Source organism: Drosophila ananassae (assembly GCF_017639315.1).
Source record: "Drosophila ananassae strain 14024-0371.13 chromosome 4 unlocalized genomic scaffold, ASM1763931v2 tig00000054, whole genome shotgun sequence".
Taxonomy (NCBI): domain Eukaryota; kingdom Metazoa; phylum Arthropoda; class Insecta; order Diptera; family Drosophilidae; genus Drosophila; species Drosophila ananassae.
The window spans coordinates 2420714-2492802 of record NW_025319037.1 but is presented as its reverse complement, the minus strand read 5'-3'; the positions used below and the strand labels follow the sequence as shown (position 1 = coordinate 2492802).

The 72089-nt window shown below is 34.0% G+C and overlaps 1 protein-coding gene and 1 long non-coding RNA gene across 3 annotated transcripts; both read right to left on the bottom strand.

Moving 5' to 3' along the window:
* Nucleotides 1-17515: 17515 nt before the first annotated feature.
* On the bottom strand, nt 17516-55406 carry LOC26514814. Of its 2 annotated transcripts, XR_006507827.1 has the most exons (51): nt 55310-55406; nt 46564-46616; nt 45732-45832; nt 45512-45564; nt 44734-44786; nt 44128-44228; nt 43908-43960; nt 43061-43113; nt 42257-42357; nt 42037-42089; nt 41190-41242; nt 40584-40684; nt 40364-40416; nt 39517-39569; nt 38712-38813; nt 38492-38544; nt 37645-37697; nt 36841-36941; nt 36621-36673; nt 35774-35826; nt 34970-35070; nt 34750-34802; nt 33903-33955; nt 33099-33199; nt 32879-32931; nt 32032-32084; nt 31227-31328; nt 31005-31057; nt 30157-30209; nt 29550-29651; nt 28365-28417; nt 27699-27800; nt 27478-27530; nt 26815-26915; nt 26595-26647; nt 25748-25800; nt 24943-25044; nt 24721-24773; nt 23873-23925; nt 23266-23367; nt 22081-22133; nt 21415-21516; nt 21194-21246; nt 20531-20631; nt 20310-20362; nt 19645-19746; nt 19425-19477; nt 18761-18861; nt 18541-18593; nt 17876-17977; nt 17516-17707 (listed from the first exon to the last, which is right to left on the bottom strand). It is a non-coding gene; the product is annotated as an uncharacterized LOC26514814 (long non-coding RNA). The 2 variants fall into 2 exon arrangements; XR_006507826.1 differs by lacking the exons at nt 46564-46616; nt 55310-55406 and having other exon boundaries at nt 45732-46096.
* Nucleotides 55407-55917: 511 nt separating this feature from the next.
* LOC6501811 (40S ribosomal protein S3a) lies at nt 55918-56958 on the bottom strand. The gene is made up of 2 exons (XM_001967368.4): nt 56570-56958; nt 55918-56469 (listed from the first exon to the last, which is right to left on the bottom strand). The coding sequence occupies exons 1-2, from the start codon at nt 56908-56910 to the stop codon at nt 56004-56006; spliced, it is 807 nt and encodes a 268-aa protein (XP_001967404.1). The 5' UTR covers nt 56911-56958; the 3' UTR covers nt 55918-56003.
* Nucleotides 56959-72089: the final 15131 nt, after the last annotated feature.

Here is a 72089-nt window from a genome sequence, read left to right as displayed (position 1 = left end):
ATTTAAATTGTTAAATTTTATTTTTATCTTTAAAATTGTTAAGGTTAAACAAAATGTAAAAAAAAGAAATAAAAAAACACATTACAAATAAAAAACAAGAAAGGAAAGCTAACTTCGGGCGGAGCCGAAGTTTATATACCCTTGCAGTTGAGTCGCAGTCCGCTAGGTGGCGCCTCGCATCTTATATTATTAGATATATAGCGGATCGTATATAGTTGGCCGATCCTTATGAAACTTGGAAAATCGAATTATTTTGCCAAAAGAGGAATCCATTGAAACTCCCATCCTTCTAACTTGAAAAACAACGAAGTTATAGCATTTCCGATCAATCAGTTATATGACAGCTATAGGATATAGACGGCCGATCCTGATGACATTTAGCAGATCATATAAGTTGGCCCAAATTAGATTGCACAGAAAGTCCCATCCTTCTAACTTGAAAAACAACGAAGTTATAGCATTTCCGATCAATCAGTTATATGGCAGCTATAGGATATAGTTGGCCGATCCTTATGAAATTCGACAAATCAGATTGTTTTTCCCAAAATTGAATCTCTACCATATCCCATCTTTCTAACTTAAAAAACACCAAAGTTATGCCAATTTCGATCGTTCTATGACAGCTATAGGATATAGTCGGCCGATCCTTACGAAATTTTGTACATAAGATATTTTGGTCAAATATAACATGTGTAGAAACTTCCAACCCTCTAACTTAAAAAACACCAAAGTTATGGCATTTCCGATCAATCAGTTATATGGCAGCTATAGGATATAGTCGACCGATCCCGGCCGTTCCGACTTATATACTGCCTGCAAAGGAAAGAAGGGTGTGTGCAAAGTTTCAACTCGATAGCTTTAAAACTGAGAGACTAGTTTGCGTAGAAACAGACAGACGGACAGACGGACAGACGGACCGACGGACAGACGGACAGACGGACATGCTCATATCGACTCAGGAGGTGATCCTGATCAAGAATATATATACTTTATAGGGTCGGAGATGTCTCCTTCACTGCGTTGCACACTTTTGACCAAAATTATAATACCCTCTGCAAGGGTATAAAAAGTGCGTTGGATTTTTTCCTCTTGGTGCTTTATCATGACCTCCCGTAAACTACCGTAAAATTGTACTGTAAACTTCCAAAATGAAGTTTTGCAACATTGCCAACAGACCAAGCCAACTTCATTCGACTTTGAATATGCTGAATGTAATATGGTCAATACTGAAAAGATTGGAGGAGTGTATGGAGAAGTCTTTAGATATACCCCAAGTCATGGAAATCGCCATAATTTCAAAACAGAAGATGTGGTTTTAAAAATAATACCGATCGAGGGTTCCACTGAAATCAACGGAGAAATGCAAAAAACATTTAAACATATTTTGCCTGAAATAATTATTTAAAAAAAAATGAGCAGTCTTCGAAACGGAAAAAACAACATTACGAGTGGATTTTCAAATTTAAATTCAAATTTAAAGAAAGCACTTTCTTCTTCCCTGCCTACGGGACCTGAAATTGGCGCGAATATTGTTATACATACCACGAAGGCTTTAGCTCCCGCCCTCCCCTCTCTAACAGCTGATGTCATTATCAGTAATCTTAAACATACAAATGTGCCCATAGCTCATAATAAATTTAAATATTGAACTGCCGGAGCAATTTACCAAGATACATGAGGCTGCATAGTCCACGGTCCTGGCCAAACTGACTAAAATTGAAAAACAGATTATTAAATTGTCTGCCTTATTTAATAAAATAACTAGCATGTTTGAAATAAGGGAAGTGCTCTCTCCAGGAGCCCTTCGCCATTTCACTGGAAAGTCTCCCGGAACAAAAGTTGCCCTTCGGGTAATACTCCGGGAGACTCTCCGTTCCCTCGACCACAACCGACTGCGCCCTGAAGCAGAAAGGAAGTGTGGCATAAATTTTAAATTTAAATTGTTAAATTTTATTTTTATCTTTAAAATTGTTAAGGTTAAAAAAAATGTAAAAAAAAGAAATAAAAAAACACATTACAAATAAAAAAAAAGTGCGTTGGATTTTTTCCTCTTGGTGCTTTATCATGACCTCCCGTAAACTACCGTAAAATTGTACTGTAAACTTCCAAAATGAAGTTTTGCAACATTGCCAACAGACCAAGCCAACTTCATTCGACTTTGAATATGCTGAATGTAATATGGTCAATACTGAAAAGATTGGAGGAGTGTATGGAGAAGTCTTTAGATATACCCCAAGTCATGGAAATCGCCATAATTTCAAAACAGAAGATGTGGTTTTAAAAATAATACCGATCGAGGGTTCCACTGAAATCAACGGAGAAATGCAAAAAACATTTAAACATATTTTGCCTGAAATAATTATTTAAAAAAAAATGAGCAGTCTTCGAAACGGAAAAAACAACATTACGAGTGGATTTTCAAATTTAAATTCAAATTTAAAGAAAGCACTTTCTTCTTCCCTGCCTACGGGACCTGAAATTGGCGCGAATATTGTTATACATACCACGAAGGCTTTAGCTCCCGCCCTCCCCTCTCTAACAGCTGATGTCATTATCAGTAATCTTAAACATACAAATGTGCCCATAGCTCATAATAAATTTAAATATTGAACTGCCGGAGCAATTTACCAAGATACATGAGGCTGCATAGTCCACGGTCCTGGCCAAACTGACTAAAATTGAAAAACAGATTATTAAATTGTCTGCCTTATTTAATAAAATAACTAGCATGTTTGAAATAAGGGAAGTGCTCTCTCCAGGAGCCCTTCGCCATTTCACTGGAAAGTCTCCCGGAACAAAAGTTGCCCATCGGGTAATACTCCGGGAGACTCTCCGTTCCCTCGACCACAACCGACTGCGCCCTGAAGCAGAAAGGAAGTGTGGCATAAATTTTAAATTTAAATTGTTAAATTTTATTTTTATCTTTAAAATTGTTAAGGTTAAAAAAAATGTAAAAAAAAGAAATAAAAAAACACATTACAAATAAAAAAAAAGTGCGTTGGATTTTTTCCTCTTGGTGCTTTATCATGACCTCCCGTAAACTACCGTAAAATTGTACTGTAAACTTCCAAAATGAAGTTTTGCAACATTGCCAACAGACCAAGCCAACTTCATTCGACTTTGAATATGCTGAATGTAATATGGTCAATACTGAAAAGATTGGAGGAGTGTATGGAGAAGTCTTTAGATATACCCCAAGTCATGGAAATCGCCATAATTTCAAAACAGAAGATGTGGTTTTAAAAATAATACCGATCGAGGGTTCCACTGAAATCAACGGAGAAATGCAAAAAACATTTAAACATATTTTGCCTGAAATAATTATTTAAAAAAAAATGAGCAGTCTTCGAAACGGAAAAAACAACATTACGAGTGGATTTTCAAATTTAAATTCAAATTTAAAGAAAGCACTTTCTTCTTCCCTGCCTACGGGACCTGAAATTGGCGCGAATATTGTTATACATACCACGAAGGCTTTAGCTCCCGCCCTCCCCTCTCTAACAGCTGATGTCATTATCAGTAATCTTAAACATACAAATGTGCCCATAGCTCATAATAAATTTAAATATTGAACTGCCGGAGCAATTTACCAAGATACATGAGGCTGCATAGTCCACGGTCCTGGCCAAACTGACTAAAATTGAAAAACAGATTATTAAATTGTCTGCCTTATTTAATAAAATAACTAGCATGTTTGAAATAAGGGAAGTGCTCTCTCCAGGAGCCCTTCGCCATTTCACTGGAAAGTCTCCCGGAACAAAAGTTGCCCTTCGGGTAATACTCCGGGAGACTCTCCGTTCCCTCGACCACAACCGACTGCGCCCTGAAGCAGAAAGGAAGTGTGGCATAAATTTTAAATTTAAATTGTTAAATTTTATTTTTATCTTTAAAATTGTTAAGGTTAAAAAAAATGTAAAAAAAAAGAAATAAAAAAACACATTACAAATAAAAAAAAAGTGCGTTGGATTTTTTCCTCTTGGTGCTTTATCATGACCTCCCGTAAACTACCGTAAAATTGTACTGTAAACTTCCAAAATGAAGTTTTGCAACATTGCCAACAGACCAAGCCAACTTCATTCGACTTTGAATATGCTGAATGTAATATGGTCAATACTGAAAAGATTGGAGGAGTGTATGGAGAAGTCTTTAGATATACCCCAAGTCATGGAAATCGCCATAATTTCAAAACAGAAGATGTGGTTTTAAAAATAATACCGATCGAGGGTTCCACTGAAATCAACGGAGAAATGCAAAAAACATTTAAACATATTTTGCCTGAAATAATTATTTAAAAAAAAATGAGCAGTCTTCGAAACGGAAAAAACAACATTACGAGTGGATTTTCAAATTTAAATTCAAATTTAAAGAAAGCACTTTCTTCTTCCCTGCCTACGGGACCTGAAATTGGCGCGAATATTGTTATACATACCACGAAGGCTTTAGCTCCCGCCCTCCCCTCTCTAACAGCTGATGTCATTATCAGTAATCTTAAACATACAAATGTGCCCATAGCTCATAATAAATTTAAATATTGAACTGCCGGAGCAATTTACCAAGATACATGAGGCTGCATAGTCCACGGTCCTGGCCAAACTGACTAAAATTGAAAAACAGATTATTAAATTGTCTGCCTTATTTAATAAAATAACTAGCATGTTTGAAATAAGGGAAGTGCTCTCTCCAGGAGCCCTTCGCCATTTCACTGGAAAGTCTCCCGGAACAAAAGTTGCCCTTCGGGTAATACTCCGGGAGACTCTCCGTTCCCTCGACCACAACCGACTGCGCCCTGAAGCAGAAAGGAAGTGTGGCATAAATTTTAAATTTAAATTGTTAAATTTTATTTTTATCTTTAAAATTGTTAAGGTTAAAAAAAATGTAAAAAAAAGAAATAAAAAAACACATTACAAATAAAAAAAAAGTGCGTTGGATTTTTTCCTCTTGGTGCTTTATCATGACCTCCCGTAAACTACTCCACGGTGCCTGTAATGGAAAAGGCAGCCGTAGTTATAATCACCCTTTATTGCGGCAACCTCCTGGAGACCCGACCCATCCGAAATGCTTGTCCTAAAAAACTAGCAGCTTGGAAGACTCAGATTGCTACTAGGATTCTGACGATATTAATTTCTATTTGAAATGGCAAAATTATGTATTTGTTCCTTAATGCCCTGACGTGGCTTTTGTTTATTTTTCCTTTATCATTAATCAATAAAATACTTGACATAATATTAAAAAAAAAAAATTTAAATAACAGCCTTGACGCCAATGACATCATTTATGCTTAAAACCCCAAAAAGTTCAATTGGGCGGATCGGCTGCCCCTTATTTTTTGTTATATATTAATTGTTAAAGTAACACTTTTTAATTTATTTTTGTTTCGTTTTTATTTGTTTATAATTTGTATTAAATATTTCTTTTCTTATTAAATTAGTTAAAGTAGGCAAATTAACAAAATTCAAATTAAAAAGGGTTTTAAGAGCGTTGTGCACCATGCATCAGGGCTAGAGTTATGTGGAGAGTTTGGAAAGTCCCACAGATAATTACCCAAAGGGCACCTTTTGTTCTGGGAAATTTGCCAGTAAAATGGCGGCTCCTGAATTTTTTTTTTGTTATATATTAATTGTTAAAGTAACCTAACTTGATATAACTTTACTTAAGGGGGCAGGATGGTTTGAGACTTCAAAAAAATTTTTTTTTCAGAAATTTTTTATATAATAGAACATTATCTTAGGAATATCCTGTGAAAGTTTCATGTCGATCGGACTAAAACTTGCTGATACCGATTTTTTAGTTTCTTTCTATCCATATACTTTCAAAACTTTAGACGCGTTTTTCTCAAAACAACTTTTTCAAGACGGTGCGTAACGTAACTCAGAAAGTAATGTTCGGATCTAATTAAAATTTTTCACACATCTTTAATACAATAAATACTTGCGGATGAACGAACGCTTTTTTTTTTTAATTTTTTTGTACCATTTTTACGGGCAATAATGGGCGGATTTTTATGTAAAAGTGGTACCTCCGACTTTACAACGGCGCCAAAAATTCAAAATCGCAAATTTTTAAAAATGGTTTCGTTCATCCGCACAAGAAACTAATATTTTAAGTAAATCAATTCAATTTTTTATTTCCGATAACACTGTAAGGCCAGATTTTACGCACCGCAAGAGACCAATTTTTGAAAGTGATTCCGGACGACTGCCCGTCACGGGATAAATTATAATTATTTCTTAAAAATACAAATTCCTAGATACTCTCCAAATATAGCCATTAATCGTGTAAAAAAATTGAATTGATATATTTACTCAGACATTAAAAAAAAAAAAAAACTGCAAAAATCTGCTATTTTTCAGCCTCTGAAACCATCCTGCCCCCTTAAAATTAAATTAAAGATAAAAAAAAAAGTCGGATCGCGGCAGTTTAGAACGCGTCCGATCGGCTTGAGGAGCAGCAGCCGAATGGATAGAATGCTTGAGATGGCTATCGGTCATCGAGTTCGATTTTAACGTGAGTCACCCTGTCCGATTTTTACATGAACCACCCTTTTCGATTTCCACAAGTTGCCCTTCGGGTAATACTCCGGGAGACTCTCCGTTCCCTCGACCACAACCGACTGCGCCCTGAAGCAGAAAGGAAGTGTGGCATAAATTTTAAATTTAAATTGTTAAATTTTATTTTTATCTTTAAAATTGTTAAGGTTAAAAAAAATGTAAAAAAAAAGAAATAAAAAAACACATTACAAATAAAAAAAAAGTGCGTTGGATTTTTTCCTCTTGGTGCTTTATCATGACCTCCCGTAAACTACCGTAAAATTGTACTGTAAACTTCCAAAATGAAGTTTTGCAACATTGCCAACAGACCAAGCCAACTTCATTCGACTTTGAATATGCTGAATGTAATATGGTCAATACTGAAAAGATTGGAGGAGTGTATGGAGAAGTCTTTAGATATACCCCAAGTCATGGAAATCGCCATAATTTCAAAACAGAAGATGTGGTTTTAAAAATAATACCGATCGAGGGTTCCACTGAAATCAACGGAGAAATGCAAAAAACATTTAAACATATTTTGCCTGAAATAATTATTTAAAAAAAAATGAGCAGTCTTCGAAACGGAAAAAACAACATTACGAGTGGATTTTCAAATTTAAATTCAAATTTAAAGAAAGCACTTTCTTCTTCCCTGCCTACGGGACCTGAAATTGGCGCGAATATTGTTATACATACCACGAAGGCTTTAGCTCCCGCCCTCCCCTCTCTAACAGCTGATGTCATTATCAGTAATCTTAAACATACAAATGTGCCCATAGCTCATAATAAATTTAAATATTGAACTGCCGGAGCAATTTACCAAGATACATGAGGCTGCATAGTCCACGGTCCTGGCCAAACTGACTAAAATTGAAAAACAGATTATTAAATTGTCTGCCTTATTTAATAAAATAACTAGCATGTTTGAAATAAGGGAAGTGCTCTCTCCAGGAGCCCTTCGCCATTTCACTGGAAAGTCTCCCGGAACAAAAGTTGCCCTTCGGGTAATACTCCGGGAGACTCTCCGTTCCCTCGACCACAACCGACTGCGCCCTGAAGCAGAAAGGAAGTGTGGCATAAATTTTAAATTTAAATTGTTAAATTTTATTTTTATCTTTAAAATTGTTAAGGTTAAAAAAAATGTAAAAAAAAGAAATAAAAAAACACATTACAAATAAAAAAAAAGTGCGTTGGATTTTTTCCTCTTGGTGCTTTATCATGACCTCCCGTAAACTACTCCACGGTGCCTGTAATGGAAAAGGCAGCCGTAGTTATAATCACCCTTTATTGCGGCAACCTCCTGGAGACCCGACCCATCCGAAATGCTTGTCCTAAAAAACTAGCAGCTTGGAAGACTCAGATTGCTACTAGGATTCTGACGATATTAATTTCTATTTGAAATGGCAAAATTATGTATTTGTTCCTTAATGCCCTGACGTGGCTTTTGTTTATTTTTCCTTTATCATTAATCAATAAAATACTTGACATAATATTAAAAAAAAAAAATTTAAATAACAGCCTTGACGCCAATGACATCATTTATGCTTAAAACCACAAAAAGTTCAATTGGGCGGATCGGCTGCCCCTTATTTTTTGTTATATATTAATTGTTAAAGTAACACTTTTTAATTTATTTTTGTTTCGTTTTTATTTGTTTATAATTTGTATTAAATATTTCTTTTCTTATTAAATTAGTTAAAGTAGGCAAATTAACAAAATTCAAATTAAAAAGGGTTTTAAGAGCGTTGTGCACCATGCATCAGGGCTAGAGTTATGTGGAGAGTTTGGAAAGTCCCACAGATAATTACCCAAAGGGCACCTTTTGTTCTGGGAAATTTGCCAGTAAAATGGCGGCTCCTGAATTTTTTTTTTGTTATATATTAATTGTTAAAGTAACCTAACTTGATATAACTTTACTTAAGGGGGCAGGATGGTTTGAGACTTCAAAAAAATTTTTTTTTCAGAAATTTTTTATATAATAGAACATTATCTTAGGAATATCCTGTGAAAGTTTCATGTCGATCGGACTAAAACTTGCTGATACCGATTTTTTAGTTTCTTTCTATCCATATACTTTCAAAACTTTAGACGCGTTTTTCTCAAAACAACTTTTTCAAGACGGTGCGTAACGTAACTCAGAAAGTAATGTTCGGATCTAATTAAAATTTTTCACACATCTTTAATACAATAAATACTTGCGGATGAACGAACGCTTTTTTTTTTTAATTTTTTTGTACCATTTTTACGGGCAATAATGGGCGGATTTTTATGTAAAAGTGGTACCTCCGACTTTACAACGGCGCCAAAAATTCAAAATCGCAAATTTTTAAAAATGGTTTCGTTCATCCGCACAAGAAACTAATATTTTAAGTAAATCAATTCAATTTTTTATTTCCGATAACACTGTAAGGCCAGATTTTACGCACCGCAAGAGACCAATTTTTGAAAGTGATTCCGGACGACTGCCCGTCACGGGATAAATTATAATTATTTCTTAAAAATACAAATTCCTAGATACTCTCCAAATATAGCCATTAATCGTGTAAAAAAATTGAATTGATATATTTACTCAGACATTAAAAAAAAAAAAAAACTGCAAAAATCTGCTATTTTTCAGCCTCTGAAACCATCCTGCCCCCTTAAAATTAAATTAAAGATAAAAAAAAAAAAGTCGGATCGCGGCAGTTTAGAACGCGTCCGATCGGCTTGAGGAGCAGCAGCCGAATGGATAGAATGCTTGAGATGGCTATCGGTCATCGAGTTCGATTTTAACGTGAGTCACCCTGTCCGATTTTTACATGAACCACCCTTTTCGATTTCCACATGATTCACCCTGTCCAATAACAACATGAGTCACCCTGTCCGATAACAGCATAAATCCATAAAAATTACTGCAATTACAAAATAAAATATAATATGCGCCTTTTAATATTTGAGCGCAACAAGATTCGTATCCATAAAATGATCCAAGTTACAGTATAAAAATATGGCATTACAATTTTGAAACGGCGCTTTAAACTTTTGATATTTATGCAGTTGCAGCGCAGAAGGCTTAATAAATAAATTATACTAAATTTAATTGAAATATTTTTAAAATCTTATAGGTGGACAATTGGGCTAGTCGTTGGAAGATATTTATCAACCCGGTCAACAGCGCCGGGTTAACACACAACATTAAGGGGGCAGGATGGTTTCAAAGGCTGAAAAAAAGCACATTTTGGCGATTTTTTTTCTCATTTCTGAGTGAATGAAATGATCCAATTTTTTTACACGATAAATGGCTATATTTGTAGAGTATTTAAGAATATTTTTTATTAAGAAATAATTATTATTTATTCCGTGACGGCAGTCGGCCGGAGTCGCTTAAAAAAATTGGTCTCTTGCGGTGCGTAAAGTCTGGCCTTACAGTGTTATCTAAAATCAAAAAATTGAATTGATTTACTTAAAATATTTGTTTCTTGTGCGGATGAACGAAACCATTTTGAAAAATATGCAATTTTGGATTTTTGGCGCGGTTTCAAAGTCAAAAGTGTCATTTTTACATAAAAATCCGCCCATTTTTGCCCCTAAAAAAAGTAAAATTAAAAAAAAAAAAGCGTTCGTAAGTATTTATTAAAGATGTATTAAAGATAAAGTATTAAAGATGTGTACAAAATTTTATTAAGATCCGAGCATTACTTTTTGAGTTACGTTACGCACCGACTTGAAAAAGTTGTTTTGAGCAAAACGCGTCTAAAGTTTTAAATGCAATGGAAAGTATATGGAGAGAAAAAAACTAGAAAATCGGTATCTCAGCAGGTTTAAGTCCGATCGACATGAAACTTTCACAGGATATTCCTAAGATAATGTTCTATTATATAAAACATTTCTGAAAAAAATTTTTTTTTGAAGTCTCAAACCATCCTGCCCCCTTAAAAAGGATTACTGGTTGTTAGAGGTAATAAAAAAAGCCTTGCGATCCAGTTGTGGGAAACATCCTAAACAAGGTTGCAGGCTCCCACAAAAGAAGACTCTCCTGACATCCGAATCCCATGGCTAAAAAACTAGGCACAACATTTAAAGGCTTAGAGTAAAACATTAAGACATGTTTGCAGCAGCAGCGCAGGATAATTTAATAATATTTACATTTAAATTTAAACAGTAATTATTAGTATAGTAAAAGAAAGCTTAGAAAAATTGTTACTGCAGTATAATGACTTAAAAGAATAAAAAAAAAATAAAAAATTTTTGCCATTTTAAATTTTTAATTGTTTTTACACTTTTCAAACCCATAACTACTAAATTTTTAAATCCGATCGGAAAAAAATTATACTATTTGGAATCATAGCTTTAAGTAGCTTCATAGCTTGTTTAAAACTTTCTATATATAATCCTAAACTTTTTTTTTTCAAAAATTATCCAATGGGTCCTACAAATTTTTAATTATTTCCCGGAACGATGTTCACATTTCCGCCAATCAGATTAATATAAGCGGTTCCTATTTTGTGCCCCCCATTCGACCAAAAACAATTGGAAGAGATTTATCGGTTGGACTCCCTCAAATGTATGTGTAGTCTATATCTATATCTGAGCCAAGCCCGGGAAAAATTGGTTTTATTTGAGAAAGTTGTTGTATTGCCAGTAGCAGTAGTCGGAATATCATTTAAAGCTACAAGTTGTGCATCTATACTTTCCTTTTTATTGGCCAATTTCCATCCGATTATTGCGCGAAAAACTTTAAACAATTCTTAGATTGATTTTTCAATTTTCTGCAATAAAATCTATCAACAAAATATATTTGAGATTTTTTTGTTAATTGCCAGTGGATTTCCAACAAAAATAGTGAAAAATGCATGGAAGGATATTTTGGGCTCCTGCGATGGCTATATCTTGGCCAATTTTTGAACGATTCTTGAGCGGAATAACTTAAGGGGTTAAATGAGTTTACTCGTCCAAAAACAGGCTATTTTTATTATTTTTTTTTTATATAAAGAATGAACAATTTTTTTTACAACTTTTAAGTTTCTTAAAAATACATATTTAAAGAAGAATTTCTGCAATTTAAAAAAAAAAAATATTAAACAGTCAGCCATTGGGACGTCATTTCTGGTGACCCCTTGGAAAAAATGTGTTTTCGCGTTGACAGCACAATTCCTGAGAGAATCATCTGAAATAAAAAGACCAAATATTTTCTTTTAGCACAGACCTAAAACTAGAAACTGAACGAAAGAAATAAAAAGAAGTGAAAATTGGATTTGAAGGAGATCTTTTTGCAAAAAAATTAAAATTGTGGTGAAATTTGTTTAACATTTTTTTTTAAACAGTTTTTATCAAGGAAAAAAATCCTTCGTTCAAATTCTAGAAAATCGTATCTCGAAGACCTGTGCAAAATTTGGTCAAAATCGGTTGAGTAGTTTTTGAGAAACCTTGTAACCGTAACGAACCAATTTTAATTTCTTTTATTTTTCTGGCATAATGTTGATTATAAAAATACTTAACATAATAATATTTCACGAAATCTGTAGAATTTATTGTCGATTAAACCTAAAAAACATAAAAAAGGGTTGGTCAAAAAAATAAGTACAGCAATTCTTCAAAGCCTCTAACTTAAAAATAAAAAACATTTTCTCAATTTTTTTCGTTTTATAGTATTCTTATGCTAATACCCAGTATATCCCCCCTTTTTTTTAAAACTTTTGTTAACCGTTTCGGCATGCTGGGCATTTAATTTACGGCACGTCTCCAAAGGACTTTCGTACCTTGTCTTTGCTGCCATTCTTCTGTATTTTAAAATGTGTTTGTGCCAATCCGACGATTAAGCTCTCCCCATAGGTTTTCTATTGGTTTTAAGTCTGCAGTTTGACTTTCGGTGAACTAAGCCTTGACCAGCTTTGATGTGTGTTTTGGGTCGTTGTCCTGTAGAAAGACCCATCTCAAGGGCATGTCTTCCTCAGCATTATGTCAGACAATATATTTTTATACCCCAATTGGATCATAGTATCGGTAATCCGGTAAATCGGGACGACTCCATGCCAAGAAAAACAGTCCCAAATCATAATGTTTCCGCTTCCATGTTTAACGGTCTACTTCGAGTATCGGGCGTCGAATTCTTTGCCTTTGGGTCGTGGTACATTCTTTCTGGAGTCGTTACCAAATAGATTTTTTTTTGTTTTGTCGCTCCATAGGACATTATTCCACTTTTTGGAACCCTCTGTTCCAGATCATGCCAAATGGGCTAACTGTTTCCTAATCTTTAAATTATTCCCTCGTAGGAGAGGAACTTTTCTGGCTATGCGTCCTTGTAAGCAAGCATTAGTAAGTCTTCGACGAACTGATCTAGACGATATTTCATGGTCAATATGAGCAACAATGGATGAGCAGCAAAAATTTAGGATTCGGGTGTCGGTCGTTTGACAGGATTTCTTCTTCCGACCTCGAGTTTCGAATTGAACCTTGAATTTTAGAGCATTCTGGACCAAACATAATGACTGCCCAAGTCTTTTAGCGATTTCCCGAATATTTTATCCTTCCTTTTGCAGAATTAAAGCAATTTTTATTTTTTCTGTAGTACAACTCTTTTTTTTGCCCAACTATAGAATTTTTTTTTCCTGGGATATACTTAAATATGCTAGGAAATAATAAAAACCAACATATCTTAACTCGAATCTAGCTTTAATCCTTTAAAATTTATAAAATACACAGGTGTACTTATTATTTTGACCAGACCAAAATCGCCCAGACCAAAATCCCCCAGCAGAAAATTAAGCTTATTATTGAATACACGAGGTTCCCATATTTCATTCTTGTTTTAGAAATTGTGTAACATTGTAACTTATCAATATAAAAAAATTGGCGGGTGTGCAATGCATAAAAATCGAGTTATATCGAAACAAATAAACACTATATCTGTGTACTTATTATTTTGACCAGCTGTGTATGTATAAAATATCTTATGTACAAAATTTCATAAGGATCGGCCGACTATATCCTATAGCTGTCATAGAACGATCGGAATCGGCATAACTTCGATGTTTTTTAAGTTAGAAAGATGGGACTTGGTACAGATTCCTCTTTGGGCAAAATAATTCAATATTCCAAATTTCATAAGGATCGGCCGACTATATACGATCCGCTATATATCTAATAACATAAGATGCGTGGCGCCACCTAGCGGACTGCGACTCGACTGCAAGGGTATATCAACTTCGGCTCCGCCCGAAGTGAGCTTTCCTTTCTTGTTATAAATTCATTATTTTCCTTAAGGCATGCGACTTATCCTCATGTAAAATTTTACTTTTCGAACCCCGAACTGAAAAAATTGTATATTTTGTGATAATATACAACATATGAGTACTCATCACAGAATAATGGACTTAAAAAAATGTTGTAGCCTTAGGACTCAGAGAGATTTTCGTGCTTGCACTCATTGCCAAAAAAAACAAGAAAGGAAACCTAACTTCGGGCGAAGCCGAAGTTGATATACCCTTGCAGTTAGGTAGCAGCTTATATTATTAAATATACATCGGATCATATGAAGATGACCGATTATTATGAGAACTTTACCATCAAATCAATTTTCTAATAAAAACGTTTAAAACTGCCTCATGCATCTTTAAAATAACAGGGTTACGACATTACTGATAGTTCTGTTACATGACAGTTATAGGATGTATTCGGTTGATCCTTATGAAAGCTGTTTAGGAAAATGCTGTTTAGTTATATAAAATAACAGATGAACATTTTTTTTATTTTTTATTCACGTGCCAATAAGAATATTTTTGTGTTATCCGCTCCACAATTTCTATTTCTTCGAATTTTTCTTTTACATAAAACATAATAATTTTTTTCTGAAATCGAACATGAGCTAATATTTCAGATTAACAAAAGGCGATGGTTCATTAACTGGATATATTTGCAATGCATATGGGTAATTCTCTAATGTCAGTAGGGAGTAAACAGGCGATCGGCTAATTTCTTGCACGCGTGAGTGTGTGCGTGTGATATCCTATACACATAACCAAACAAAAATACATTTATATATATTCCCATGCCAGCAGGCATCTCCTGTCCTTTCTTCAGGCCTTGCCATAAATTTTCCACCTGAGTGTAACTGATAAAAAAGGGCCGCATCAGGTCGATCGTTGTTCCGAGGTTTTTTGTTGACCCTTCAGGTTTAACGGAATTTCACTTTCTTATGACAATTTTTTCCTTTTGATACTTGTTTCAACCCTTGTACAATTTTATATTAGAAATTAAATTTCTTCGTATAACTCAAAAAATAATTTTTAAATATTTCAATGGTCTTGGATTGAAAAATCATTTAAAATGATATGCAATAACATATTGTTTTAGTTTTCCTTATGTTGCACAAATGATCATAGTGATTTGGTTGGATATATTTTTCTTAATCAATTTCATTTATTTTTTCACACACCTAATTTGTCTCATAGGTTGCCCAAGTGACCAAATGATCATGGTGAATTGGGTGAATATATTTTTTCCTAATCAAATTTATTTAGTTTTTCACAAACCTAATTTGTGTCACAGGTGGCGCAAATGATCAATTGAATTAGTAGGGACCCAGTCGGACTTTTCGGTGCTAGCAGCGTTTCGGTGCATTCCGGCAGGCATCTTTCGTACCTTGTTCTCACCCACCCCGAGTTGAGAGAGGGAATTTGTTCTCTCAACATAGATTTCGCTCTCAAAAAACTGGACTTAGAAAATTTTCGTCTCGCTTGGGACTTAGAAAAATTTATGCGTGGGACTTTTAACTTAGAAAAAATTATTTCATGAACAATTCAACGTATATTATTTAAGTTTACCAATTTATGTTCTATAATAATTTTATTGAAGTGCAAAATTTAAACATAGCTCAATATTTAATGAAAAATATTATTCATATAAGGAATTTATTTTTTACTTTAACTGAGGGCAGCAAAAAAATAATCCCGCGTAATTAGTGTGCGTTTTATGCAGCGTTTTTATGCTAAATCAACCCAAATCGAAACGGTCACATAGTGTTGTTCATAGTGAGTCGCATTGGTTTATTATTGTGAAATGGTAAGTTTACTGCACCGTTCATTCAATTATTTATATTTTATTGTGTTGATAATGATGAATAAACGTTATTTCATTAAACAAATATTTTCAGTTCTGGCTGTACTAGAAATTTGGACGTCTCAATATCTTTATTTGTAAGAATCTTATTTGTTTTTATTATTTATTTATTTTTAGCTTTTTTTTATTTCTTTTTTTTATCTTTTCAGTTTTATGTATTAAGATTAATAAATAATAAATATAATTAATAATAAATAAATATGACAAACAACTCACTTCGAATTTAGTAAAAATCAATGGGCATGGTTGGGGAAAAACAAAAACAAAAACCAAAAGCAAAGCAAAAAGCAAGGGAAATTTTTTTCAACCAGAAAATCCCTGGGTGAGATTTCGCGCCGATCTCCCCTAGCCGGTAAGCTTGCGGGTAGGGGAGAACAACCTTCTTTTTCCGATCGCCAAGCATATTGATACTCGCTCCGCTGGGTGAGAAAAGCGGCCACGCCAATGTAAATCGGAATGATGGTTTTCCGCAGATGGGAGTGCGCCGCGCACTCCTATTTCCTACCGCGGGATGCGCGTTTGGCGAGCGCCAGGCACGACTGGGTTGCCTAAGTCCCCAGTCGTGCCTGGCGCTCGCTGGGTTGCCTAAGTCCCCAGTCGTGCCTGGCGCTCGCCAAACGCGCATCCCGCGGTAGGAAATAGGAGTGCGCGGCGCACTCCCATCTGCGGAAAACCATCATTCCGATTTACATTGGCGTGGCCGCTTTTCTCACCCAGCGGAGCGAGTATCAATATGCTTGGCGATCGGAAAAAGAAGGTTGTTCTCCCCTACCCGCAAGCTTACCGGCTAGGGGAGATCGGCGCGAAATCTCACCCAGGGATTTTCTGGTTGAAAAAAATTTCCCTTGCTTTTTGCTTTGCTTTTGGTTTTTGTTTTTGTTTTTCCCAACCATGCCCATTGATTTTTACTAAATTCGAAATGCGTTGTTTGTCATATTTTTTTATTTTTTAATTATATTTATTATTTATTAATCTTAATACATAAAACTGAAAAGATAAAAAAAAGAAATAAAAAAAAGCTAAAAATAAATAAATAATAAAAACAAATAAGATTCTTACAAATAAAGATATTGAGACGTCCAAATTTCTAGTACAGCCAGAACTGAAAATATTTGTTTAATAAAATAACGTTTATTCATCATTATCAACACAATAAAATAGGAATAATTGAATGAACAGAGCAGTAAACTTACCATTTCACAATAATAAACCAATGCGACGGACTACGAACAACCCTATGTGACCGTTTCGATTTGGGTTGATTTAGCATAAAAACGCTGCACAAAACGCACACTAATTACGCGGGATTATTTTTTTGCTGCCCTCAGTTAATGTAAAAAAAATATTCCTTATATAAATAATCATCATTTCATTAAATATTGAGCTATGTTTAAATTTTGTACTTCAATAAAATTATTATAGAACATAAATTGGTAAACTTAAATAATATACGTTGAATTGTTCATGAAATAATTTTTTCTAAGTTAAAAGTCCCACGCATAAATTTTTCTAAGTCCCAAGCGAGACGAAAATTTTCTAAGTCCAGTTTTTTGAGAGCAAAATCTATGTTGAGAGAACAAATTTCCTCTCTCAACTCGGGGTGGGTGAGAACAAGGTACGAAAGATGCCTGCCAGAATGCACCGAAACGCTGCTAGCACCGAAAAGTCCGACTGGGATGTCGCTATGTTTCTTTTCTGGTATTTGGTGCCTTATGTTTCCTAATTACACTGTATTGCTATTTAGCATGAATTGTTTTTAATCTATTCTGAAAGTTTCTTTCTGCCAAGGACATAAAATATAGAAATACCGAGAGTTAATTAATCCCGATAAAATATGAAACTTGGAAAATATTCCACAAATTTTAATAAAACTTTGTTATATTTATTATTGCTTTATTTATTGAGGTAAAATCGAGCCGTATATTAACTAAAAAGTCGTTCTAGTGGACTAAAATACACTTGAAACAGATCCAATATCGAAAATAAATAACCATGTTACCTTGCTTAATTTAAATTTGTTAACTTATGCACCTGAAAGTTCCTCAAGCAGTGTCCGCTGTTAAATTCTTTGCCCATTTCAAAACCTGTTTAAATTAAAAAAAAATATGTAATAAAAATATTTAAAAACAATCAGGAGTAACATTTTCTGATTCAGTTACCATGGTGTAAATATTCATCAATATTTTTCAAGAGTAGCAAATTATTTTGCATCATGATTAGTTTTTTATACAAAAATTTGAACAGATACAAACCTAAATAACAAATCGTATTTTGAATCTAGAATTGCGTGTGCGAAAGTGGTGCTTCGACTGATTGAATGTGTGTGGCAAAATGATAATCCCATCAACTGCGTTCTGTAAGAAAAATACAAAACGCTATTAAAAAAGTTTACACCAAATCGAAAACATTTTATATAAGTTTAGGTTCAGAGAATTCCTTTGCGTTGGTTCGGAAGTTTTCTTCACTTAAGATCAAAGCGAGCTGGGTAAATATTTCATCATTCATTGGATGTTATTTTATTTTCGATTTAGGGGTGTCTTTTATGGAGGTTGTTACGCTTAATATGTCGCTATGTTTCTTTTCTGGTATTTGGTGCCTTATGTTTCCTAATTACACTGTATTGCTATTTAGCATGTATTGTTTTTAATCTATTCTGAAAGTTTCTTTCTGCCAAGGACATAAAATATAGAAATACCGAGAGTTAATTAATCCCGATAAAATATGACACTTGGAAAATATTCCACAAATTTTAATAAACTTTGTTATATTAATTATTGGTTTATTTATTGAGGTAAAATCGAGCCGTATATTAACTAAAAAGTCGTTCTAGTGGACTAAAATACACTTTAAACAAATCCAATATCGAAAATAAATAACCATGTTACCTTGCTTAATTTAAATTTGTTAACTTATGTACCTGAAAGTTCCTCAAGCAGTGTGCGCAGTTAAATTCTTTACGCGTTTCAAAACCTGTTTAAATAAAAAAAAATTTGTAATAAAAATATTTCAAAACAATCAGGAGTAACATTTTGTGATTCAGTTACTATGGTGTAAATATTCATCAATATTTTTCAAGAGTAGCAAATAATTTTGCATCATGATTGGTATCTTATACTAAAATTTGAACAGATACAAACCTAAATAACAAATCGTATTTTGAATCTAGAATTGCGTGTGCGAAAGCGACGCTTCGACTGATTGAATGAAGGGGCAAAATGATAATTCCATCCACTGCGTTCTGTAAGAGAAATACATAACGCTATTAAAAAAGTTTACACCAAATCGAAAACATTTTATATTAGTTTGGGTTCAGAGACTTCTTTTGCGTTGGTTCGGAAGTTTTCTTCACTTAAGATCAAAGCGAGCTGGGTAAATATTTCATCATTCATTGGATGTTATTTTATTTTCGATTTAGGGGTGTCTTTTATGGAGGTTGTTACGCTTAATATGTCGCTATGTTTCTTTTCTGGTATTTGGTGCCTTATGTTTCCTAATTACACTGTATTGCTATTTAGCATGTATTGTTTTTAATCTATTCTGAAAGTTTCTTTCTGCCAAGGACATAAAATATAGAAATACCGAGAGTTAATTAATCCCGATAAAATATGACACTTGGAAAATATTCCACAAATTTTAATAAACTTTGTTATATTAATTATTGGTTTATTTATTGAGGTAAAATCGAGCCGTATATTAACTAAAAAGTCGTTGTAGTGGACTAAAATACACTTTAAACAAATCCAATATCGAAAATAAATAACCATGTTACCTTGCTTAATTTAAATTTGTTAACTTATGTACCTGAAAGTTCCTCAAGCAGTGTGCGCAGTTAAATTCTTTACGCGTTTCAAAACCTGTTTAAATAAAAAAAAATTTGTAATAAAAATATTTCAAAACAATCAGGAGTAACATTTTGTGATTCAGTTACTATGGTGTAAATATTCATCAATATTTTTCAAGAGTAGCAAATAATTTTGCATCATGATTGGTATCTTATACTAAAATTTGAACAGATACAAACCTAAATAACAAATCGTATTTTGAATCTAGAATTGCGTGTGCGAAAGTGGTGCTTCGACTGATTGAATGTGTGTGGCAAAATGATAATCCCATCAACTGCGTTCTGTAAGAAAAATACAAAACGCTATTAAAAAAGTTTACACCAAATCGAAAACATTTTATATAAGTTTAGGTTCAGAGAATTCCTTTGCGTTGGTTCGGAAGTTTTCTTCACTTAAGATCAAAGCGAGCTGGGTAAATATTTCATCATTCATTGGATGTTATTTTATTTTCGATTTAGGGGTGTCTTTTATGGAGGTTGTTACGCTTAATATGTCGCTATGTTTCTTTTCTGGTATTTGGTGCCTTATGTTTCCTAATTACACTGTATTGCTATTTAGCATGTATTGTTTTTAATCTATTCTGAAAGTTTCTTTCTGCCAAGGACATAAAATATAGAAATACCGAGAGTTAATTAATCCCGATAAAATATGACACTTGGAAAATATTCCACAAATTTTAATAAACTTTGTTATATTTATTATTGGTTTATTTATTGAGGTAAAATCGAGCCGTATATTAACTAAAAAGTCGTTCTAGTGGACAAAAATACACTTTAAACAAATCCAATATCGAAAATAAATAACCATGTTACCTTGCTTAATTTAAATTTGTTAACTTATGTACCTGAAAGTTCCTCAAGCAGTGTGCGCAGTTAAATTCTTTACGCGTTTCAAAACCTGTTTAAATAAAAAAAAAATTTGTAATAAAAATATTTCAAAACAATCAGGAGTAACATTTTGTGATTCAGTTACTATGGTGTAAATATTCATCAATATTTTTCAAGAGTAGCAAATAATTTTGCATCATGATTGGTATCTTATACTAAAATTTGAACAGATACAAACCTAAATAACAAATCGTATTTTGAATCTAGAATTGCGTGTGCGAAAGCGACGCTTCGACTGATTGAATGAAGGGGCAAAATGATAATTCCATCCACTGCGTTCTGTAAGAGAAATACATAACGCTATTAAAAAAGTTTACACCAAATCGAAAACATTTTATATTAGTTTGGGTTCAGAGACTTCTTTTGCGTTGGTTCGGAAGTTTTCTTCACTTAAGATCAAAGCGAGCTGGGTAAATATTTCATCATTCATTGGATGTTATTTTATTTTCGATTTAGGGGTGTCTTTTATGGAGGTTGTTACGCTTAATATGTCGCTATGTTCTTTTCTGGTATTTGGTGCCTTATGTTTCCTAATTACACTGTATTGCTATTTAGCATGTATTGTTTTTAATCTATTCTGAAAGTTTCTTTCTGCCAAGGACATAAAATATAGAAATACCGAGAGTTAATTAATCCCGATAAAATATGACACTTGGAAAATATTCCACAAATTTTAATAAACTTTGTTATATTTATTATTGGTTTATTTATTGAGGTAAAATCGAGCCGTATATTAACTAAAAAGTCGTTCTAGTGGACAAAAATACACTTTAAACAAATCCAATATCGAAAATAAATAACCATGTTACCTTGCTTAATTTAAATTTGTTAACTTATGTACCTGAAAGTTCCTCAAGCAGTGTCCGCTGTTAAATTCTTTGCACATTTCAAAACCTGTTTAAATTAAAAAAAAATATGTAATAAAAATATTTAAAAACAATCAGGAGTAACATTTTCTGATTCAGTTACCATGGTGTAAATATTCATCAATATTTTTCAAGAGTAGCAAATTATTTTGCATCATGATTAGTTTTTTATACAAAAATTTGAACAGATACAAACCTAAATAACAAATCGTATTTTGAATCTAGAATTGCGTGTGCGAAAGTGGTGCTTCGACTGATTGAATGTGTGTGGCAAAATGATAATCCCATCAACTGCGTTCTGTAAGAAAAATACAAAACGCTATTAAAAAAGTTTACACCAAATCGAAAATATTTTATATAAGTTTAGGTTCAGAGAATTCCTTTGCGTTGGTTCGGAAGTTTTCTTCACTTAAGATCAAAGCGAGCTGGGTAAATATTTCATCATTCATTGGATGTTATTTTATTTTCGATTTAGGGGTGTCTTTTATGGAGGTTGTTACGCTTAATATGTCGCTATGTTTCTTTTCTGGTATTTGGTGCCTTATGTTTCCTAATTACACTGTATTGCTATTTAGCATGAATTGTTTTTAATCTATTCTGAAAGTTTCTTTCTGCCAAGGACATAAAATATAGAAATACCGAGAGTTAATTAATCCCGATAAAATATGAAACTTGGAAAATATTCCACAAATTTTAATAAAACTTTGTTATATTTATTATTGCTTTATTTATTGAGGTAAAATCGAGCCGTATATTAACTAAAAAGTCGTTCTAGTGGACTAAAATACACTTGAAACAGATCCAATATCGAAAATAAATAACCATGTTACCTTGCTTAATTTAAATTTGTTAACTTATGTACCTGAAAGTTCCTCAAGCAGTGTCCGCTGTTAAATTCTTTGCACATTTCAAAACCTGTTTAAATGAAAAAAAAAATATGTAATAAAAATAATTAAAAACAAGAAAGGAAAGCTAACTTCGGGCGGAGCCGAAGTTTATATACCCTTGCAGTTGTGTCGCAGTCCGCTAGGTGGCGCCACGCATCTTATATTATTAGATATATAGCGGATCGTATATAGTTGGCCGATCCTTATGAAACTTGGCAAATCGAATTATTTTGCCAAAAGAGGAATCCATTGAAACTCCCATCCTTCTAACTTGAAAAACAACGAAGTTATAGCATTTCCGATCAATCAGTTATATGACAGCTATAGGATATAGACGGCCGATCCTGATGACATTTAGCAGATCATATAAGTTGGCCCAAATTAGAATGCACAGAAAGTCCCATCCTTCTAACTTGAAAAACAACGAAGTTATAGCATTTCCGATCAATCAGTTATATGGCAGCTATAGGATATAGTTTGCCGATCCTTATGAAATTCGACAAATCAGATTGTTTTTCCCAAAATAGAATCTCTATTAAATCCCATTTTTCTAACTTAAAAAACACCAAAGTTATGCCAATTTCGATCGTTCTATGACAGCTATAGGATATAGTCGGCCGATCCTTATGAAATTTTGTACATAAGATATTTTGGTCAAATATAACATGTGTAGAAACTCCCAACCCTCTAACTTAAAAAACACCAAAGTTATGGCATTTCCGATCAATCAGTTATATGGCAGCTATAGGATATAGTCGACCGATCCCGGCCGTTCCGACTTATATACTGCCTGCAAAGGAAAGAAGGGTGTGTGCAAAGTTTCAACTCGATAGCTTTAAAACTGAGAGACTAGTTTGCGTAGAAACAGACAGACGGACAGACGGACCGACGGACAGACGGACAGACGGACATGCTCATATCGACTCAGGAGGTGATCCTGATCAAGAATATATATACTTTATAGGGTCGGAGATGTCTCCTTCACTGCGTTGCACACTTTTGACCAAAATTATAATACCCTCTGCAAGGGTATAACAATCAGGAGTAACATTTTCTGATTCAGTTACCATGGTGTAAATATACATCAATATTTTTCAAGAGTAGCAAATAATTTTACATCATGATTAGTTTTTTATACAAAAATTTGAACAGATACAAACCTAAATAACAAATCGTATTTTGAATCTAGAATTGCGTGTGCGAAAGTGGTGCTTCGACTGATTGAATGTGTGTGGCAAAATGATAATCCCATCAACTGCGTTCTGTAAGAAAAATACAAAACGCTATTAAAAAAGTTTACACCAAATCGAAAACATTTTATATAAGTTTAGGTTCAGAGAATTCCTTTGCGTTGGTTCGGAAGTTTTCTTCACTTAAGATCAAAGCGAGCTGGGTAAATATTTCATCATTCATTGGATGTTATTTTATTTTCGATTTAGGGGTGTCTTTTATGGAGGTTGTTACGCTTAATATGTCGCTATGTTTCTTTTCTGGTATTTGGTGCCTTATGTTTCCTAATTACACTGTATTGCTATTTAGCATGAATTGTTTTTAATCTATTCTGAAAGTTTCTTTCTGCCAAGGACATAAAATATAGAAATACCGAGAGTTAATTAATCCCGATAAAATATGACACTTGGAAAATATTCCACAAATTTTAATAAAACTTTGTTATATTTATTATTGCTTTATTTATTGAGGTAAAATCGAGCCGTATATTAACTAAAAAGTCGTTCTAGTGGACTAAAAATTTGTTAAATTATGTACCTCAAAGTTCCTCAAGCAGTGTCCGCTGTTAAATTCTTTTCACATTTCAAAACCTGTTTAAATGAAAAAAAAAATATGTAATAAAAATATTTAAAAACAAGAAAGGAAAGCTAACTTCGGGCGGAGCCGAAGTTGATATACCCTTGCAGTTCAGTCGCAGTCCGCTAGGTGGCGCCACCCATCTTATTTTATTAGATATATAGCGGATCGTTTATAGTCGGCCGATCCTTCTGAAAATTGGCAGATCAGATTGTATTCCCCAAAATAGAATCTGTACCAAATCCCATCTTTCTAATTTAAAAAACACCAAAGTTATGCCAATTCCGATCGTTCTATGATAGCTATAGGATATAGTCGACCGATCCTTATGAAATTTTGTACATAAGATATTTTGGTCAAATATAACATGTGTGGAAAGTCCCAACCCTCTAACTTAAAAAACACATCAAAGTTATGGCATTTCCGATCATTCAGTTATATGGCAGCTATAGGAAGTTGACCTTATGTTTCCTAATTCCTTTGGTGCCTTATGTTTCCTAATTACACTGTATTGCTATTTAGCATGAATTGTTTTTAATCTATTCTGAAAGTTTCTTTCTGCCAAGGACATAAAATATAGAAATACCGAGAGTTAATTAATCCCGATAAAATATGAAACTTGGAAAATATTCCACAAATTTTAATAAAACTTTGTTATATTTATTATTGCTTTATTTATTGAGGTAAAATCGAGCCGTATATTAACTAAAAAGTCGTTCTAGTGGACTAAAATACACTTGAAACAGATCCAATATCGAAAATAAATAACCATGTTACCTTGCTTAATTTAAATTTGTTAACTTATGTACCTGAAAGTTCCTCAAGCAGTGTCCGCTGTTAAATTCTTTGCACATTTCAAAACCTGTTTAAATTAAAAAAAAAATATGTAATAAAAATATTTAAAAACAATCAGGAGTAACATTTTCTGATTCAGTTACCATGGTGTAAATATTCATCAATATTTTTCAAGAGTAGCAAATTATTTTGCATCATGATTAGTTTTTTATACAAAAATTTGAACAGATACAAACCTAAATAACAAATCGTATTTTGAATCTAGAATTGCGTGTGCGAAAGTGGTGCTTCGACTGATTGAATGTGTGTGGCAAAATGATAATCCCATCAACTGCGTTCTGTAAGAAAAATACAAAACGCTATTAAAAAAGTTTACACCAAATCGAAAACATTTTATATAAGTTTAGGTTCAGAGAATTCCTTTGCGTTGGTTCGGAAGTTTTCTTCACTTAAGATCAAAGCGAGCTGGGTAAATATTTCATCATTCATTGGATGTTATTTTATTTTCGATTTAGGGGTGTCTTTTATGGAGGTTGTTACGCTTAATATGTCGCTATGTTTCTTTTCTGGTATTTGGTGCCTGAAATTTCCAAATTATACTGTATTGCTATTTAGCATGTATTGTTTTTAATCTATTCTGAAAGTTTCTTTCTGCCAAGGACATAAAATATAGAAATACCGAGAGTTAATTAATCCCGATAAAATATGACACTTGGAAAATATTTCACAAATTTTTATAAAACTTTGTTATATTTATTATTAGTTTATTTATTGAGGAATTATGTTTCCTAATTACACTGTATTGCTATTTAGCATGAATTGTTTTTAATCTATTCTGAAAGTTTCTTTCTGCCAAGTACATAAAATATAGAAATACCGAGAGTTAATTAATCCCGATAAAATATGACACTTGGAAAATATTCCACAAATTTTAATAAAACTTTGTTATATTTATTATTGCTTTATTTATTGAGGCAAAATCGAGCCGTATATTAACTAAAAAGTCGTTCTAGTGGACTAAAAATTTGTTAAATTATGTACCTCAAAGTTCCTCAAGCAGCGTCCGCTGTTAAATTCTTTTCACATTTCAAAACCTGTTTAAATGAAAAAAAAAATATGTAATAAAAATATTTAAAAACAAGAAAGGAAAGCTAACTTCGGGCGGAGCCGAAGTTGATATACCCTTGCAGTTCAGTCGCAGTCCGCTAGGTGGCGCCACCCATCTTATTTTATTAGATATATAGCGGATCGTTTATAGTCGGCCGATCCTTCTGAAAATTGGCAGATCAGATTGTATTCCCCAAAATAGAATCTGTACCAAATCCCATCTTTCTAACTTAAAAAACACCAAAGTTATGCCAATTCCGATCGTTCTATGATAGCTATAGGATATAGTCGACCGATCCTTATGAAATTTTGTACATAAGATATTTTGGTCAAATATAACATGTGTGGAAAGTCCCAACCCTCTAACTTAAAAAACACATCAAAGTTATGGCATTTCCGATCATTCAGTTATATGGCAGCTATAGGAAGTTGACCTTATGTTTCCTAATTCCTTTGGTGCCTTATGTTTCCTAATTACACTGTATTGCTATTTAGCATGTATTGTTTTTAATCTATTCTGAAAGTTTCTTTCTGCCAAGGACATAAAATATAGAAATACCGAGAGTTAATTAATCCCGATAAAATATGACACTTGGAAAATATTCCACAAATTTTAATAAACTTTGTTATATTTATTATTGGTTTATTTATTGAGGTAAAATCGAGCCGTATATTAACTAAAAAGTCGTTCTAGTGGACAAAAATACACTTTAAACAAATCCAATATCGAAAATAAATAACCATGTTACCTTGCTTAATTTAAATTTGTTAACTTATGTACCTGAAAGTTCCTCAAGCAGTGTGCGCAGTTAAATTCTTTACGCGTTTCAAAACCTGTTTAAATAAAAAAAAATTTGTAATAAAAATATTTCAAAACAATCAGGAGTAACATTTTGTGATTCAGTTACTATGGTGTAAATATTCATCAATATTTTTCAAGAGTAGCAAATAATTTTGCATCATGATTGGTATCTTATACTAAAATTTGAACAGATACAAACCTAAATAACAAATCGTATTTTGAATCTAGAATTGCGTGTGCGAAAGCGACGCTTCGACTGATTGAATGAAGGGGCAAAATGATAATTCCATCCACTGCGTTCTGTAAGAGAAATACATAACGCTATTAAAAAAGTTTACACCAAATCGAAAACATTTTATATTAGTTTGGGTTCAGAGACTTCTTTTGCGTTGGTTCGGAAGTTTTCTTCACTTAAGATCAAAGCGAGCTGGGTAAATATTTCATCATTCATTGGATGTTATTTTATTTTCGATTTAGGGGTGTCTTTTATGGAGGTTGTTACGCTTAATATGTCGCTATGTTCTTTTCTGGTATTTGGTGCCTTATGTTTCCTAATTACACTGTATTGCTATTTAGCATGTATTGTTTTTAATCTATTCTGAAAGTTTCTTTCTGCCAAGGACATAAAATATAGAAATACCGAGAGTTAATTAATCCCGATAAAATATGACACTTGGAAAATATTCCACAAATTTTAATAAACTTTGTTATATTTATTATTGGTTTATTTATTGAGGTAAAATCGAGCCGTATATTAACTAAAAAGTCGTTCTAGTGGACAAAAATACACTTTAAACAAATCCAATATCGAAAATAAATAACCATGTTACCTTGCTTAATTTAAATTTGTTAACTTATGTACCTGAAAGTTCCTCAAGCAGTGTCCGCTGTTAAATTCTTTGCACATTTCAAAACCTGTTTAAATTAAAAAAAAATATGTAATAAAAATATTTAAAAACAATCAGGAGTAACATTTTCTGATTCAGTTACCATGGTGTAAATATTCATCAATATTTTTCAAGAGTAGCAAATTATTTTGCATCATGATTAGTTTTTTATACAAAAATTTGAACAGATACAAACCTAAATAACAAATCGTATTTTGAATCTAGAATTGCGTGTGCGAAAGTGGTGCTTCGACTGATTGAATGTGTGTGGCAAAATGATAATCCCATCAACTGCGTTCTGTAAGAAAAATACAAAACGCTATTAAAAAAGTTTACACCAAATCGAAAATATTTTATATAAGTTTAGGTTCAGAGAATTCCTTTGCGTTGGTTCGGAAGTTTTCTTCACTTAAGATCAAAGCGAGCTGGGTAAATATTTCATCATTCATTGGATGTTATTTTATTTTCGATTTAGGGGTGTCTTTTATGGAGGTTGTTACGCTTAATATGTCGCTATGTTTCTTTTCTGGTATTTGGTGCCTTATGTTTCCTAATTACACTGTATTGCTATTTAGCATGAATTGTTTTTAATCTATTCTGAAAGTTTCTTTCTGCCAAGGACATAAAATATAGAAATACCGAGAGTTAATTAATCCCGATAAAATATGAAACTTGGAAAATATTCCACAAATTTTAATAAAACTTTGTTATATTTATTATTGCTTTATTTATTGAGGTAAAATCGAGCCGTATATTAACTAAAAAGTCGTTCTAGTGGACTAAAATACACTTGAAACAGATCCAATATCGAAAATAAATAACCATGTTACCTTGCTTAATTTAAATTTGTTAACTTATGTACCTGAAAGTTCCTCAAGCAGTGTCCGCTGTTAAATTCTTTGCACATTTCAAAACCTGTTTAAATGAAAAAAAAAATATGTAATAAAAATAATTAAAAACAAGAAAGGAAAGCTAACTTCGGGCGGAGCCGAAGTTTATATACCCTTGCAGTTGTGTCGCAGTCCGCTAGGTGGCGCCACGCATCTTATATTATTAGATATATAGCGGATCGTATATAGTTGGCCGATCCTTATGAAACTTGGCAAATCGAATTATTTTGCCAAAAGAGGAATCCATTGAAACTCCCATCCTTCTAACTTGAAAAACAACGAAGTTATAGCATTTCCGATCAATCAGTTATATGACAGCTATAGGATATAGACGGCCGATCCTGATGACATTTAGCAGATCATATAAGTTGGCCCAAATTAGAATGCACAGAAAGTCCCATCCTTCTAACTTGAAAAACAACGAAGTTATAGCATTTCCGATCAATCAGTTATATGGCAGCTATAGGATATAGTTTGCCGATCCTTATGAAATTCGACAAATCAGATTGTTTTTCCCAAAATAGAATCTCTATTAAATCCCATTTTTCTAACTTAAAAAACACCAAAGTTATGCCAATTTCGATCGTTCTATGACAGCTATAGGATATAGTCGGCCGATCCTTATGAAATTTTGTACATAAGATATTTTGGTCAAATATAACATGTGTAGAAACTCCCAACCCTCTAACTTAAAAAACACCAAAGTTATGGCATTTCCGATCAATCAGTTATATGGCAGCTATAGGATATAGTCGACCGATCCCGGCCGTTCCGACTTATATACTGCCTGCAAAGGAAAGAAGGGTGTGTGCAAAGTTTCAACTCGATAGCTTTAAAACTGAGAGACTAGTTTGCGTAGAAACAGACAGACGGACAGACGGACCGACGGACAGACGGACAGACGGACATGCTCATATCGACTCAGGAGGTGATCCTGATCAAGAATATATATACTTTATAGGGTCGGAGATGTCTCCTTCACTGCGTTGCACACTTTTGACCAAAATTATAATACCCTCTGCAAGGGTATAACAATCAGGAGTAACATTTTCTGATTCAGTTACCATGGTGTAAATATACATCAATATTTTTCAAGAGTAGCAAATAATTTTACATCATGATTAGTTTTTTATACAAAAATTTGAACAGATACAAACCTAAATAACAAATCGTATTTTGAATCTAGAATTGCGTGTGCGAAAGTGGTGCTTCGACTGATTGAATGTGTGTGGCAAAATGATAATCCCATCAACTGCGTTCTGTAAGAAAAATACAAAACGCTATTAAAAAAGTTTACACCAAATCGAAAACATTTTATATAAGTTTAGGTTCAGAGAATTCCTTTGCGTTGGTTCGGAAGTTTTCTTCACTTAAGATCAAAGCGAGCTGGGTAAATATTTCATCATTCATTGGATGTTATTTTATTTTCGATTTAGGGGTGTCTTTTATGGAGGTTGTTACGCTTAATATGTCGCTATGTTTCTTTTCTGGTATTTGGTGCCTTATGTTTCCTAATTACACTGTATTGCTATTTAGCATGAATTGTTTTTAATCTATTCTGAAAGTTTCTTTCTGCCAAGGACATAAAATATAGAAATACCGAGAGTTAATTAATCCCGATAAAATATGACACTTGGAAAATATTCCACAAATTTTAATAAAACTTTGTTATATTTATTATTGCTTTATTTATTGAGGTAAAATCGAGCCGTATATTAACTAAAAAGTCGTTCTAGTGGACTAAAAATTTGTTAAATTATGTACCTCAAAGTTCCTCAAGCAGTGTCCGCTGTTAAATTCTTTTCACATTTCAAAACCTGTTTAAATGAAAAAAAAAATATGTAATAAAAATATTTAAAAACAAGAAAGGAAAGCTAACTTCGGGCGGAGCCGAAGTTGATATACCCTTGCAGTTCAGTCGCAGTCCGCTAGGTGGCGCCACCCATCTTATTTTATTAGATATATAGCGGATCGTTTATAGTCGGCCGATCCTTCTGAAAATTGGCAGATCAGATTGTATTCCCCAAAATAGAATCTGTACCAAATCCCATCTTTCTAATTTAAAAAACACCAAAGTTATGCCAATTCCGATCGTTCTATGATAGCTATAGGATATAGTCGACCGATCCTTATGAAATTTTGTACATAAGATATTTTGGTCAAATATAACATGTGTGGAAAGTCCCAACCCTCTAACTTAAAAAACACATCAAAGTTATGGCATTTCCGATCATTCAGTTATATGGCAGCTATAGGAAGTTGACCTTATGTTTCCTAATTCCTTTGGTGCCTTATGTTTCCTAATTACACTGTATTGCTATTTAGCATGAATTGTTTTTAATCTATTCTGAAAGTTTCTTTCTGCCAAGGACATAAAATATAGAAATACCGAGAGTTAATTAATCCCGATAAAATATGAAACTTGGAAAATATTCCACAAATTTTAATAAAACTTTGTTATATTTATTATTGCTTTATTTATTGAGGTAAAATCGAGCCGTATATTAACTAAAAAGTCGTTCTAGTGGACTAAAATACACTTGAAACAGATCCAATATCGAAAATAAATAACCATGTTACCTTGCTTAATTTAAATTTGTTAACTTATGTACCTGAAAGTTCCTCAAGCAGTGTCCGCTGTTAAATTCTTTGCACATTTCAAAACCTGTTTAAATTAAAAAAAAAATATGTAATAAAAATATTTAAAAACAATCAGGAGTAACATTTTCTGATTCAGTTACCATGGTGTAAATATTCATCAATATTTTTCAAGAGTAGCAAATTATTTTGCATCATGATTAGTTTTTTATACAAAAATTTGAACAGATACAAACCTAAATAACAAATCGTATTTTGAATCTAGAATTGCGTGTGCGAAAGTGGTGCTTCGACTGATTGAATGTGTGTGGCAAAATGATAATCCCATCAACTGCGTTCTGTAAGAAAAATACAAAACGCTATTAAAAAAGTTTACACCAAATCGAAAACATTTTATATAAGTTTAGGTTCAGAGAATTCCTTTGCGTTGGTTCGGAAGTTTTCTTCACTTAAGATCAAAGCGAGCTGGGTAAATATTTCATCATTCATTGGATGTTATTTTATTTTCGATTTAGGGGTGTCTTTTATGGAGGTTGTTACGCTTAATATGTCGCTATGTTTCTTTTCTGGTATTTGGTGCCTGAAATTTCCAAATTATACTGTATTGCTATTTAGCATGTATTGTTTTTAATCTATTCTGAAAGTTTCTTTCTGCCAAGGACATAAAATATAGAAATACCGAGAGTTAATTAATCCCGATAAAATATGACACTTGGAAAATATTTCACAAATTTTTATAAAACTTTGTTATATTTATTATTAGTTTATTTATTGAGGAATTATGTTTCCTAATTACACTGTATTGCTATTTAGCATGAATTGTTTTTAATCTATTCTGAAAGTTTCTTTCTGCCAAGTACATAAAATATAGAAATACCGAGAGTTAATTAATCCCGATAAAATATGACACTTGGAAAATATTCCACAAATTTTAATAAAACTTTGTTATATTTATTATTGCTTTATTTATTGAGGCAAAATCGAGCCGTATATTAACTAAAAAGTCGTTCTAGTGGACTAAAAATTTGTTAAATTATGTACCTCAAAGTTCCTCAAGCAGCGTCCGCTGTTAAATTCTTTTCACATTTCAAAACCTGTTTAAATGAAAAAAAAAATATGTAATAAAAATATTTAAAAACAAGAAAGGAAAGCTAACTTCGGGCGGAGCCGAAGTTGATATACCCTTGCAGTTCAGTCGCAGTCCGCTAGGTGGCGCCACCCATCTTATTTTATTAGATATATAGCGGATCGTTTATAGTCGGCCGATCCTTCTGAAAATTGGCAGATCAGATTGTATTCCCCAAAATAGAATCTGTACCAAATCCCATCTTTCTAACTTAAAAAACACCAAAGTTATGCCAATTCCGATCGTTCTATGATAGCTATAGGATATAGTCGACCGATCCTTATGAAATTTTGTACATAAGATATTTTGGTCAAATATAACATGTGTGGAAAGTCCCAACCCTCTAACTTAAAAAACACATCAAAGTTATGGCATTTCCGATCATTCAGTTATATGGCAGCTATAGGAAGTTGACCTTATGTTTCCTAATTCCTTTGGTGCCTTATGTTTCCTAATTACACTGTATTGCTATTTAGCATGTATTGTTTTTAATCTATTCTGAAAGTTTCTTTCTGCCAAGGACATAAAATATAGAAATACCGAGAGTTAATTAATCCCGATAAAATATGACACTTGGAAAATATTCCACAAATTTTAATAAACTTTGTTATATTAATTATTGGTTTATTTATTGAGGTAAAATCGAGCCGTATATTAACTAAAAAGTCGTTCTAGTGGACTAAAATACACTTTAAACAAATCCAATATCGAAAATAAATAACCATGTTACCTTGCTTAATTTAAATTTGTTAACTTATGTACCTGAAAGTTCCTCAAGCAGTGTGCGCAGTTAAATTCTTTACGCGTTTCAAAACCTGTTTAAATAAAAAAAAATTTGTAATAAAAATATTTCAAAACAATCAGGAGTAACATTTTGTGATTCAGTTACTATGGTGTAAATATTCATCAATATTTTTCAAGAGTAGCAAATAATTTTGCATCATGATTGGTATCTTATACTAAAATTTGAACAGATACAAACCTAAATAACAAATCGTATTTTGAATCTAGAATTGCGTGTGCGAAAGCGACGCTTCGACTGATTGAATGAAGGGGCAAAATGATAATTCCATCCACTGCGTTCTGTAAGAGAAATACATAACGCTATTAAAAAAGTTTACACCAAATCGAAAACATTTTATATTAGTTTGGGTTCAGAGACTTCTTTTGCGTTGGTTCGGAAGTTTTCTTCACTTAAGATCAAAGCGAGCTGGGTAAATATTTCATCATTCATTGGATGTTATTTTATTTTCGATTTAGGGGTGTCTTTTATGGAGGTTGTTACGCTTAATATGTCGCTATGTTTCTTTTCTGGTATTTGGTGCCTGAAATTTCCAAATTATACTGTATTGCTATTTAGCATGTATTGTTTTTAATCTATTCTGAAAGTTTCTTTCTGCCAAGGACATAAAATATAGAAATACCGAGAGTTAATTAATCCCGATAAAATATGACACTTGGAAAATATTTCACAAATTTTTATAAAACTTTGTTATATTTATTATTAGTTTATTTATTGAGGAATTATGTTTCCTAATTACACTGTATTGCTATTTAGCATGAATTGTTTTTAATCTATTCTGAAAGTTTCTTTCTGCCAAGTACATAAAATATAGAAATACCGAGAGTTAATTAATCCCGATAAAATATGACACTTGGAAAATATTCCACAAATTTTAATAAAACTTTGTTATATTTATTATTGCTTTATTTATTGAGGTAAAATCGAGCCGTATATTAACTAAAAAGTCGTTCTAGTGGACTAAAAATTTGTTAAATTATGTACCTCAAAGTTCCTCAAGCAGCGTCCGCTGTTAAATTCTTTTCACATTTCAAAACCTGTTTAAATGAAAAAAAAAATATGTAATAAAAATATTTAAAAACAAGAAAGGAAAGCTAACTTCGGGCGGAGCCGAAGTTGATATACCCTTGCAGTTCAGTCGCAGTCCGCTAGGTGGCGCCACCCATCTTATTTTATTAGATATATAGCGGATCGTTTATAGTCGGCCGATCCTTCTGAAAATTGGCAGATCAGATTGTATTCCCCAAAATAGAATCTGTACCAAATCCCATCTTTCTAACTTAAAAAACACCAAAGTTATGCCAATTCCGATCGTTCTATGATAGCTATAGGATATAGTCGACCGATCCTTATGAAATTTTGTACATAAGATATTTTGGTCAAATATAACATGTGTGGAAAGTCCCAACCCTCTAACTTAAAAAACACATCAAAGTTATGGCATTTCCGATCATTCAGTTATATGGCAGCTATAGGAAGTTGACCTTATGTTTCCTAATTCCTTTGGTGCCTTATGTTTCCTAATTACACTGTATTGCTATTTAGCATGTATTGTTTTTAATCTATTCTGAAAGTTTCTTTCTGCCAAGGACATAAAATATAGAAATACCGAGAGTTAATTAATCCCGATAAAATATGACACTTGGAAAATATTCCACAAATTTTAATAAACTTTGTTATATTAATTATTGGTTTATTTATTGAGGTAAAATCGAGCCGTATATTAACTAAAAAGTCGTTCTAGTGGACTAAAATACACTTTAAACAAATCCAATATCGAAAATAAATAACCATGTTACCTTGCTTAATTTAAATTTGTTAACTTATGTACCTGAAAGTTCCTCAAGCAGTGTGCGCAGTTAAATTCTTTACGCGTTTCAAAACCTGTTTAAATAAAAAAAAATTTGTAATAAAAATATTTCAAAACAATCAGGAGTAACATTTTGTGATTCAGTTACTATGGTGTAAATATTCATCAATATTTTTCAAGAGTAGCAAATAATTTTGCATCATGATTGGTATCTTATACTAAAATTTGAACAGATACAAACCTAAATAACAAATCGTATTTTGAATCTAGAATTGCGTGTGCGAAAGCGACGCTTCGACTGATTGAATGAAGGGGCAAAATGATAATTCCATCCACTGCGTTCTGTAAGAGAAATACATAACGCTATTAAAAAAGTTTACACCAAATCGAAAACATTTTATATTAGTTTGGGTTCAGAGACTTCTTTTGCGTTGGTTCGGAAGTTTTCTTCACTTAAGATCAAAGCGAGCTGGGTAAATATTTCATCATTCATTGGATGTTATTTTATTTTCGATTTAGGGGTGTCTTTTATGGAGGTTGTTACGCTTAATATGTCGCTATGTTTCTTTTCTGGTATTTGGTGCCTGAAATTTCCAAATTATACTGTATTGCTATTTAGCATGTATTGTTTTTAATCTATTCTGAAAGTTTCTTTCTGCCAAGGACATAAAATATAGAAATACCGAGAGTTAATTAATCCCGATAAAATATGACACTTGGAAAATATTTCACAAATTTTTATAAAACTTTGTTATATTTATTATTAGTTTATTTATTGAGGAATTATGTTTCCTAATTACACTGTATTGCTATTTAGCATGAATTGTTTTTAATCTATTCTGAAAGTTTCTTTCTGCCAAGTACATAAAATATAGAAATACCGAGAGTTAATTAATCCCGATAAAATATGACACTTGGAAAATATTCCACAAATTTTAATAAAACTTTGTTATATTTATTATTGCTTTATTTATTGAGGCAAAATCGAGCCGTATATTAACTAAAAAGTCGTTCTAGTGGACTAAAAATTTGTTAAATTATGTACCTCAAAGTTCCTCAAGCAGCGTCCGCTGTTAAATTCTTTTCACATTTCAAAACCTGTTTAAATGAAAAAAAAAATATGTAATAAAAATATTTAAAAACAAGAAAGGAAAGCTAACTTCGGGCGGAGCCGAAGTTGATATACCCTTGCAGTTCAGTCGCAGTCCGCTAGGTGGCGCCACCCATCTTATTTTATTAGATATATAGCGGATCGTTTATAGTCGGCCGATCCTTCTGAAAATTGGCAGATCAGATTGTATTCCCCAAAATAGAATCTGTACCAAATCCCATCTTTCTAACTTAAAAAACACCAAAGTTATGCCAATTCCGATCGTTCTATGATAGCTATAGGATATAGTCGACCGATCCTTATGAAATTTTGTACATAAGATATTTTGGTCAAATATAACATGTGTGGAAAGTCCCAACCCTCTAACTTAAAAAACACATCAAAGTTATGGCATTTCCGATCATTCAGTTATATGGCAGCTATAGGAAGTTGACCTTATGTTTCCTAATTCATTTGGTGCCTTATGTTTCCTAATTACACTGTATTGCTATTTAGCATGTATTGTTTTTAATCTATTCTGAAAGTTTCTTTCTGCCAAGGACATAAAATATAGAAATACCGAGAGTTAATTAATCCCGATAAAATATGACACTTGGAAAATATTCCACAAATTTTAATAAACTTTGTTATATTAATTATTGGTTTATTTATTGAGGTAAAATCGAGCCGTATATTAACTAAAAAGTCGTTCTAGTGGACTAAAATACACTTTAAACAAATCCAATATCGAAAATAAATAACCATGTTACCTTGCTTAATTTAAATTTGTTAACTTATGTACCTGAAAGTTCCTCAAGCAGTGTGCGCAGTTAAATTCTTTACGCGTTTCAAAACCTGTTTAAATAAAAAAAAATTTGTAATAAAAATATTTCAAAACAATCAGGAGTAACATTTTGTGATTCAGTTACTATGGTGTAAATATTCATCAATATTTTTCAAGAGTAGCAAATAATTTTGCATCATGATTGGTATCTTATACTAAAATTTGAACAGATACAAACCTAAATAACAAATCGTATTTTGAATCTAGAATTGCGTGTGCGAAAGCGACGCTTCGACTGATTGAATGAAGGGGCAAAATGATAATTCCATCCACTGCGTTCTGTAAGAGAAATACATAACGCTATTAAAAAAGTTTACACCAAATCGAAAACATTTTATATTAGTTTGGGTTCAGAGACTTCTTTTGCGTTGGTTCGGAAGTTTTCTTCACTTAAGATCAAAGCGAGCTGGGTAAATATTTCATCATTCATTGGATGTTATTTTATTTTCGAGTTAGGGGTGTCTTTTATGGAGGTTGTTACGCTTAATATGTCGCTATGTTTCTTTTCTGGTATTTGGTGCCTGAAATTTCCAAATTATACTGTATTGCTATTTAGCATGTATTGTTTTTAATCTATTCTGAAAGTTTCTTTCTGCCAAGGACATAAAATATAGAAATACCGAGAGTTAATTAATCCCGATAAAATATGACACTTGGAAAATATTTCACAAATTTTTATAAAACTTTGTTATATTTATTATTAGTTTATTTATTGAGGAATTATGTTTCCTAATTACACTGTATTGCTATTTAGCATGAATTGTTTTTAATCTATTCTGAAAGTTTCTTTCTGCCAAGTACATAAAATATAGAAATACCGAGAGTTAATTAATCCCGATAAAATATGACACTTGGAAAATATTCCACAAATTTTAATAAAACTTTGTTATATTTATTATTGCTTTATTTATTGAGGTAAAATCGAGCCGTATATTAACTAAAAAGTCGTTCTAGTGGACTAAAAATTTGTTAAATTATGTACCTCAAAGTTCCTCAAGCAGCGTCCGCTGTTAAATTCTTTTCACATTTCAAAACCTGTTTAAATGAAAAAAAAAATATGTAATAAAAATATTTAAAAACAAGAAAGGAAAGCTAACTTCGGGCGGAGCCGAAGTTGATATACCCTTGCAGTTCAGTCGCAGTCCGCTAGGTGGCGCCACCCATCTTATTTTATTAGATATATAGCGGATCGTTTATAGTCGGCCGATCCTTCTGAAAATTGGCAGATCAGATTGTATTCCCCAAAATAGAATCTGTACCAAATCCCATCTTTCTAACTTAAAAAACACCAAAGTTATGCCAATTCCGATCGTTCTATGATAGCTATAGGATATAGTCGACCGATCCTTATGAAATTTTGTACATAAGATATTTTGGTCAAATATAACATGTGTGGAAAGTCCCAACCCTCTAACTTAAAAAACACATCAAAGTTATGGCATTTCCGATCATTCAGTTATATGGCAGCTATAGGAAGTTGACCTTATGTTTCCTAATTCCTTTGGTGCCTTATGTTTCCTAATTACACTGTATTGCTATTTAGCATGTATTGTTTTTAATCTATTCTGAAAGTTTCTTTCTGCCAAGGACATAAAATATAGAAATACCGAGAGTTAATTAATCCCGATAAAATATGACACTTGGAAAATATTCCACAAATTTTAATAAACTTTGTTATATTAATTATTGGTTTATTTATTGAGGTAAAATCGAGCCGTATATTAACTAAAAAGTCGTTCTAGTGGACTAAAATACACTTTAAACAAATCCAATATCGAAAATAAATAACCATGTTACCTTGCTTAATTTAAATTTGTTAACTTATGTACCTGAAAGTTCCTCAAGCAGTGTGCGCAGTTAAATTCTTTACGCGTTTCAAAACCTGTTTAAATAAAAAAAAATTTGTAATAAAAATATTTCAAAACAATCAGGAGTAACATTTTGTGATTCAGTTACTATGGTGTAAATATTCATCAATATTTTTCAAGAGTAGCAAATAATTTTGCATCATGATTGGTATCTTATACTAAAATTTGAACAGATACAAACCTAAATAACAAATCGTATTTTGAATCTAGAATTGCGTGTGCGAAAGCGACGCTTCGACTGATTGAATGAAGGGGGCAAAATGATAATTCCATCCACTGCGTTCTGTAAGAGAAACACATAACGCTATTAAAAAAGTTTACACCAAATCGAAAACATTTTATATTAGTTTGGGTTCAGAGACTTCTTTTGCGTTGGTTCGGAAGTTTTCTTCACTTAAGATCAAAGCGAGCTGGGTAAATATTTCATCATTCATTGGATGTTATTTTATTTTCGATTTAGGGGTGTCTTTTATGGAGGTTGTTACGCTTAATATGTCGCTATGTTTCTTTTCTGGTATTTGGTGCCTGAAATTTCCAAATTATACTGTATTGCTATTTAGCATGTATTGTTTTTAATCTATTCTGAAAGTTTCTTTCTGCCAAGGACATAAAATATAGAAATACCGAGAGTTAATTAATCCCGATAAAATATGACACTTGGAAAATATTTCACAAATTTTTATAAAACTTTGTTATATTTATTATTAGTTTATTTATTGAGGAATTATGTTTCCTAATTACACTGTATTGCTATTTAGCATGAATTGTTTTTAATCTATTCTGAAAGTTTCTTTCTGCCAAGTACATAAAATATAGAAATACCGAGAGTTAATTAATCCCGATAAAATATGACACTTGGAAAATATTCCACAAATTTTAATAAAACTTTGTTATATTTATTATTGCTTTATTTATTGAGGTAAAATCGAGCCGTATATTAACTAAAAAGTCGTTCTAGTGGACTAAAAATTTGTTAAATTATGTACCTCAAAGTTCCTCAAGCAGCGTCCGCTGTTAAATTCTTTTCACATTTCAAAACCTGTTTAAATGAAAAAAAAAATATGTAATAAAAATATTTAAAAACAAGAAAGGAAAGCTAACTTCGGGCGGAGCCGAAGTTGATATACCCTTGCAGTTCAGTCGCAGTCCGCTAGGTGGCGCCACCCATCTTATTTTATTAGATATATAGCGGATCGTTTATAGTCGGCCGATCCTTCTGAAAATTGGCAGATCAGATTGTATTCCCCAAAATAGAATCTGTACCAAATCCCATCTTTCTAACTTAAAAAACACCAAAGTTATGCCAATTCCGATCGTTCTATGATAGCTATAGGATATAGTCGACCGATCCTTATGAAATTTTGTACATAAGATATTTTGGTCAAATATAACATGTGTGGAAAGTCCCAACCCTCTAACTTAAAAAACACATCAAAGTTATGGCATTTCCGATCATTCAGTTATATGGCAGCTATAGGAAGTTGACCTTATGTTTCCTAATTCCTTTGGTGCCTTATGTTTCCTAATTACACTGTATTGCTATTTAGCATGTATTGTTTTTAATCTATTCTGAAAGTTTCTTTCTGCCAAGGACATAAAATATAGAAATACCGAGAGTTAATTAATCCCGATAAAATATGACACTTGGAAAATATTCCACAAATTTTAATAAACTTTGTTATATTAATTATTGGTTTATTTATTGAGGTAAAATCGAGCCGTATATTAACTAAAAAGTCGTTCTAGTGGACTAAAATACACTTTAAACAAATCCAATATCGAAAATAAATAACCATGTTACCTTGCTTAATTTAAATTTGTTAACTTATGTACCTGAAAGTTCCTCAAGCAGTGTGCGCAGTTAAATTCTTTACGCGTTTCAAAACCTGTTGAAATAAAAAAAAATTTGTAATAAAAATATTTCAAAACAATCAGGAGTAACATTTTGTGATTCAGTTACTATGGTGTAAATATTCATCAATATTTTTCAAGAGTAGCAAATAATTTTGCATCATGATTGGTATCTTATACTAAAATTTGAACAGATACAAACCTAAATAACAAATCGTATTTTGAATCTAGAATTGCGTGTGCGAAAGCGACGCTTCGACTGATTGAATGAAGGGGCAAAATGATAATTCCATCCACTGCGTTCTGTAAGAGAATTACATAACGCTATTAAAAAAGTTTACACCAAATCGAAAACATTTTATATTAGTTTGGGTTCAGAGACTTCTTTTGCGTTGGTTCGGAAGTTTTCTTCACTTAAGATCAAAGCGAGCTGGGTAAATATTTCATCATTCATTGGATGTTATTTTATTTTCGATTTAGGGGTGTCTTTTATGGAGGTTGTTACGCTTAATATGTCGCTATGTTTCTTTTCTGGTATTTGGTGCCTGAAATTTCCAAATTATACTGTATTGCTATTTAGCATGTATTGTTTTTAATCTATTCTGAAAGTTTCTTTCTGCCAAGGACATAAAATATAGAAATACCGAGAGTTAATTAATCCCGATAAAATATGACACTTGGAAAATATTTCACAAATTTTTATAAAACTTTGTTATATTTATTATTGCTTTATTTATTGAGGTAAAATCGAGCCGTATATTAACTAAAAAGTCGTTCTAGTGGACTAAAAATTTGTTAAATTATGTACCTCAAAGTTCCTCAAGCAGCGTCCGCTGTTAAATTCTTTTCACATTTCAAAACCTGTTTAAATTAAAAAAAAAATATGTAATAAAAATATTTAAAAACAAGAAAGGAAAGCTAACTTCGGGCGGAGCCGAAGTTGATATACCCTTGCAGTTCAGTCGCAGTCCGCTAGGTGGCGCCACCCATCTTATTTTATTAGATATATAGCGGATCGTTTATAGTCGGCCGATCCTTCTGAAAATTGGCAGATCAGATTGTATTCCCCAAAATAGAATCTGTACCAAATCCCATCTTTCTAACTTAAAAAACACCAAAGTTATGCCAATTCCGATCGTTCTATGATAGCTATAGGATATAGTCGACCGATCCTTATGAAATTTTGTACATAAGATATTTTGGTCAAATATAACATGTGTGGAAAGTCCCAACCCTCTAACTTAAAAAACACATCAAAGTTATGGCATTTCCGATCATTCAGTTATATGGCAGCTATAGGAAGTTGACCTTATGTTTCCTAATTCCTTTGGTGCCTTATGTTTCCTAATTACACTGTATTGCTATTTAGCATGTATTGTTTTTAATCTATTCTGAAAGTTTCTTTCTGCCAAGGACATAAAATATAGAAATACCGAGAGTTAATTAATCCCGATAAAATATGGCACTTGGAAAATATTCCACAAATTTTAATAAACTTTGTTATATTAATTATTGGTTTATTTATTGAGGTAAAATCGAGCCGTATATTAACTAAAAAGTCGTTCTAGTGGACTAAAATACACTTTAAACAAATCCAATATCGAAAATAAATAACCATGTTACCTTGCTTAATTTAAATTTGTTAACTTATGAACCTGAAAGTTCCTCAAGCAGTGTGCGCAGTTAAATTCTTTACGCGTTTCAAAACCTGTTTAAATAAAAAAAAATTTGTAATAAAAATATTTCAAAACAATCAGGAGTAACATTTTGTGATTCAGTTACTATGGTGTAAATATTCATCAATATTTTTCAAGAGTAGCAAATAATTTTGCATCATGATTGGTATCTTATACTAAAATTTGAACAGATACAAACCTAAATAACAAATCGTATTTTGAATCTAGAATTGCGTGTGCGAAAGCGACGCTTCGACTGATTGAATGAAGGGGCAAAATGATAATTCCATCCACTGCGTTCTGTAAGAGAAATACATAACGCTATTAAAAAAGTTTACACCAAATCGAAAACATTTTATATTAGTTTGGGTTCAGAGACTTCTTTTGCGTTGGTTCGGAAGTTTTCTTCACTTAAGATCAAAGCGAGCTGGGTAAATATTTCATCATTCATTGGATGTTATTTTATTTTCGAGTTAGGGGTGTCTTTTATGGAGGTTGTTACGCTTAATATGTCGCTATGTTTCTTTTCTGGTATTTGGTGCCTGAAATTTCCAAATTATACTGTATTGCTATTTAGCATGTATTGTTTTTAATCTATTCTGAAAGTTTCTTTCTGCCAAGGACATAAAATATAGAAATACCGAGAGTTAATTAATCCCGATAAAATATGACACTTGGAAAATATTTCACAAATTTTTATAAAACTTTGTTATATTTATTATTAGTTTATTTATTGAGGAATTATGTTTCCTAATTACACTGTATTGCTATTTAGCATGAATTGTTTTTAATCTATTCTGAAAGTTTCTTTCTGCCAAGTACATAAAATATAGAAATACCGAGAGTTAATTAATCCCGATAAAATATGACACTTGGAAAATATTCCACAAATTTTAATAAAACTTTGTTATATTTATTATTGCTTTATTTATTGAGGTAAAATCGAGCCGTATATTAACTAAAAAGTCGTTCTAGTGGACTAAAAATTTGTTAAATTATGTACCTCAAAGTTCCTCAAGCAGCGTCCGCTGTTAAATTCTTTTCACATTTCAAAACCTGTTTAAATGAAAAAAAAAATATGTAATAAAAATATTTAAAAACAAGAAAGGAAAGCTAACTTCGGGCGGAGCCGAAGTTGATATACCCTTGCAGTTCAGTCGCAGTCCGCTAGGTGGCGCCACCCATCTTATTTTATTAGATATATAGCGGATCGTTTATAGTCGGCCGATCCTTCTGAAAATTGGCAGATCAGATTGTATTCCCCAAAATAGAATCTGTACCAAATCCCATCTTTCTAACTTAAAAAACACCAAAGTTATGCCAATTCCGATCGTTCTATGATAGCTATAGGATATAGTCGACCGATCCTTATGAAATTTTGTACATAAGATATTTTGGTCAAATATAACATGTGTGGAAAGTCCCAACCCTCTAACTTAAAAAACACATCAAAGTTATGGCATTTCCGATCATTCAGTTATATGGCAGCTATAGGAAGTTGACCTTATGTTTCCTAATTCCTTTGGTGCCTTATGTTTCCTAATTACACTGTATTGCTATTTAGCATGTATTGTTTTTAATCTATTCTGAAAGTTTCTTTCTGCCAAGGACATAAAATATAGAAATACCGAGAGTTAATTAATCCCGATAAAATATGACACTTGGAAAATATTCCACAAATTTTAATAAACTTTGTTATATTAATTATTGGTTTATTTATTGAGGTAAAATCGAGCCGTATATTAACTAAAAAGTCGTTCTAGTGGACTAAAATACACTTTAAACAAATCCAATATCGAAAATAAATAACCATGTTACCTTGCTTAATTTAAATTTGTTAACTTATGTACCTGAAAGTTCCTCAAGCAGTGTGCGCAGTTAAATTCTTTACGCGTTTCAAAACCTGTTTAAATAAAAAAAAATTTGTAATAAAAATATTTCAAAACAATCAGGAGTAACATTTTGTGATTCAGTTACTATGGTGTAAATATTCATCAATATTTTTCAAGAGTAGCAAATAATTTTGCATCATGATTGGTATCTTATACTAAAATTTGAACAGATACAAACCTAAATAACAAATCGTATTTTGAATCTAGAATTGCGTGTGCGAAAGCGACGCTTCGACTGATTGAATGAAGGGGCAAAATGATAATTCCATCCACTGCGTTCTGTAAGAGAAATACATAACGCTATTAAAAAAGTTTACACCAAATCGAAAACATTTTATATTAGTTTGGGTTCAGAGACTTCTTTTGCGTTGGTTCGGAAGTTTTCTTCACTTAAGATCAAAGCGAGCTGGGTAAATATTTCATCATTCATTGGATGTTATTTTATTTTCGATTTAGGGGTGTCTTTTATGGAGGTTGTTACGCTTAATATGTCGCTATGTTTCTTTTCTGGTATTTGGTGCCTGAAATTTCCAAATTATACTGTATTGCTATTTAGCATGTATTGTTTTTAATCTATTCTGAAAGTTTCTTTCTGCCAAGTACATAAAATATAGAAATACCGAGAGTTAATTAATCCCGATAAAATATGACACTTGGAAAATATTCCACAAATTTTAATAAAACTTTGTTATATTTATTATTGCTTTATTTATTGAGGTAAAATCGAGCCGTATATTAACTAAAAAGTCGTTCTAGTGGACTAAAAATTTGTTAAATTATGTACCTCAAAGTTCATCAAGCAGCGTCCGCTGTTAAATTCTTTTCACATTTCAAAACCTGTTTAAATGAAAAAAAAAATATGTAATAAAAATATTTAAAAACAAGAAAGGAAAGCTAACTTCGGGCGGAGCCGAAGTTGATATACCCTTGCAGTTCAGTCGCAGTCCGCTAGGTGGCGCCACCCATCTTATTTTATTAGATATATAGCGGATCGTTTATAGTCGGCCGATCCTTCTGAAAATTTGCAGATCAGATTGTATTCCCCAAAATAGAATAGAATAGGATATAGTCGACCGATCCTTATGAAATTTTGTACATAAGATATTTTGGTCAAATATAACATGTGTGGAAAGTCCCAACCCTCTAACTTAAAAAACACATCAAAGTTATGGCATTTCCGATCATTCAGTTATATGGCAGCTATAGGAAGTTGACCTTATGTTTCCTAATTCCTTTGGTGCCTTATGTTTCCTAATTACACTGTATTGCTATTTAGCATGTATTGTTTTTAATCTATTCTGAAAGTTTCTTTCTGCCAAGGACATAAAATATAGAAATACCGAGAGTTAATTAATCCCGATAAAATATGACACTTGGAAAATATTCCACAAATTTTAATAAACTTTGTTATATTAATTATTGGTTTATTTATTGAGGTAAAATCGAGCCGTATATTAACTAAAAAGTCGTTCTAGTGGACTAAAATACACTTTAAACAAATCCAATATCGAAAATAAATAACCATGTTACCTTGCTTAATTTAAATTTGTTAACTTATGTACCTGAAAGTTCCTCAAGCAGTGTGCGCAGTTAAATTCTTTACGCGTTTCAAAACCTGTTTAAATAAAAAAAAATTTGTAATAAAAATATTTCAAAACAATCAGGAGTAACATTTTGTGATTCAGTTACTATGGTGTAAATATTCATCAATATTTTTCAAGAGTAGCAAATAATTTTGCATCATGATTGGTATCTTATACTAAAATTTGAACAGATACAAACCTAAATAACAAATCGTATTTTGAATCTAGAATTGCGTGTGCGAAAGCGACGCTTCGACTGATTGAATGAAGGGGCAAAATGATAATTCCATCCACTGCGTTCTGTAAGAGAAATACATAACGCTATTAAAAAAGTTTACACCAAATCGAAAACATTTTATATTAGTTTGGGTTCAGAGACTTCTTTTGCGTTGGTTCGGAAGTTTTCTTCACTTAAGATCAAAGCGAGCTGGGTAAATATTTCATCATTCATTGGATGTTATTTTATTTTCGATTTAGGGGTGTCTTTTATGGAGGTTGTTACGCTTAATATGTCGCTATGTTTCTTTTCTGGTATTTGGTGCCTGAAATTTCCAAATTATACTGTATTGCTATTTAGCAATATCTGCCAAGGACATAAAATATAGAAATACCGAGAGTTAATTAATCCCGATAAAATATGACACTTGGAAAATATTTCACAAATTTTTATAAAACTTTGTTATATTTATTATTAGTTTATTTATTGAGGAATTATGTTTCCTAATTACACTGTATTGCTATTTAGCATGAATTGTTTTTAATCTATTCTGAAAGTTTCTTTCTGCCAAGTACATAAAATATAGAAATACCGAGAGTTAATTAATCCCGATAAAATATGACACTTGGAAAATATTCCACAAATTTTAATAAAACTTTGTTATATTTATTATTGCTTTATTTATTGAGGTAAAATCGAGCCGTATATTAACTAAAAAGTCGTTCTAGTGGACTAAAATACACTTGAAACAGATTTAATATCGAAAATAAATAACCATGTTGCCTGTTTAATTTAAATTTGTTAAATTATGTACCTCAAAGTTCCTCAAGCAGTGTCCGCTGTTAAATTCTTTTCACATTTCAAAACCTGTTTAAATGAAAAAAAAAAATATGTAATAAAAATATTTAAAAACAAGAAAGGAAAGCTAACTTCGGGCGGAGCCGAAGTTGATATACCCTTGCAGTTCAGTCGCAGTCCGCTAGGTGGCGCCACCCATCTTATTTTATTAGATATATAGCGGATCGTTTATAGTCGGCCGATCCTTCTGAAAATTGGCAGATCAGATTGTATTCCCCAAAATAGAATCTGTACCAAATCCCATCTTTATAACTTAAAAAACACCAAAGTTATGCCAATTCCGATCGTTCTATGACAGCTATAGGATATAGTCGACCGATCCTTATGAAATTTTGTACATAAGATATTTTGGTCAAATATAACATGTGTGGAAAGTCCCAACCCTCTAACTTAAAAAACACATCAAAGTTATGGCATTTCCGATCATTCAGTTATATGGCAGCTATAGGATATAGTCGACCGATCCCGGCCGTTTCGACTTATATACTACCTGCAAGGAAAAAAAAATGTGTGCAAAGTTTTAACTCGATAGCTCCAAAACTGAGAGACTAGTTTGCGTAGAAACCGACAGACAGACAGAGGAGGATCACCCTCGACTCAGGAGGTGATCCTGATCAAGAATATATGTACTTTATAGGGTCGGAGATGTCTCCTTCACTGCGTTGCACACTTTTGACCAAAATTATAATACCCTCTGCAAGGGTATAAAAAAATAAGAAGGAAAAAATATCAAAGGAAATTAAAGAAGACGGAGGCGGGAAGCAGGATCGGCAGGAATCTAAGGTAAGAGGTCGGTCCAGGAAGGAGAGCCGTAATAAATGGGCTTCTTCATTCCAGGACCGATTAGACTCGCATCTCCGGGAGAAGAAACCAGGCCGTTGAAATTAAGCTAGGCTTGGCTTATTTTTTTTCTTTTTTGGGAATAAGAATCTCTAAAATAAAAAAACTCGACGTTTTTTTGATTCGCGCGCCCCATCAATTTTGGCGCCGCAGTTTTTTTGGCGCTTTAGTTTGATTGAAGCCGGACCTGGAATGTCTTTGTGAAAGTCGGCCAAAGGTGTTGATATGGCCCACCAAAGAAGGACCGCAGGCTAGGAGAGAGGCCTTTATATATATATGTTTGTCCATAATCCGGAGAATTGCCCCACCTTCTCAGGGCTGGAATCCACCCGGGAAGAAATAAAGGAAGACAGCTGATCACGATTTGAAGTCCGATATATATATATTAAGAGAGAACAGTTTTGTGGGATAGATGTATTGATCATTTATTTCTATTTTTAATACCTATTCATTTGTGTGTTGGTATATAAGTTAACACACCCAGTTACCACAAAGAAAAACTGTCGAACGGCACTTAAAGCTACAGCGCTGCGACCAGGCCTCAAGCTCCAGCCGGATCAGACCCTTAGTTTAGTCTAAGAACTGTACTCCACAACCATAGTTCTGCTAATGAATTATTAATAATTTAATAATTGTAATCTAACATTAACCTATACCTTAACAGGTTTAGGGAAGTAAATAAATAGTGAAATAACTTGATTGGTTTATTATTTAACTCTTGCCTAAACAGGCTAAAGGAAAATAATTAAATAAATAGAAAGAAAACGCTTACAAATAACTGGCGCCCCAACATGATTGAAAACCCGTACCCAAACCAAAAAAATCCCGTAAATAGAAATGGCACGAAAGTGACAAGAATGAAATATGAACATACAAAGTAAAAAACAAGAAACCAGCGAACCAAACCTGCGCGATATACAGTTTAACAAATTTACGAAGTAACTGCAAATTCTGAGTTCCAAGTTTTCGACAAGTACCCAAGTACAGTGCCATCACGCTTGCAATTTGTTTTACCAAAAAAACAAAAACAGGGGAAGCTGTAAAGTTACCCCTCGCTACGAGACAGCAGAGACAGCAGCAGCAGCAGTAGCAGCAACGCCACGAGCCAGCAGCAGTATCAGCGACAACACAATAATCTTAAGAAATGTGAGTAGGCTTCTTGTCTAAAACTCTTCGCCAATAAATAAAAATAGAATCAGAATCAGAAAATAAATCTTGGCCAGTATCTAGCAGAGAGAACATTATTAATTCCATTATACAAAATTGATATCAATTAAAGACTATTTTTTGTAGAATATAAATTTTTTTATTATAATAAATTTTTTCTAGTATTTTGGTATTTAATTTTTAATAAAAAATATTCATCAAGCTCAATTGAATTTTGTAGCACTCATAAAAGAAGTTTAGATAGAACTAATATTTTGGAAATCATTGGAAAAAAAATAGTTAATACTATAATCAATTCCGTCACACCCATGCACAGAGTTAACGAAGAGCTTTCGTCGGACGAAGAGGTTCTCTCGGAATATAGGAAGCTTTTGGAAACACAAGTAGAAAAACAAAAAACATCTCATCAAACTGAGGCAGATTGTCACCCGTCGACCAGTAGAGCAGCACTTATTCGAGACAGCGCTTTCAACGTCACAAACCGAGAAACCCAGCAGTGAACACAAAGAATGCAGGAAGAACAAATTGCTACTATGGAAGCCGGCATAACTGGCGCACTTCAAACGCAACAGGAACTATTTGAAAGGAAATTAGCCGCAGTTATGGAAGAGTTGAACTCACTTAAATGTAGAGATACCATCCCAAAGATTCAGACATTTCAAGAAATTGAATTAAAGACAGACATACTGTGTAATGAACCCCTTGACATGGTCAGTCCCCGAATTTGACGGCAAGCAGGAGGACTATGTTTCCTGGAGGCAAGCCGCAACCGCAGCCTATAAGGTTTTTGAACCTTATGGTGGCAGTAGCCGACACTATCAGGCCGTAGGAATACTAAAAATAAAGTCAGAGTACCAGCGGCTGCTGTATTAGCATCTTTTAATAGAGTATTTAACTTTCATGACATACTGGCATGCCTAGATTTTACGTACTCGGACAAAACTCCGACTCACGTTTTTTTTTTTTTTTTTTTTTTTATTCCTATTACTCCGCTTGGGAGCTTAGGGCATCCACATGTGTATTCCACCGGACCCGCTGTTCTCTTTGCCAAGTCCCCAGGTGACGTATTATTGTCTGCGAGTTCGCGTATTGTAGATCGGCGCCAGGTTAGCTTTTGGGGCGTCCCACTCTTCTTCTTCCTTGCGGGTTCCACTTCAGGGTTCCAATCCTAACTATGCCCATCTCCTTATTCAAACTGCGCAATTCTGGATGGCTCCATTAGGGTCCTCACATTCCATTGTCAGTCGATCCGGTGATTAGCCGAGTGCAACCTATCTCAGAAGTGGGCTTGCCACCTAACGACATCTGGGAATGCCGGTTTTTCGGGTCTCATGCACATAATTATAAATAGTGAGAATCCAACGAGAGCTTTTCGCTACTTACATCATATGCGCGAGCGCCGAAAAACTTGCAGGGCCATGCACTTGACACGAGTGGGGCTCGAACCCACGACCTCACGCTTAGCGAGCTAGTACACTAACCACTAGGCTATGAGGCCCCCTACTCACGACTCACGTTATTAAACAAGAATTAAGCTTGTGCAGACAAGGGGAACTGCCCCTGCTTAAGTACTACGTCGAGGTAGAACGAAAGTTAACGCTTTTAACTAACAAGACAATTATGACGCATGACGCAGCCGCAGCGGCCGTATTAAATGAACAACACAGAAATGACGCTTTGCATGAGTTCGTATCTGGCTAAAAAAAATCTCTAAAAATAGCTGTTTTTCCGGCACAGCCACGAGACTTGCCAACAGCATTAGCACTGGCACAAGAGGCCGAATCAAGTAACGAAAGAAGCGCCTTTGCGGCCACTTTCGCCCGACACAATGAAGAGAAAACACATAACCGAACATCCACCGGCAAACAGTTTGGAAAAATCCCCAAACCCACTAAGAACAGACCCAAAATTCAGGGGCGATAAAAAAAACCCCTCACTTTATTAGGACCCAAAAGGGAACCAACAACCAAAATGGTTCTTTTTAAACAAAGACCCTACAACACTCAGGGTCAGCCAGCTCCGGAGCCAATGGAGGTTGACACCTCTTCCAGGTTTAGGCAGCCCACAACATGGAAAAAGGGGGCAGTCAGAACGATTCCAACAAAAAATAAACTTCATGCCGGAAGAAAAAACCGACGATGAATACTATGACTCTGTAGCACAAGCCTGTGCTACTGAAATAGAAGATGAGCTGGATGCAGAAGACTCCTGTAATTTTTTAGGGTAAAATCCCTGCTCCCTTACATCACACGGACGGTACCAGGAAAGGAAATAAAACTACTTTTAGACACAGGTACTTCTAAAAATTACATTACTCCAATCCCGGGGCTGAAAGTCATCGTGGCAGCGGAGAAACCCTTTACGGTGAAGTCAATCCATGGCTTCACCAAAATAGACAAAAAATGTCTAGTTTCGGTGTTTAACGTAAAAACACCCTTTTTCATACTAAATAACCTCAAAGACTTTGACGGAATTATCGGGCTCGACTTGCTTAAACAAGTGAATGCAAAACTCGATTTTACCGTTAATATTCTGCACACAAACAATGGAAATGAAAATATCAGATTCACTAGGGCAGAAAACTTAAATTTTATTAAAATTAATGATGAGGACGTCCCCCTGGCAATAAAAGCCTCCTTTGATAAAATGATTGTAAAAGATCATAAAGCCTTCGCCGATCCGGAAGAAGCGCTGCCATTTAATATAAACACTATAGCTACAATTAAAACTGATGTGAAACCGGTGTACTCCAGGTCCTACCTACACCCCATGAGTGTAACCGAATTCGTCAATGCAGAACTTAAACATATAAGGCCATCCAAGTCCCCATATAACAACCCCACCTGGGTTGTAGATAAAAAGGGAACAGACCCAAACGGGGCTAAGAAGAAGCGTTTGGTTATAGACTTTAGTTGTTATAGGCTTTAGTTTGGTTATAGGCTAAACCAAAGAACCGTGGATGATAGATATCCTATCCCTACAATTTCGACAATACTGTCGAACATGGGCAAGTCACAATTTTTCACAACGCTCGACCTCAAATCAGGCTTTCATCAGATAGAGCTGGCGGAAAAAGACAAGGAAGAAACTACCTTTTCTATAAACAGCATCTCCGAGCATCTTTCAGAGGGCTATCGATGACGTCCTAAGAGAGGGAATATCTAAGTTATGCTACGTTTATGTAGATGACGTAATAATTTTCTCAAAAACAAAAGAAGACCACGTAAAGAACGTGGATTGGGTCTTAACAAAACTCTTAGAAGCAGGCATTAGAGTATCCCAGGAAAAGTCAAAGTTCTTTAAAAAGAGCGTTGAATACTTGGGGTTCATAGTGTCACAAGGGGGACTCCGAACTTCACCCGAAAAGGTAGAAGCCATTAAGAAATTTCCCCCACCAAGAACACTGTTCGACCTCAAATCATTTCTGGGGTTAGCAAGCTATTACAGGTGTTTCATTAAAAACTTCGCGACAATCGCAAGGCCCCTAACAAATATTCTAAAGGTAGAAAATGGCAAAGTCAGCAAATATCAATCAAGAAAGATTGACATCAATATGAGCCAAGAACAGAGAGAAACGTTTGACCCAATCACAATAATATCACGTAGCCTTCGTGACAACGAAAAAAATTACGCAACAAACTCGCCAGAACATAAACGCCCTAGAAGACGTTCCAGTCAGATCAGATGTAGCCACCATTCATAGCGAACAATCCGTGACATACACTATCGATACCACCGACTACTCAGTAAACTGTTTTCGAAATCAAATAATAATTGAGGATGGAAACAGTTTTTCAGTGGAAACTTTCATCTTGTTTAAAAGCAAGGTGAGGTTCTCCCCAATCGGGAGAACCTGCTAAATGCATTACAGGAAGTGGTAAACGCTAAAGTAGTAAACGCAATATATTGCACCCTACCAACCTTGGCATTTATCCAGCACCGACTAATAGAGTCCTTCCCTAGCACTTCCTTCAAGTACACAAAAATCTTCGTAATAGACATAACGGATACGACCGAGCAGAAAGAAATCGATATAGCAGAACACAACAGAGCTCATCGAGCAGCACAGGAAAATGTAAAGCAAATTCTTAGGGATTATTTTTTCCCAAAAATGCTTCGGTTAGCAACGGAAATTACGTCGAACTGCAGAACCTGTTCCATGGCAAAATACAAACGCCATCCATCTAAGCAGGTGGTAGCAGAAACACCTATGTATACCTTCTTCTGTGGGGGAAATCCTACAAATTGATATTTTCTCAACAGACGGATTTTCTCCCTTTTCCTTACATGCGTCGATAAATTTTCAAAATTCGCCGTAGTGCAAACCATCGCATCGAGTGCTATTGTGGACATAAAAGCCCCTATAAATTTCTTCCCAAAAACAAAAAAAATCACTGCGATAATGAAAAATCACTAAATTCCGAGGCCATTAAATCAATTTTGCTAAATCACTTCAATTTCACCATTTCCAATGCCCCTTCTCTACATAGCACCTCATATGGTCAAGTAGAGAGGTTTCATAGCACTCTAGCTCAAATAGCCAGATGTCTGAAACTGGGACGCAATCTAAATGACACTGTAGAATTGAGCAGAATTGATTCTTTTGGCGACTAACAAATATAATAATTCAATTCGGAAACTTACAACACGCGACGAACACGACAACTTACGAGGACTACGCTGACCAGACCGAAACGTTGACAAGAACATTTACTGACAATTACAGGATACCGGTTATCATAACAGACCTCACACACATTCGCAAGTTAGTAACAACACTAAAAATTCATCGTAGAGCCGCTAGGAGTAAAACTTAATAAGGAAAGCTTTAAAAGTTATTGCAGGCACACCCGACTTTAATGGTTGAAAGCAAATAAAATTCAATTAAAAGCAACTAATGAGAGCAGATGAAGGACAAACTGAATTAAATATCAAATTTCAAGAACGTTTGAACGAACTTGTAAAGGCAATGAACCAAATTAAAAAATTCGAAACAAATAAAGAGACACACCTTTTGGAAATCCTTTCGGCTAAAAACAGAATCATAATCACGGATTTGGAAAATATTCTAATGGGCCTAGCCCTAGCGAAATTAAATATGGTAAGCCCGGCAATTCTAGATAACTCTGACATTGGCGAATTTAAAGACAAGCTGCCTATTAACATTAGTTTAATAGAAAAATTATAAGTATCTAGTATAAGTATAAGTATAAGAATTTATGTAGCAAGATCCTAGACTTCGAAAGTAGAAACCTGGTCGCTGAAGCCGAAGACGAAACATCAACATCGGGTATTGCAAGGCGACGGTCGGCGCCACCTTCTGCATGGAGCTCCAAAATGGCACTTGTGCTCAGCAAATAGTTTCTGGGGCTATTTGTCAATGCTTTACGGTCCCAGGTCATCTGGATCCAGTTACGGTTGTAACCCTCATAGTAAACGACGCCAACATGACCATAACCGACGACCAGGGACGGCACCAAAAATATCTGGATCCTACGTGGTAACAAATTCTGACAAGATAGGCCTCAACGGAACTTGGTTCGTAAACCAGCTGGGAAGCTAAATGAAAAAGCCTGCTGTGTCGGCCATGACCGTGGTCAACATTACGACACACCAAACCCGGCTAAGTCTCCCTGTGGGTTCCATCCTAAGCTACTCCCTAACCCTACTCGCCTTCTTCCTACTATGCTCCATATTTGGCTCGGCTACCATTATCTAAAGACCAGAGGTCACCCCGAATCAGGAACTAGTGAGGACGTGGAACTAGCGAGTCACCGGGACGGCGACCACTTAAAGGGAGGAGAAGTTAACACACCCAGTTCCCACAAAGAGAAACTGTCGAACGGCACTTAAAGCTACAGCGCTGCGACCAGTTTAGTTTAGTCTAAGAACTGTTTTCCACAACCATAGTTCTGCTAATGAATTATTAACAATTTAATAAATGTAATCTAAATATCTGTGAGTTTCGATAGCGGCCATAGAAGCTAACGGTTGGCTATTTCCCGAAGCAATTAAATAAATTTCGTTTTTTTTTGCGATAATCCCTACGCCTTAAGGAGAGCTAGGGGGTAGGGGTATAAAGCCGGACAGAAAGCGAAATTATTATAATTATACTATTATTGCATTATTATTATTTTTTTAAAAGTCCGAAAGCGAAACCGAGCGTCATAACAAAAGAAGTAAAAGTTAAAGATAGGAAACTAAATGGTCATAATTGTATAGCTTATTTAATAAAGAATTTAATTCAAGGATGAAGACTGAGTAGAGGATAAAGTGGGGGTTAAGGAAAGGATAATGGGAAAGTAAAACGGGATTGAGAGGAAAAACAAATAGGGCCGGACGCAAGAATTTGCCAGCGTTCCGCTAAGGACAGGGAGGGCAGGCCCAATTACTCCATGTCATCAGGAGTAGGATAGAGATCCCGTGTTGATCAGTTGAGGATGGGTGTTATAAGTTTTTGTTTCGGTGTGTTAGAATTTGAATTTAAATGTATGGGAGTTTAGTGTTGTGAAACGTCTAACATGGTATAAAAAAAATGGATATTAAATAAATATCAAATAAAAAAAACCTTGTATCTCGACAAGAGTTACTTTATACAATATAATTCATGTAGAAATGTATCCATATATAAACTTTTTTGAAAAATTCTTGTAAAGTATGTATAAGTAAATAATGCCATAAAATAAATTATTTACCCGATAGACATTTTCTTATATCATCTCGTCTTCTATTAATTTCTTCTTGTATCTTTGTACATTTATTTCCGTTATTAAGAGCTACATTATAATGATGAATCTGAAAAGAAAATAAAAAATTTTTAGGGAGATGAAATTAAATTTTTCTTGCAAAATTGTATTGTAGCGTACTGTATTCAGCTACATGGTATTCATCAAAAAAAAGACAGAGACGAAAAATAAATTCATCAAATCAAACTTTTTTTTTTGTAACTCATTAATTAAAGCGACAATCGGAATATTTTTCTGTATTTTATTGCATTGCGACTTATAATGTGAAGTTTATTTTTATATTTTATAGAAATTTTTGATAATATGTAGCTTTAATTAACTTGTTTAAAAAACAACCTGATATTTTTAATGTACCTGAAATGTTTTTTTTAGTAGCTTGAATCCAATATAATAAAAACCTGAAATGTATATTAGTTAAACAATTTTGTATTATTCTATTTTGGAATTTAAAATGAACACTACCTTTTACGTAACTTCTTCCTATTTAGGACATACGAGTTTACCTATAAAAATAAAAAACCACCTCCCAAACCCACATATACCAAAAACTTTAAATCTATGGTCTACAAAGCACAGTGTATTTTGTATTATCTGTGAATGCATTACATTAAAAATATGCATTTAAAAAACCATATAACATTTTTCAAACTGCCTCCTGTACTGGCGGCTCATATCCTTCTGGGCGGTCAATTACAGCGCCTTCAGTAGACACAACAGCGTCAGAAGACTTTCCACCTCCATCGCCGTGCAACTCCAATAGTTTAGAGACGTCAAAACGTGGTTTCTTCAATACCTTGACCTTACGAATGTAAACATCATGTAAGGGATAAATACGCTGACAGCTTTTCTCTATATCTTTTGCAATAGAGTCTAATGCAAGCTTGTTAACTAGTTGCTTTAGATCAGCACCGCTGACTTCATTATTTATAATATCAGTCATACGAGCGCGTATCTTGCGCACCTGCGACTGTTGAGCATAGCAAGTTTTACGCTGAGACTGTTGATCCTTGGCAGTAAAACCAATACAGAACACACGTAAGAGATATCCATCAATAGTTTTGGCTTCGACTATTGCTTCAATCAATGTTTGCCACTTTTTTACCATGGATCTAAACGGAATACACAAAAATGTATGTTAATGCATTTTAAAAGTTACAATTTTTGATAAGCTGTATACTATACATATATATGTATAGAGAAAGTCCGTACCTATATTTGTCTGTAGTCAGATCCATACCATGAAAGTTGCAAAGAACATTGCGGTCCTGAACATCTTCAGCAATAAGACGAAATTTGCGGAATGATCTCTCTGGATCAATGTCTTTTTGCAAGTCAGCCAAAGAGACTTCGAAAACGCGACCCTTTAAATAGTCAGAGGCGATTCTTTGTCCCTGAGTACGGTTAACAAGCGTCTTTCCGATTTGACGGGTTTGAAACATATTAGGTGCTTTCACATCGTACCAGTCCTTGCGTGAAAATGGATCCACCACCTTCTTTTTCCCGCCTTTCTTACCACCTTTGGAAAGACCCTTATTTTTACCGACTGCCATGTTGAACGATTAAACCGGAAAAGGTCGAAACACGTTGACGACAGTTGTCAAAAAGAAAAAAGTAGTGTTGGTAAATGTGCAATGGGTAAAGAAAAAATATTGAGCCCTATATGCACTAAAAGACTTGCGACTAATAATCAGACCGCAAATAATTATTATAAGCTTGAAATTTTACTTTCAATTTTTATTAAAATATTCCAAATTATTTTTAAAAATCAAATTGAAATATTATCTATAAGGCGCATATAAGGTAAATATATATTTACACATTAGTGTCTCTCATTTGGCATATATGTCTGCATAAAAGTCTTCAAAAACAATTAAAATATCATCTGTTACTTCATTGTGCCCGGATAACCGATAACACAGGGCGACAATTTCCTTTATTTTTTCCACGCATAATTTCAACTGCTCCTTAAATATAAGGCTCCCTTATTTTCATCACACACAGTTTCCGCGGTACACCTAAGAGAAGAAATTGATCAAATTTTACTATATATAGAATTATGTAGGCCATGTAATTAAGTTGACCATTATTGTTTTTAGTACATATCATTTTTGAAATGTATGTGTACAAATTAAAAAATGCCATCTCGCAGTTACCATATCTTTGGAATACTCATCAAAACTTGAAATCTCAGATTTTTTACATTATTTTTGTGCTTCTATGATTTCTCTTCAAACATTTTCCAATGGATTTTTTTTCTTATTGAAATCAGTTGATTATACCATGTTTTAATTACGGATTTAAGGTGAAACTTGAAATAATTTTATTAAAATTATTAGAGTTAGTTAAACAATTTTTTCATCAATTAAATAGGAGTTTTTAATCTTATATTTTCAAAAAGTCGCGGAAACTGTGGGTGCTGGAACCCATGTTTGTTCTGGACTTTGTTTCAGGGGACCCTAAAGGATATGGAGAAGGTGAATTTAGGCGTGGAGATTTTTTGCTGTTGGCCTGTGTATTTAATATGAAAACAAGTGAGATATTTTTTAAAACCATTGTATTGTAACCATTTAATGACACCATTTTAATGACATTTTAAAAAATGTTCGATCATTTTTAACTTTCCATTTTTCGGTAATTAGTGCTTTAGGCATTATAGGTATTATCATTTTGATCAAAAGTGTGCAACGCAGTGAAGAAGATATTTCCGTTCCTATAAAGTATATATATTCATGATCGAGATCACCTCCTTAGTCGATATACATAAGCATGTCCGTCCGTTTCTACGCAAACTCGTCTCTAAGTTTTAAAACTATCGAGTTGAATCTTTCCAGACATCCTTTTTTTGTTTGCAGATAGTATATACCGATACCGACAGTATATACCGGAACCGCCGGGATTGGTCGACCAAATCCTTTCGAATCGATTGGCATAACTTTGATGTTTTTAAGGGGGCAGGATGGTTTCAGAGGCTGAAAAAAGGCAGATTTTTGCGATTTTTTTTTTAATTTCTGAGTGAATAGAATTATTCATTTTTTTTACACGATATATGGCTATATTTGGAGAGTATATAACAATTTTTTTGTTAAGAAATAATTATTATTTATCCCGTGACGGGCAGTCGGGCGGAGTCGCTTCAAAAAATTATTATCTTGCGGTGCGTAAAGTCTGGCCTTACAGTGTTATCGAAAATAAAAAAATTGAATTGATTTACTTAAAATATTAGTTTCTTGTGCGGATGAACGAAACCATTTTTAAAAATATGCGTTTTTGAATTTTTAACGCGGTTGTAAAGTCGGAGGTACCATTTTTATATAAAAATTAGCCCATTATTGCCCGTAAAAATGGTAAAAAAAAAATTTTAAAAAAAAGCGTTTGTTCATCCGCAAGTATTTATTGTATTTAAGATGTGTGAAATTTTATTTTGATCCGAGCATTACTTTTTGAGTTACGTTACGCACCGACTTAAAAAAGTTTGTTTGAGAAAAAAGCGTCTAAAGTTTTAAAAGCAATTGAAAGTATATGGAGAGAAAGAAACTAGAAAATCGGTATCTCAGCGAGCGTTAGTCCGATCGACATAAAACTTGCACAGGATATTCCTGAGATAATGTTCTATTATATAAAAAATATCTGAGAACAATTTTTTTTGAAGTCTCAAACCATCCTGCCCCCTTAAACTAGATTGATGGTATTTCCTAAGAATTACATTTTGGGCAATTGCGGATTAGAACCCGGCCTGTGCACTGAGATAAAGTGCAAGAGTGAGCCCGCCTTAGAATATAGGCAGAGCGAAAGCTCGCTAGCTTAATGCAACAGATAAAGCCCGTTAAAGTAACTTCCCGTACACTTCCTCTCTTTATCTTAAAGCGGACGGACGTGTTTTTTTTTGTGTGCACTACGTTTTTGTAAAATTTGCAATAAGCTTTCTATAAACAATCGGTGTTTATTTCTTTACTGATATAAAGATAAATTGCAATTTTTTATATCCGTATCGCTTCGCGTGTGCAGTGATATATTTGGAGGTAAAATAATTATTTATTTAATTTACTTTCCAAACATAGCTCTGCTCTGCTTCTTCATCTCCTACGGTGTTGTTTCTATTCTTTTGCTTCTACTCTCGCTCAATAGAGATTCTTATCTCTATTTCTTTAAATCTTACTAACTTGCACTAACTGCTCTCTTTAATCTCCCCTTCTCTTTTCCTTGGTACAGTGGTTCAAGGTTCCTCATTAATAAAATCAAATAATATTTTTAAATTAATTATTAATTTTTTTAATAATTTTTAATAAATTAATTATTTAATTTTTAATAATTTTGAATAAATTAATTATTTAATTTTAAATAATTTTTAATAAATTAATTATTTAAATTTTTAATAATTACACGGTGCGACAGTGAAAAAACACTTGTGAAACGAGATAGTGTAGGTTGTTAATCTGGTCGAAGAGAACTCAAAAATATTTTTTTTATATTTTTGGAACCCTCCAATTTTTTTTTATTTAAAAAAAACCGTTTTTTCGGGACTTTTTTGCGCTTAAAAATTCCTGAACGCGTTTTTTTCAACCGATTTCAAAATTTTCGGTGTTTTTCAATAGTTAAATGTTGTAGCTTTTGAAAAAAAATATATCTTCGATTTTGTTGAACAAAAAGGACAAAATTTTTACACCTGAAACTAAAGTTTTCGACTTTTATTTGTGTTTTTCGGATTTTGATGCCAGTTTTTCGGTAAAACTTACTAAAATTCTGTCATGTTTGCCACATATCAATGTTGTCTCATTCATTCTGAATAAAACGAGACAAATTTCATCAAAAAATAATGAAAATTGGTGAAGTTATAACGCTTTTCCCAAAAAAAGTCAATTCAACCTTGCGTGCGCTCCGGAGTACCTGTGTGTATAAGTCAGGAATATGCTCTTCTTCTTATAGTGCTCCCATGGTTTTATTGACTTTTTTTGGGAAAAGCGTTATAACTTCAACAATTTTTATTATTTTTTTATGAAATTTGTCTCGTTTTATTCAGTATTAATGAGACAATATTAATATGTGGCATAAATGACAGAATTTTTGTCAGAAGAAAGCAATATACTCTTATTTTTATACACATTGTTCCTCCGAAGCGCCCGCTAGGTTGAGTTGACTTTTTTTGAGAAAAAAAATTATAACTTCACCAATTTTCATAATTTTTTGATGAAATTTGTCTCGTTTTATTCTGAATGAATGAGACAACATTGATATGTATCAAAAATGGCCGAATTTTTGTAAGTTGTACCGAAAAACTGGCATCAAAATCCGAAAAACACAAATAAAAGTCGAAAACTTTAGTTTCAGGTGTAAAAATTTTGTCCTTTTTGTTCAACAAAATCGAAGATATATTTTTTTTCAAAAGCTACAACATTTAACTATTGAAAAACACCGAAAATTTTGAAATCGGTTGAAAAAAACGCGTTCAGGAATTTTTAAGCGCAAAAAAGTCCCGAAAAAACGGTTTTTTTTTAAATAAAAAAAAATTGGAGGGTTCCAAAAATATAAAAAAAATATTTTTGAGTTCTCTTCGACCAGATTAACAACCTACACTATCTCGTTTCCCAAGTGTATTTCGTTTTTTTTTTTTTGTCGCACAGTGTTATGGATTTTAAATTGGTCTGTGCATTAAAGTCTTGCAATAAGACAATCTCGTCTTCCCAGCCTACCATCCATTGCTGGCTCTGTGAAAACGTTTTACACGCTAAGTGTGCCGGGTTCACGGCCTCAGTTTCGGATGCAATCTCGCGTAGGTCTGGTCTCCACTTTTGCTGTGATGGTTGTCGTGCTGTTCAGGACGAAATGAGGTCGTTCATGAGGCAGACTAAAAGCGGTTTCAAGGAGTTGATTAGTGGTTTTCGAATAATCTTCAGCCTGCTCAGCCGACAACTATGCAGCCGCTTATATCTCTGGCCACCCCAAGGGCCGGTAATTGAAACTCCTGTAACAGTCACCAAACAGGGTAATAAACCGTCCGGACCCCCGGTACGCACTGATGCCGCAGTATTAGTTACGGCGGCACCAAAACCCTTGCAGGTGATCCCACCATCGAAACACATTTTTGTTTCCCGGCTTGCCCCTGATACTTCGGAGATTGATATCTCGGCTTACATCAAAGCCAAAGCAAAAGCCGACATAAAGGTGGTGGATATTACAAAATTCAAATATTCTTACACCAGGCACACGTCATCTTTCAAAATACGTGTGCCCTTGCAGATGTTCAAGACGATCTGTTCCGCCAGCTTTTGGCCAGAGAACATTTTCGTCCAAGAACATTAACCAAGTACGGTGAAAAAAAAAGATAACCAAACCTGTGGGTGTAAAACTCCCACATGTTAAGGCCACTGATCAACCTTCCACCTCATCTTCCTCAATCTCAAAAAACTAATGTCTTCATTAACACTTACCTATCAGAATACAAGAGGGTTACGTAGTAAACTTCCCAAACTGTATTCTGATAGTTCTTTTTTTGCATCCCACATTATAGTATTTACAGAAACTTGGTTAAAGCCGGAGATCTTAAGCTCCGAAGTTTTTCCTAGTAGTGTAGCAGTATGCTAAGTCACACTCATGTACATATATCATATCATATCATTGTATTCAGTAGTTCCTAGTATTTAACTGTTAGTTCTTAAGTATGTATAAGCAGTTTTGTGAAGTAAGGAGGAATGAGCAAAAACCGAAAATAAAAGAGTCAGTCTTGTGTTAGCTCTGGAGCTGTGCGGGTGTCTTCTCTGCTACAGCGTCAGAAGTGGTTGTGAGACCTTCGTGCCATTTGGAAAAAAGAAGAAATAAAATAAAATAATAACAATAAGTTTGTGAAATAGTCAAATTGATTCATTATGGACACAATAAACATAAACGATTACACAGCAATTGAACTACGCGAGTGGTGTTGTTTGCTTTTGCCGTCTCACGGCAATAAAAATGAACTTGCAGCCCGTTTAAACAAATTAAGTGCTGATCATCGTGGAGAGTGTCCGAAGACAAAACATATTGATTTGATTGAAAATCCAAAAATTTTATGTGACATTCCACAAAATTCTAATGAACACGAAATCGAAAAGCAACAAGACAATTTAAGTGAAGACAAACCCGAAAAGAAAAAACAAAGTTCAAAAGAAGCAGCAGAAATGTTACAGGGCACAGACGAAATGCAAAACCAAAAACAGTTAGGCGACACAAATGATGAGACAAAAGATCAGCTACAAAAACACAACACAAATGAAGAGACAAAAGATCGGCAACTAACACGCAATACAAATGAAGAAGCAATGGATCAGAATGAGACACAAAAGACAAAGGAAACGGTAGAAAATGAACAGAAAAAATTATTGGGTGCAGAAGAAGCATCGAATGAGGACCAACAAAACGAAAACGGTGGCGCCACTAAGGAGGGCAAATACTGCGAATTAACGAATGAACGTCAGCAAATAGCAAGCGAAACTGTTGCGATGGGAAGACAACTAAACGAAATAAGAGAAGCCGAAATAATACGCAGAGAGTTGGAACTCTTACGCTTGGAGAAGGAAATACTTCAAAAAGAGAACAAATTTTTGAAGGCAAATGAGAGAGCGTCATCTAAACAAGAACAAATGGGGGATGAAATTCCATTCCAAAGCTTTAGAGAATTGTTACCGGATTATGATGGCGAAACGAGTGTCAATGCTTGGTGTAAACACATAAATTTCTTGAGAGAATCATATCGCCTCTCAGAAAATAAGTTGCGTGTTTTGATCTTCAGCAAGCTAAAAGGAAAAGCACAAAATTGGTTACATTCGAAGCCAGAAATGGTCAGTGAATCAATTGATGGTTTACTTTCCGCCATGGATAATGCATTTGTATTTGAGGAGAGCACAATCATCCTACGTCAGAAGTTTGAGACCCGTAAATGGAAAAGTGGTGAATCGTTTTCAATGTACTTCAACAGCAAGGTGGAATTGGCTAAGAGTATCCTGTTAACAGAAAGAGAATTTATTCAATATGTAATCTATGGGATACCAGATCGTCAAATTCGCACAACAGCCAATATGATGCGTTTTAAAACAAAGGAGGATTTGCTATCATCATTATTGCTTGCCGAGTTACCACCAGTTCGTCCAGCGGGATCATTGAATGTTAACTCAAAGCCAAATGAGGAGGCCAAGGGAAATCTGAACGAGAAGCAGAAACTTCGTTGTTACAACTGCAACTGTGGGGGTCATATGGCAGCAAACTGCCGAAAGCCGAAACGAGAAGAGGGTGCTTGCTATGGCTGCGGTAAGATGGATCATAAGGTTGCAGATTGTACCGAAAACAAGAAAAAGAAGGATCCAACTAATCGTTATGGAAGTTCTGATTATGTAAGTTACTTTAATGTTGAAATCGAGGGTAGCTCTAATTCCCCTTTTTTCATAGAGTGTCTCATAGATTCTGGAAGTCCTGTCAGTCTTATTAAAAAGTCATTTGTTCCGGCTGATGTCAAAATGAAATCTGCGTCAGAAGCCGTGTATTTTGGTTTAAATAACAGTAGATTAATTACAAATGGAAGAATTTTTGCGTTAATTAAAATTTTCAATAAAGTAACACGACTTGAAATGTTGGTCGTTCCTAATGAATCCATGAGAACTTCTATTTTATTGGGCAGATATTTTCTAAACTTAAGTGGAGCCAAATTGATATGGAATAAAAGTGACGAAAGCGATGAGATAGATAATCCTGTGGAAAATATTGATAATGAACTGCAGGAAAAAGAATTTGCTATGTGTACCGATGATTTTGAAAAGAAAATTTTCACAATTGAATACGAAACAAATGATATTGATATAAACATTGGAGAAAATTTATCGAATATAGAAAAAACTCAATTCAATGACTTGTTTGAGAAATATTATACCACCCCTGTACGACCAAATGAGCCAGAAACAAAATGCGAAATGAAAATAATTACAAATGAACTCAAACCTTTCAGTTGTAATCCAAGACGTTTGTCTTATGCTGAGAAAAAAGAATTACAGAAGATTTTAGATGAATTTGTTGAGAAGGGATACATCAGACCCAGTGATTCTGAATTCGTGTCACCGATAGTTCTGGTAAAAAAAGCGTCAGGCGAACTTAGAATGTGCATCGATTTTAGGAAATTGAATAAAATGACAGCAAAGGATAGTTACCCCATACCGCTTATTGATGACTTGTTAGACCAATTGTCAGGGAAAAAATGGTTTACCAAACTAGATTTGAAAAACGGGTTTTACCATGTTTTTATGCATGAAGATTCGATACGATACACATCTTTTACGACACCTTTAGGGCAATTCGAATATTTAAGAATGCCATTTGGGCTTAGAAATGCACCTTCAACATTCCAAAGGTTTGTCAACAAAATTTTCAATGATTTAATTAAAGAAGGAAAGGTGATTGTATACTTAGACGACATAATGATCGCGACCGAAGATTTAGAAACACATTTTGAGATTTTAAAAGAAGTTTTTAAAAGGCTGGTTAGGAATAAACTTGAGCTCAGACTCAGTAAATGTGAATTTTTACAAATGAAAGTGAAATATTTAGGTTATACGATTACAGGGAGTGGAATTAAAGCTGATGAGAAAGGTATAGAAGCTGTTAGAAAATTTCCAGTCCCAACCAAAGTCAGCGAAGTACAGAGTTTTCTGGGACTTTGTTCATATTTTAGAAGGTTCATACAAAACTTCTCCACAATTGCAAAGCCTTTGTATGACATAACAAGGAAAAATAAAGAATTTCAATTCGGAAAAGTAGAGTTAGTCACTTTTGTAACTTTGAAAGAAAAATTAATTGATTCCCCCATTCTTGCATTATACAGTCCAAACGATGAGACGGAACTACACTGTGATGCAAGCTCAATGGGCTTTGGGGCTATACTTATGCAAAGAAAAAGTGATAAGAAGTTTCACCCAGTCCTATACTTTTCAAAACGAACGTCTGATACTGAATCGCGATATCATAGCTTCGAATTGGAGACGTTAGCTATAATATATGCGTTAAAACGTTTTAGGGTATATTTATATGGGATAAGTTTTAAGATTGTCACGGATTGCAATTCACTCACATTGACATTAAGTAAAAAGGAAATAAACCCGAGAATTGCTAGGTGGGCATTGGAATTAGAAAATTATGATTACAAGCTGGAACATAGATCAGGCTTGAGAATGCAACATGTAGATGCATTGAGCAGGTGTACGAACGTAATGGTGATAGATACAAACTCATTCGAGGAAAATCTCATAATATGTCAAAGTAAAGATGATCGTATAGTAGAGATAAAAGCAATGTTAGAAAAGATCGAACACAAGTTCTATGAGATGCGAAATGGAATTGTCTATAGGAAAAACAATAATGATAGTATTTTATTTTATGTACCCAAAGATATGGAAACGCACGTGTTGTACAAATATCATAATGAGCTTGGACATATGGGTACAGACAAAGTAGTGAATGTTATTATGAAATCATATTGGTTTCCAAAGTTAAGAGAAAAAGTAGGGCAGCATATACAGAATTGTTTAGAGTGTATAGCATTTTCTTCAAAGCAAGGCAAATCGGAAGGATACTTGCATAATATTCCAAAAGCTGATAAGCCATTTGAGATGATCCATATCGACCATTTCGGTCCAGTTACTACAAAAGACGGTAAGGTTCGACATGTTTTGGTAATTGTTGATGGTTGCACAAAGTTCGTTAGGTTATATTCAGCAAGAACGACTAAGTCAAAGGAAGCGATAACAGCATTGGAAGATTATTGTAGATCGTACAGCAGACCCAAGTATATGGTGTCTGATCGTGGCTCGTGCTTTACATCCTCTGAATTTTCCGATTATTTAGAAACTTGCAAAATAAGTCATATTAAGATCGCCACCGGTTCACCCCAGGCAAATGGGCAAGTAGAAAGAATCAATCGGAGTCTAGGTCCTATGTTGGCAAAACTATTGAGTTCAAATAATAAACACAGTTTTGACAAAGTTTTAGAAATGATAGAGTTTACATTAAATAATACTGTACATAGAAGCATAGGCCAACACCCCAGTATTATGTTATTTGGAACAGAACAAAAAGGCGCTCTAATTGATAGTCTTAAAGAAACCTTACAAGGACACTGCGAAAACGAAAGAATTGAAATTATAAGAGAAGAAGCGAGAAAAAGGGAAAAACAATTACAGAGCTATAACGAAAGAACAAAAAATGAAAAGAGGAAAAAATCGATTGTATACAAATTAGGAGATTACGTAGTTGTAAAAAACTTTGACTCTCACACAGGTATTTCAAAAAAACTGGTCCCAAGGTTTAGAGGTCCGTTTAAAGTAATAAAAGTATTAGGCAACGATCGCTATATTGTCGAGGACGTAGACGGATTTCAACAATCTAGGGTCCCATATTCAGGAGTTTGGGCTTCGGCCAATATGAAACCATGGCTCGGTTGGTTGGAAAATGAAAGGGATGATCAAGACAATGATGAATTCGAGTTAGATGAAAAAGAAGAGGAGCGAACAAATGAAACGTCAAATGAAAATGGAAAAGAACAGTCAAATGAAATGTTAAAAGAAAATGAAAAAGTAAACGAACAATCAAACAGAATGTCAAAAGAAAACATAGAAATAAGCTTAAAAAATAAACCCACTGTAAGGATAAAAAGAAATGAAATTATAACGACCAATGAATCAAATAAAAACATGAATGTAAATAATAATAAAAGTATTGATATCACAACAAAAAATGTAACAAATAGAGTAAGTCGAACTTATAATACTAGAAGTAAGTCTAAGAAAAGTTGATTTGTATTTAAAAAGAATCAGGAGATCCTTGACGGTCAGAATGGCCGAATTGTAGCAGTATGCTAAGTCACACTCATGTACATATATCATATCATATCATTGTATTCAGTAGTTCCTAGTATTTAACTGTTAGTTCTTAAGTATGTATAAGCAGTTTTGTGAAGTAAGGAGGAATGAGCAAAAACCGAAAATAAAAGAGTCAGTCTTGTGTTAGCTCTGGAGCTGTGCGGGTGTCTTCTCTGCTACAGTAGGTACACCACTTTTAGATGTGATAGAACTTTGCGAAGGGGAGGAGGAGTGCTAATTTCTGTAGACTCCAAATTCGCTTCTGAAGAGGTAAAATCACAAGAGTTTGGTAACATAGAATTTCTTTGCATCAAAATCACTTTGTCCGATCAATCTTTGTATGTTACCTGTTCGTACATACCACCTTCGTCCGAACCGCCAACATACTGGCAACATTTGTCCGCTATTCGTTTGGTTTTCGATCGTCTGTCTGATGGTGACCAGCTGATAGCTCTGGGTGACTTTAATATCCCAGAACTTATGTGGTCAAATGTTGATAATTCACCGTCTTTACAGCTTAACTCCCACCATGACTTTCCTGAGGGCATGTTCGACATGTCACTCGGGCAAATTAACCACGTTAGAAATTCTTTAGGTCGGCTGTTGGACTTATGTTTCGTTTCTGAGCCTGATGGAATTACTCTTTCCAGAACTTTGCCCCTTTCTAACCCTGAGGATCCATATCATCCCACTCTTGAGGTTTCAATCGAAAATAATTACTTTTTTGACCTTAAGTCTACAGTTAAATCTCAGAAAGTTCGTTTCTTTCGTAAGGCTGACTTTACGAAATTAAATAAGTTAATTTTAGAATTTGATTGGTCTGATTTACTGGCATGCGAGGATATAAACATCGCATTACAAAAATTTTATTACACTTTGAACATATTTTTCGACGCTTGCGTGCCGTGGAAATATCCGTCCGCTTCAAGGAATCCGACTTGGTATACAAGGCACCTTATAAATTTAAAGAATAGTATGAGTAGACTTTTAAACAAACATAGATTATCTGGCTGTACAGTGAGTTATTCAAGATACTTAGTAGCTCGGTCCAATTTCACCGTGCATAACGCAGAATGTTATAGGACTTATATTCGCCGCTGCAAGATTCAGTTTACTCAGGATCCGAAGCAGTTTTATAACTAAGCGTAAACATGTATCTTTTCCCCCTCTGCTTACGTTTGAGAACTCTTATGCGAACACCGATCAGGCAATGGCCGATCTCTTTGCACAGTTTTTTCAAGCTACCTATTCACCTAGCAGCAGTTTAGCTCAGCCTTACACTTATAATATCCAATCAGCCAACCTTATATTTTGCCCATCTTTCGATCAAAGTGGTGTGTTATCGGATCTTCTTAAGGTTAAGCCCGTGTATTCGCCAGGCCCTGATGGAGTACCAGGCTGTGTTCTAAAGTACTGCGCCGAGGCACTGTGCAAACTGCTTGTTAAACTCTTTAATCTATCGCTGGAAACTTCGATCTTTCCCCTTATGTGGAAGGAATCCTTCATTATTCCGCTGCATAAAAAAGGGAAAAAATCCGACGCTGCTAATTATAGAGGCATCTCTAAATTGTCAGCAATTCCAAAGCTTTTTGAAAAACTTATCACTCCACATTTGCAACACCTATGTAGTTCAATAATAACTCCGTGCCAGCATGGCTTCATGAAGCGCCGCTCCACCACTACCAACTTATTGGAGCTAACATCTTTTATCACGGATGGCTTCCGGAATGGCTTACAAACAGACGTCATATACACTGACTTCAGTAAAGCATTTGACTCTGTTAACCATTCGCTTCTTATAAGTAAAGTATAAGTTGGGATTCCCAACTGATCTTCTTATGTGGATTTCGAGCTACTTATCAGGGAGAACCCAACGTGTTTTCTTTAAAGATGTTACCTCGCGTTTAGTCCGCGCCACATCGGGGGTGCCCCAAGGAAGCCATCTTGGACCCCTACTTTTTACTCTGTTTATTAACGACTTGCCCCTTGCCTTAACTAATTCACTTGTACTTATGTACGCTGATGACGTTAAGCTATGCCTTCAGTATAAATTCTCTAGCGCCCAGTCTAGACTTCAATCCGATTTGGATAAACTTCAAAATTGGTGTTTAGCAAATAACCTAAAGCTTAATGGATCGAAATGTAAACTTATGTCTTTTTACCGATCTAGTCCTCACCAGGCTATGTACTTTCTCTATGGGAACGCCTTAGAACGATTAACTCAGGTTAACGATCTAGGTGTCCTATTAGATTTGAAACTTAAATTTACCGACCATGTATCTACCATGGTTAATAAAGCTATGGGTGTGCTTGGTTTTATTAAAAGATGGTCAAAAGAATTTAATGACCCGTACATAACTAAAACGTTATATACATCATTGGTCCGTCCGATTCTTGAGTATGGATCGTGTGTCTGGAGTCCTCAATATGGAGTACACCAAGATCACATTGAAACTGTACAAAAAAACTTCCTTACTTTTGCGCTTAGGGGACCTAATTGGGATGCAAATCTTTACCTCCCCTCTTATCATAGTAGACTTTTACTAATCAACTTACCATCATTAACAAATCGTAGAACGATGCTGGGTGTCATGTTTTTATATAATCTTATTTATGGAAATATAGACACCCAGCATTTACTAACACGCTTAAATTTTAACATTCCTAGTAGAAGGACCAGAAACTTTCGTCCTCTGCTCCTCAGCCATTGTAGTTCGACATATGCCCAACACGATCCGTTCAGGGTATTATGTTCGGACTACAATGGTCTCTACCACATCTTGTCACTTTGCCCTACTAACAATCTTAAATCGCTTATATTAACCGCCTTATCTGTGCAACACTTTTCCTCGTAATATCTTTCTCCGAATCCTCGCTTATCTATCTCGGATCTATTCCCGCGATTCGAGCCGTACGTTACGCGGCAGCGTCCCTCGGTCGGTTGGACGGGAGGTGGGCTGTACGTATGCAGTGGGAACCGCGCAAAAAAAGCCCGTTATATAGCGAAAAGATAAATAAAGATAATACAAACTATACTTATTATATTTTATTGATCTAATCTATCCTTCAACTTCATCCAATAGCCAAAGCTTAGCCACTTGATACTTTCAGATGCGGTTCTGATCACCGCAACTCGAGACACTCCATGTGGACCAGGGACTAGATCCAAAATTCTTGCCAACGGCCACTTCATGGAGGGTAGGTTCTCGTCCTTGACTAGCACCACATCGTTAATCGCCAAGGCAGGGTCGGACGAACGCCATTTAGAACGCTGCTGAAAAAGGCTTAAATACTGCTCCTTCCAACGGACCCAGAAAGACTGCTCTAGGAAAGACACATGCTGCCAGCTGTCCATACGGTTAAAATACAGCTTTGTGACATTAGGCTCAAAGAAACTGACGGACCACCAATTAAAAAATGGGCTGGAGTTAGGACATCAAGGAACTTCTGAAAGAGACAATAATGTCCGTGAGTGTTGCGGAACAAGTTGGCAGCTCAAATATAGAGTTGTATTTATGAATTTTATCGATTTAATTTTTGTGACGATAAAGAAATCGAACGTTTTTTTAGTTGTTAAGTTGAGTGCGATGAAGACACACGTCCTTTTTTATGTTGTATAAATTTTGAAAACGATTGTTAATTTGAATAAAGTTATACTTAAAATTGGAGTGCTGTAAAAGTTTACTAACAGGAATATGCAGACGGCCGGTCATTCAAGCCGGATATTACACACATAAACATAAACTTGCAGGTAATCTTAAAAGTAGCAGCAACATTTGGTCATTCAAGCCGGATATTACACACATAAACATAAACTTGCAGGTAATCTTAAAAGTAGCAGCAACATTTGGTCCTTCGAAGCCTACAGGACGGCACATGGATTTATAAATATGGACAAACTTCTAATTGCGTCAGCCAAAAATTCTTGGAAATTATTTGTGTTCACGATCAGTGCACACTAACATATGTGCACACAAGACATGCGCATTGACGACGAATAACGGAATTTGGCAAAAGAAGATTCTAGAGAAGTGTGACGGCAAGCAACGACGACAAAATTATGGCGCCAGCACTTTCGAAGAAAAATCAAAAAAAATGCGTTGCAGACGAGCAACAATATTGTGACACGCCAAGACCAACAAAGTCTTCAAGTCCAAAATCAATTCAACTGGAGAATACAATAAAGCCAACGACATCAACACCACAGGAAGATATTGGACATGTGGCAGACAGCCACATAAAAGCCAGGACAGCAAGTTCTTCAAAGCAGCAGAGGATTGAGGCTGAAATAGACCTTTTAAAGAGAAAGCAGGAACTTCAAGAACAGAGGACAGCATTGGAGATCCGAGAGAAACAATTGGAACTGGATCAACATCTTTACAATTAACAATGTAGTGACAGCAGGTTTGAGGAGCCATTAGAGGACAGCGTACAACATGAACATCAACGTACACGTGAGTGAATCGAGCAAAATCAAACTAAGGTAGAATTAGTAAACGAACAAAACTATAATTCTAATATGACAAGCCCGAATTTCATGGAGACCTTTATAGCCAGACAGACTATAAAGCAAGAGCTTCCAAACTTTGCAGGTGATCCTTTAGAATGGCCTTTATTTTTATCAGAATTTGAAAATAGTACCGAAATGTGTCATTTTAACAATTGTGAAAATATTAATAGATTAAGAAAGGCATTAACAGGGCCAGCTAAAGAATGTGTAAGAAGTCTCTTGGTGTTACCAGAAAATGTAAATGGAATTATTGATATTCTTAAAGAAAGATTTGGAAATTCAGACTTTATTGTTCAAAAGCTAATTGAAAATATCAGAGGTATTCCATTAATTAAAGACGACAAATTTG

Excerpts from the sequence above, each read along its gene's own strand:
- LOC6501811 (XM_001967368.4), bottom strand. The coding sequence starts at position 56,910 with ATGGCAGTCGGTAAAAATAAGGGTCTTTCCAAAGGTGGTAAGAAAGGC. Across the intron at positions 56,470-56,569 it reads CTGACTACAGACAAATATAG|ATCCATGGTAAAAAAGTGGC; the intron begins GTACGGACTTTC and ends TATTCCGTTTAG.